Genomic DNA, 71,431 nt, shown 5'->3' on the forward strand with positions numbered 1-71,431 from the left:
GTGAAGATCTTAACTGATCATTTGCAGGTCAAGGATTCGTTTCTTGTGTTCGCCCTTTGTGCCGTACCGTACATTTAATGCGACGTGAAGACAGTTCATACTTCTTGCTCTCTAATACATCATTGGCACTAAGTAGGACATACACACGTTCACAACCAAATTCATAAATTTCTTCTCCCATCAACAAAACGTGTCTATAGTCACATAGACAATGGTCGGCGCGTGGTGTGCCTAATGGAAAAGCCACAAATTAAGTGTGCGGTAATAGCAGGAAAGGAAGATCTCCAAAACCAGAGACATAAACAACACCTAGAAGAAGCTTCTTCAAATGCCAAAATGGTGTCGCAATTGGCCAGCACCTGCTGGGATGATTGAACCTCTTCCCCATTCCGAGCACGTTTCAGCCATTGTGACGGTGAGTTTGCCTAGCTTACCCGCACCGCACATTGTTGAAGTCCGTCCTAACCACCCCAAAGGGAAACCAACCCGTGAGGGCACGAAGTATCGGTGAATTCATTTTGCGAACCTGCAAGCGAGAAACCGAATGAACACGCGCCAGAAAGCTTACGGCGTGCGTTGAAGCTGAAACGTGACCCGGTTTCGTTTCAGAAGTGTAGTAGAACTTGGAGTAGAACAGCCGAAACATGGAGGTTAAATCGTACACGTTCCGCCTTCTTCCGGAAAATGTGCTGATTGATTGTTCTTGAGCTGAAAAATATGCAGTTTGTTCTCAATCGAGCGGCCCAAAAGCACTCAAAACACATGTTACACGATGTTTTGGGTTTATTTACAGCGATAAATCGAACTTAATGCTAGCGAGCTATGATGTTCTTTTCGTTTTTTTTCTTCTGCAATTTGATACTGCCTCCGTGCATCTCTTGTGCATTTCTTTAAGCTTGCCCTATTGCTTGCTTTAATACTGGTATTTGTAAAACCAAATGCTTCTTCTTTTGTAATGCGTTAGGAATTACACTGCACCTTGTCCTTTGCGGTTGTTCTTCAATTTCAATATCTTCAATATTTCAATTCTTCAATTAGTTCCTTAGTTAAACGGACAGTTCATGTTCTGCTCCATGTGAACACAGTATCCTCCAGTCACACTAAAAACAAAAGGAAAGAACAGTTCCTAAAATTGAATACTAATAAAATCGCCAACTTGTCTTACTTTCCCGGTGTATCCTGCCCGACGGTAAGCCATTTCATTCGCACACGGTTCGACTTCACGAAGGGTATCCGGTTGTCTGGCACACATCCGGACGGGCAACGGAACGCACGCATCGGTCTGGAGGCTAGAATGGCATTGGCAAGGTAGCACACTCAGAAAGTGGCTACATCGGGCTTGTTCTGTGAAGTGACATTAAACATTTAAAACATCTGAACATTGAAACAGTATTGGGAAGTTAAATGTATTCTTACTAATTCGATCACCCTCACAATAAGGCTGCACTTGGCCACCGTTGATGCAAAGTCCACCCGGCCGGAAAACGAGCTTTGCCCGAGCAGGCCGGCATTGGTGTGTATGATGCACCGAGCGGGCATCATCCCTTGTTAGACGAAACTTTTCGATGCATGCTTCTCTATTAAGGGTCGTGCTGGATCGAGGCCTGCAAAAAAGAAGCAATATTTGTAACACTTTGTCTTTAAATGAGATCGGACCGGATAAAATTCAAAGAAAGCTTCACCTATAATTTTATACTGCTTTTTCGTTAGATGGTTACTCATCATGCCGCATATGTGTGCCCCAAGGGAGTGTCCTACGCACGTGATCTGTTTGCTTGTACAGCCGGCAAACGTTAAGAAGGAATAAAGCTGTGAAAACAAAATATTTATCCGAATTAAATCGACTCCTCAAAGCATGCTTATGAGCTTAGATTCATACCTGTGCCGTACACTGCGACACCAGTTTGGTGTTGGAAAGCGATGAGAAGTAGCACGGATACTGTGACAACACCTCCCAGTCGACTGCAAACACGTTGAACTTACGCGAAAGGTAGGCTACGAAAAGCGAAAAAAAAGACAGGTAGAACAGTTGTAAAAGCTCGCGCACGTGTCGGAAAGCTCTGCGCGAAACGCTTCAACCGGTGGCGAAGCGTTTCGCCTACAAATGAATCGTTTTTGTGAGGTATTATTTTTAAATTCAATTTTTGTCTTGTTACTGCATTAAATGGTGTAATTTTCTTCTAGCTTCAAGGAGTTTTGCTGCATCATTACCGTCCTTCAGGAACATTATGTGCCGGCTCGTCTGCGTCCCGTTGAAACCATGGATGATGATCGCCGTCTGCTGGTTCGTTTTGAAGCCGACCTTGAAGATGGACTTCGGCTCGTTCATATCGATGATTCGCCCCTTCCGAAAGGTTCTGTTAAATGGCGTGTGGCAATCCATGCAAATGAAAGCAAAATTAGTGATAGTTATGGTGCTAAGCGTTTTGTCGATTTATCGCTCCTATTATCGTTTTTTGTTTCCACCGGTAGAAGAAGGTAGGAAGTAGTGCAAAGTGAACGAAAATTGCACCCAGCGAAAGATAGATCCCGTCCCGTTTGCACCGAAATTATTATTACCCGCTGCGTTGGAGCAGAACGTCACCAAAGCAAGGTGAAGGCTTCGGCCGTAGTATGTAAATGAGAACGAACGAAAGCGCACGCGATCGGCAGCAACTGAAGAAAAAAGAAGGCCGGAAAACAAGCGGCAAACATCTTCCCGCGGAAGTGACGGGATTCCATCCGGGGCACCCAGGAAGAAGGGTGGTGAGCAGCCGTTGCAGTGAAAATGCTTCACGCGCCATGTGCGGGAGGTTTAAAAAGTTGCAGACAATCAACGCAGCAAGCGACGCTTGTAATTGTTATTACAGATTATCTTTTCCGTTTGCTATATCCACCTATGCGTTTGAGATTCGATTGAAGATTTTAGTAGAAGGGGAAAGACAAAATCAAGTACACTGATGTGCAAATAAATATCACTTTATTTAACGTAAGACAATACATGTCAACCAAACCAGCGGCAACACAAATGAAACTTGCGATTAATGTTTTGTCCATCACACTCACAAAAGGAAGGAAGTTCGGATCGGTCTGCTGCATCGCAGTGCATTGTAATTGTTTTCGCGAAAGGGTGGAAAGATGGGAAGAATTAATTCATACCGCCGGGCGAAAGTAACACCTCCAGCCTCGACATGCACTTCCTGGGCGTGTTGGAAGCGATCTTTGATTGCGGTTGTGATAATGCAAACAGCAAGAAACAAAGCACGCATCATGCACGGATGATCGCAAGCCTTTTTCCCATAACGATGGTGATGACGGTTGGTTCCATGCATGCTCAGTCGATGAAAGACATAAACCCTGCCACCAGCACCTTCAGCTGAGGGACTCCGTTCAATTTTGCACCCATTTTTATTATTATTAATAGATCGAACCCAAAGAAAAGCTCAGGTGACGAAAAGGGCACGACGGTGATTATGACTCAATTTAAATCGTATCAGTTAGAGAGGGTGCAGCAATTCTTCGGGGGCACGGCAACAGTGCCCTGGTGTCACACATTTCCTGCCGTACAGTTCCTTCTGACTTTCACTTTTCTTGAGGTTTCGATCTCTTGTGCTTTCCTTCTCGCACACGGAAAAGCACCCCGATTAATTGCGATGATGTAATTGGGCGTCGAGATGGTGTTGATGGATAAGATATTTCATCAGAATGTAGTCGGCATCTCGGCCCTCAATCGGTAGCTCCTTGGGTAGTTTAAAGATCTTAAACGCAAGCAAAACATACACTCCATGGGAAACTATTCCACAAGGCAGCCAAGAGATGATTCCGTGCATCGTTAGCGTTTGATCGTGTTGGGTAAGGTAGTCACATCGCCTTGCGGAAAAACGAAAAACAAAACCCCCACCGACAACGGCAAATGTGCCATTTAGTGACTTCAATGCGCGTACCACGGTAAGCAACGAACCCAGCGAAGCAAACACGAACAACAGCATGCAGTTGTCGCAGAGTGCACACAGTGGGACTTTCTTCTTCCGGCGCTTTCCGTTGTTGTTCCGCCTGATCGCTCGATCTTCGTGTGTCGCATCGGGTTAACCTTGCCGGCAGGGGTTTCTGCTAACTAAATCAGGCGGTGGAGAGGCAAGGATCACGATTCTGGTGTGCCCGTTGGTGCCTGTTTCCCATAAATGGTGCCCATTTTATGAATCTTCTGTGACACTGTGTACGAGGAAGAACTCATCATAGAGAAGGGCGTGCAAAAAAATAGGCAGTCTGTACGCTATGAGATTTACAACTCTTTAACGTTTGATACTGAAAAGGTTGTGAGGGGAAAGAGAGTTTCGTGCATGTGTGGATAGGTATTTTTTATTTGAAAATTGAACTCTCCCATGGAGATACTGTCGCCTCGGAATACATGACAGTTTGGTTTTTTAGTGTCGCTTGTATTGAAACGCACGAAATTGAAAGTTTTCTTAAAAACCCAAGAAAAATGCTTCCGGAAAATTCCTTTTCTCTACCAGAATGAAGAAATTACGGTGTTTAAAACATAAATGAGCACTAATAAATAATAGCAATGCCGAATTCAACATCCAACAGGAATGCTTAACCATTATTGCGAACCTATCTTCAACCGGTATGTGGAAGCACTCGGTTAATTGATCGATACAGTTAGCTTCTTCCCCTGTTTCGCGTTGAGTGGCTAGAATTTTGCAGCTGTTGAAGAAGCTCGCACCACAACCACAATAGGAAAAGGGAAAGTAAACTCCAGACGTGGCTCCAAACATATGATTACGTCGATTATTAAAACGGTCCACTTGAATCTTCAATAAACGGCTGCAAAACAGGAGGAAGTCGTATTCGATCGGATGAACTATGCTGTAAAGATTTGCTTTGTACGCCAAGAAGTGCTTTGTGCAAATAGTGCGTAGCCATCATTGAGAGCTAACGGAGATACTACAAGATGTAAAGGAATTCGCATCATTCCGGAATGCTATTGTAAAGTAATCAATCACCATTCAATTAGCGTTGAAGCCGGCACGAAAAGAGACGTTTCCGTGAGTGTGTCGAATTAATTGTTTTACGATCACGCACGCTTACAGGCGATGTTCATGATCGTTGGGGTGAGCCAACAATGATGTGCTACTTTCCGGATTTATAGAAGAAACACGCGTAACTGGTTTTAAAGGAATATCATGGTTCAAATGAAATACTTCGCTGCATAGAAATCGAAGGAAGAAGGATGAACTACGAACTTGCTGAGCTATACGGCGAACCAAGCATGCTGACAGTGGCGAAGGCTGACAGGATATGTTGACAAGGGCATGTGGTGAGGATGCTGGACTCATTCCCCATCAAGAAAGTGTTCGATAGCGATCCCCAGTTCGACATGAGGTGTATGGAAGCACAGCGAACTCGATGGCTGGGTCAAGTGAAGAGAGATCTGTCTGAGATCGAGTGTCTAAATGGATGGGAGGCTGCAGCCAGTGACTGAGGTCGCATCCTGGAGCATGATTGTTGACCAGGCCATGTCACGGAGAAGTATTCTATCGCGCCAAGTAAGCCAACAAAAGAGAGAGAGAGCTTTATAAATATGGTCATTTTTAAGTAAAGTTTTAAGTTACATAGCTACAGTTTACAGTCTTAAAATGAAATTAAACATATGCATCGAGTACCTAGAAACTTTTCAAAATACTCAAATACTTAAAAAGTGTAATAGTGTATTTTTCTCAAATTACAATATGTAAAACATGATCCTCATGAATGATTGATCATAAAACAATGAGTGTGTGTCAACGCTCTCATCCTGCACGATGCTGCTCCAAATCCAAGACTTACAGACAACTTTACCGTCCCTTGGCCGCCATCAATGGCCGCGTTTAACGACCACGCGGGAGATGTTGATTACCGCGTACCTTATTATCTTTAATCGATCTACAACGATCACGAATGGTGCACAGGAACGACAGCATGATGCTAATTTAATGTACAACCGTCCGGCACAGCAATTGCGGCAAGGGCAGACGATACAAGCAGTCAAGACGCTGCTATGATAATGAAATTTCACTCTCACTGATTGTGCGTGAGCTAGTTTGTTGTTGGCGGGAGATGGCTTTTCACTGCAAAGGAAGCTTTGTCATGTCCTTGAGCGAATGGGGCGTGTGCGGAGGAAATCCGGCCTGCACGGCCGGGAGTAGAAAGTGAAAACGGAACCAGTTTGTGTGAAGGGTACTCATTAGACGGGAGAGGAGCAATAAAATTCTTCCCCTTCGATCAAACTGTTCCCAATGCATGCATCCAATGCGTTGCAGTTCAGTCCCGTGCGCATTAGTAGCACAGTGACCCACAAATGATCATCACCCCGCCAAGGTTTGTACTGCCGTGGCGTGGGCAGTGCAAGTGCAGTTGTTAGTTGTGCAATTGAAGCGGAAAACCGTTACGCAGCTTTCGATCGTATTTTGGTGACCCTTTTTTAGCTTTGCCCAGGTTTCGAGAGATGCCAAATGCCATGACACCATGCAATAATAGTTCCTGTAGCAAAACAGGATTTCCTGCTTCCCGGGAATCGAAAAACTAGTTGGAATGGAATCTGCAAAGGTGAAGCTACTGACACCGCTAGCTACTTGGTCGCGCGAGACGTTTGGAATGGCATTCAAACACCCTTTTGAGTGACATGGTTACACCGGTATTTGCCGTTAAAGAGAGCCGAACTTCTACGACGTCTCGAGTTCCCTATTTATGTTGTTTTAGAGAAAAGAAAGTTCATTTTGCGAATGACATCCTTAGTAAGTTTTCGCATTCGTTCGTTAATCTTTTAAGGGCCTAATTAAAGCATTATAACACAAAGCATTAAACAAAAAGTGTATGATCTTCAGCTGTCCTAGGATTACTTATATCTGTTGATCGTTTATTCGCTAATACGCCACCAAGCGAACTTGAATGACTAATGCGCATCTCAAGCTGAACATGAAAAAGTCTCCCTTAGCTACCAACATCATTAATCACTTGCAGTTGCAGTTTTCACACAGCAAACATTAAAACTCATCACATCGTTAACTGGTGACGTTTCTCCCGGTGTGTTGCTTATTCTGCAAACACAAGAAAGCAACACACGATAGACGCGATAGGCCAATGCTCTATGTACGACTATTGTCTAGCGCACCCCTTGCTTCTGTTTTATTTTATGCAGTCGATTGTCTTTACAGGTGCAACGTTAATTTCCTCTTCTTGGGCGTGCTGCTACCACGGTTGAGAGGCCGCTGCTGAACCTGGGATTGTTTTATTATCCTTTGCTCAAGCCTGTTTCGTTATTTAGTTCGAGATACAAATTCCCGTAAATAGTCGCTTTCGCCGTTTTGGTAGATGGTGTAAATCAACACCTCAAGCAGCAGCACGTGTGGCTAGTGTTTTCCTAGAGGCTTTAGGAGCGTAGTGTAAGGGGCGAAACTAAAGACAATAAATAGACTGGAGTGTGGTGCGGCAAGTCGTAAAAATTAGCGGAATCGATGTGCTCCAAAAGTCAGATATCATGGTTTTATTTCAGCAGGGGGTTCTTAATTATTTCATAGACAACCAAAGCTTGTTATCTAGAGAAATTAATTGAACCATAATAAGGGCATTATTATGAAAGAGTTATATAAAAAACTGTTCTTTTTCTATCTATTCCACAAGCAGAAATGGGCGCAACCCTTCTTAAGTTGACAATCAGTTCTAGCTTTTCTTATAGTTAAAATCAATTCCAAACCATACTTACGGTGTGTAGAGGAAAAACTTTATGTCCTCGTGTGGGCACTCGTAGTTCTTTGTCCACATGCAGCGAAAGAAGTTGAGATCCAGCACGCCACCCTGAAAAATGGCGCCTATCCCTGCCGGCAGCCGACAGAAACGCAAAACAGAACAGAAGAACAATGTGTCAAACGAAGGACATGTGAAGGTGCAGCAATTTGCTTCATTACACGCAACTACTAAATCGATCACTAATCACTAGCTCATTAAACCGCAAACCCACACCATATGCTTAATCAACCCCAACTAATTTGTGAGAAACTCTTGGCTTTTTGTGCAAAACAAAACACAACAGAATCACTTTTACTTGCAAAACAAATGCTCCCAATTAAGTGCAGTGTAAGCTACCGGACACCTCAATTTACCTGCCAGCAGCGATAGAACGGTAAGCACGCCGAATAATAGCCTCATAATGGCTTGTTCACTTGCTTTTTGCGACGGTTTACGGCAGCTTTTCACAGGTTTTGTTTTGTTATTTTGAATTTGGACACACGTGTTTCGGAGTGGCGTTTGAACAATTACATCGGAACCATTTTTAAACGCACTTGCCCGAGGAGTGGAAGAATTGCGGCTCGGATCACTCACATCACTCAATACGCAAATAGAATATTCTTTTCACTAACGGAAAGTGGTTGTAAGAAACAGAAGGAAAGAACGCATGCAAGCTGTTTGGGAACCGGGATTGCACCGGTTTGAATCCAGCTATCGGGACAAATTACGTTTAATTTCACTGCCGGAGCTGGATGGATAATTCAATTTTTCCACTTATTTCCACTTTTGATTCACATTCTATTTATAATTCAGATTTAACAAACACTTGTTGGATGGTCAGAATTTTTTCACTTTGCACGCGCATTAAGCGAAAGGAAGAAACCCCGACCGAACGGAATACCGATCGAACCGCGAACGAACCGCGCTGGTCGAGAGCAGCAGCTGAAATGAGCTTTTCGCGTTTTCTTCCGCCCGATGGCATGCTCGCCCATGCTTAACCATCCGAGCATTGCCGCTTTGTTTGTGGGCTTGCGCCAGCCATGGGAAGCTGTTTTTCTCACCCATTTGCTTTTCCACGGCGCGTCACGAGCGATTCCACGCGCGCTGGGCAGACGTCCTGAGCTGAGGGTGTTTTTAAGCGAATGTTCAAACAAAAGGGTCCAAGGCAGACAGTCCAAGGGATGGGGTTTTCCCATTTGCTTCACTTTGTTTACAATCACGCAGCAACAAACACTTCCTTTAACTCAATTAAACACCTTCTTGTGATTCCGCACAGTGTGAAGGAAGCGTTTACACCGCCCTTTCTGAAGCTTTGCCGGGATGCTGGGCAAAGCTCAACCAGCACTGCCGTTGCCGGGCAACACACTAAACTGCGGAAAAGAGTCGTACCTCAGGAGGCATAGGGAACGATCGAATAAACCGGGACACACTGGTAAGTATCTTTCGATGCAAAACTTAAACTGGTACTGGTTGGAATTGACCGCAAATAGTGCACGAAAAACAACAACAAAAAACCGGTCCGAAAGGAGTGCGCAAGTGGTTTGTTTGATTTTCTGGTTTGACGCACCGATGCAGCTTTGGGAGGCGCAAAACCAAGAACCGGGATAGTTTGCTTTTCCTTGGCGCTGGAAAACCGGCTCCCCTACTGGATACTGTCCGGATGGGAAGTGAATGGACCACCGGGCTAACCACCTTCCGCCGTCACTTGCTTTTCTGGAGCAATCGTAAAGGAAAAGCTTTGGAATGGCCGGGCGAGTCGGGAGCGATCGATGACGATTAATGTTGTTGTTTGATTTGATGTAACGATGCGGTTCAGTAGGACAGTGGGGATGAGGAAATCTGAAACGTCGATAGAATGCTGCGGTATTTGTGTCACCAGTGACGCAATAAGAAGACATGTGTGCGATTGAAATGTATGGTGAAGGTGATTGTGTCATGGAAAATGCGAGATGGGGAATAGCTATTTAGAAGTAGGAAAAGTGGTAATATCTACTACAGAACAGAGTTTTTCGAGATATTTAAATTTAAATATAGTAAATCAGATTTCAAATTGAAAAATATATCGAAAACGGTTAGAAAATCTGGGAAACCTTGTATACTGTAGTGTTGGGTTAATCTGATTCAGATTCATGAATCTCAAAGAAATGAATTAAATGAATTTGAATCTCGATTGGATAGATTCATGATTCTCGAAAGTTTCAGGAATCGCAAAGGATTCACGGATCTCAAAAGATTCCTATATCTCGAAAGATTAATGAATCTCAAGGATCAAGAATTAATAAGGATGCAAAAATCCCTCGAGATATACGAAGAATTCGAAGAATTTAATAGATTTATCAATTTTTACATTCAAGAATCTTTAAAGATTCATGAATCTCGAAAGATCGGAGATTCATGAATATTTAGAGGTATGAATCTTTGAAGATTCGACTCGAGATTCGAAACACTCATCACTGAACATTTATATGCATGTATCTCAACGAAAGATTCACGAAACCCAACACTAGTATATTGCTAAACATTGCGGCAGGCATAGAGCATAGAGGTTTCAGTATCAAATGAAATAAAATAATATATTTTAAAAAGCAACACACGATAATACTTTATTAAACTTTACAAAATTAAATTAATTTGTTAATTTTTAAATATTTCACTTGTAATTTACCTAATAGAATCTTAACTAAAAAAACTTAATATGTTCGTACTTGCCCATAGTGCTTATGACATACGCTATAAAAACTCCTCTTTCTATAAACGCCTGAAGGTATGCAATCGCACGTTTAAATTGTGCACGTGGTTCTGAACGAATTTAAAATTAAATTAAACATCATCCAAGACCTTTCTTTCGTTTCTACTCCACATTCTGAATAAAAAAAACAAACATAAATGAAGATCAACATGCTAGAGAGTTTGATAGAAACGGCAAAACAATAATCTCTATAATAAAGTAACCAAAAATCGCATAAATATTGTTGGAAGAATGTTTTTTTGCTTTACTAAAAAACCATTTTGTACAAAAGGGTAACTTGGAGAAGTCTTAAGCTAATCAAAACAAATAATGGAGCGAATGTTATTCAAATTTCGAGCCGGACACTCCTTTGGAATATGGTGGGGCACCGTTGGTCTGCAGGTAGTAGTCACCTTTGGCACTGGAAAGCGTAAGAAAGAAAAGAAAAAAACTAAATTCGGAGCTGAAGTCGTTAAACGCCAGTCAAACTGTCAACTTACTCAGAGCTGCAATCGATTCCCATGTGCACGATCGGAGCCGCCCGATCGACCTTGCCGTCCTTGAAATCGTCCCACGATTTACATTTGACCGAGTGGAACGAAGCCACATTGCTTTCCGCTACACTTTCCGCCCAGAACCACCACGAGCGCCGGTGGCTGCACAGGTCTGTTGTATTAGTGATAGAAAAAATGAATGTTAGCAACAATGTAGAGCGATTTAGATGAGAACTACTGCAGCTAAAATGGCAGATCGATAAGCAAATGTAACTACAGCTAAATTTCTATTCTACTACGCTAAAGAAAATGGATGAGAACCTTCGGACGAGTTTTGGCGGAATGCTTTCGCTGTAGGGTAATAAGGGCAGGATGGAAGTTGGATGGATGGGTTTGAGCGCAGGCGGGAAAAACCATGCAGTTAATGTGGCATTCGTAGTAAGGAGGCAGGCACAGCAAGGGAAAAAGCAGGACATAACAGTAACAGGAAAAATAATAAAAAGAACGAAACAGAAACATAAGACAAACAGAAAACATGTACAAACATAAAACAAAAACAAAAAGGTTAATTATGAACGATGTTCACAAAAAACGCATGCGTAAAACACACAAAACACATGCCAATCATGCGCACACGTACCATTGTCGGTGAGCAGTTTGTAGTTTCGCTTCGGACAGCCCGGCTGCAGGGTTTTGCCATTGTTCGGCCAAAAGTCGGCCGTGCCCGTGACCGGTGCACCGTACAGCCACGCATCGGTGTGAATGACGTCCACAAAGTCAGCATCCTTGGAGCTTAGAGCGGTAGCGAAGATGCCCGGATAGAACGGTGGGAAGGCAGGATCGAGGGCCGAAATTCTGTAACAAAAATACACAATGAATATAAAATTATTAAATTGTCCACTACGCTAGTGCTCCTTAAGGTTATACCTGTTCAGCTTGACTCGCTTTTCCGATTGAGCTATCACAGTGCGTCCAACGTATCCCGCCAGCTGACCACCGAGCGAATGTCCAACGAGGTGCAGTTTGTCCACATTCAGCCCCGCATTGATCATCCGCAGTACGACGGATCCAAGATAACTTCAAGCTGCGAGCGAGAGATCGCGTTAGATAATGTACTTGGCCCTGCAAAGATTGTGCCCACGCTTACCTTCTTGCAGTTGGGGACGGCCTCCAGCAGATAGTTCCCGTCCGCCAGCTGTGCCCAGTCGAGGATGATGATGTTATGGTCACCCCGCTTCAGGTACGCATCGGCAATGACGTGCACACTCTCCACCTCCATTGACTCGATGTAGCCGTGGAAGTACATGACCGTCTTTTTTGCTCTTGTCGAACCGGCTGTGCTGCAGGATGTCCTCGGCCTTTTCCAAACTGTACGTCTCATGGTCCTCAAACTTTGGTCTAGAGCGGGGTTTTGTTTTGGAGCAAAGCGAAGAGTTAAGAGGATGTTGTTTTTTTGATAAATTAAAGATTCACTACATACCCGTAGAACAGCACAAACTTGGCCGTGTCTAGGTGGGCCCGCACCGGCTTCATGCCCACCCATACTCCTGCAAAGAGAGGAAGAGAGTAGAACAGAATGTGAGTAAAGAGATCGTGTACACTGGGGCAGCAAACGTAGTTTGAGAATTAGAGTGAAGGACGCCTTTAATTGACGCTGATCGAGAGTTGGGCCAATTGGCACAAATGATTTATTTGCCATTGTGCATCATCTCCCAAACGAAAGATCACGTCGAAGTGTATGGAACGTGTACAAAGGTAGGTACTTAACTACTGGCAGAGTTAAACGACAACTAACCATTCAGGCCGTTGATTGACATTTGTTGCGATCATTCATGTGATCTAGCAGACACGGGAAAACATTCCACATCGTCATCGCAACCTGCCAGACACGAACCGATACGACACGCTTGTTTGTGTGATCTTTCTTCCAAGAAACCCACAACCCACGTTAGTACATGGGAGTAAAAAAAACAAGCTCCAAGCGCCGAGATTTAATTAGCTGCTGCTGCTCCTTAGCATCTCGCTAATGGCTACCGGTCAGTCAGGTGACTAATCATCATCAAACCGAAGGTAATCATTAAGTTTAGCGGGCGTGTGGGTATGCAAAAGATCGATCAGAAAGGGGTAATATAGCCTCTCCCTCCGGTCTTAAGGGTTGACCTCCGCATATCTCCAGTACAAAAGCGCGGTTTGCGGTTACGCCTTAATTGTAGCACCGCGGGCGCTCTTCGACTGCCTAATGGGGTCTCTAATCTCTACCCGATCGGACGACGGTCATGACCAAGGCTGGATTTACGTACCGGCCCAGAGACAGCGCGCGAGAGATGTAAAACACGGAAGACACACAGCAACACACACGCTGCACTTCTGTTGGGGCGTGAATGTTGTTTATCACCGTTGGCAGGCAGCGTGCATTACCGCTTATCGTCTACGACGGGAGAGATACGGATAGCCTTTCGGGGTTTGGATTGTTGGAGTGGTTAGTTTACTGTTTTTGCTCAAAAAAGGTGGCGCCTTTTTGCTCGCTCTTCTTATCTCCCAATGCAATGATAGTGATATTTGGGGGCACTATAGGGTATTTTCTTATTGTTATTACATAGGCCGTCACTCCCAAAGATAACGGAGAGTGCGCGAGAAACCCAATATTTCATCATTTCAGAAAAAGATACGTTACGGAGCTTAGCCTTAAAACTAATTGGAGCTCGTTTGAAAAATCCAGCTGCTCAAAATGTGATATTAACCCGAAGAACAGCTCTCTACGTTATTGTAATTTTGTAACCCAAAATAAGTCTTCTATTGGCTAGGTCTTCTGACCGGAACCCAACAATTTGGAATTTCGAATGGACCTCAGGTATCATTCCCTTGAGATCTTGAGATCGAGATCCACAGGTGGTACACGCGTAACGCCAACGTAACGCTGATCTTCAGCTTGTCTTAAGTTCCCACCGTCACACCACGGAACTAACGATGCCATCGCTCCAAATCAAGTTCAAGTTTGGCGAACCTGCGCAAAACCCCGAACTTGATTCGAATTTCGCCGTAGGAGAACCGGTTTCAGGTCCCGTCCGTCTCGATCGACACGTGTGTGGCTGCGGCGACTTGACTAGGGGCGGGCGGCGACATCCCATCGGAACCCGGAACATCTTGAACCGGGCACCATGAAGAGAAAGTGACAAAACCAGTCATGCCAGACGAATGTTGCGAAAGTTGCCCAACCGGGAGAGGCACACAACAGGCAACAGTTCGGTGCATAGGATGCACCAACACCACCGTCTACTTCTTGTGGGAACTTGAGTAAGGTCGGATTTTCAGGTCTGATTGTGTTCCCTTTGAGCGGCAGCAATTAGCAGCAAAGCCATCCATTCTTTTTCTTCACTGTTCCGTAGTATGGCGTGCGGGCGCCCGATCACACACTGTCGTGAAACTTACTTGGATTTTTTAGACTCTTCATGGTTGAGATGCGCGTTGCGACGACTCGAGCTGACACTCTCCGCGATGACTTGGCTGTTTCACGGGATTGGTACACTTCCTATGCTTTGGCAATGTATTGGATGTCTTTCAAGAGTTTAACACAATTAAATCACACCTGGGTCATCACACACACACCCCTGGACTAGAACGAACAACGTGGTTTGTAACGTGTCGCTGGGAATGGAGCAGGAAATGAGTCTTATCTCGCGCAACACTTCCCGCTGCGTTCCTGATGGCGTGAGTGGCGAACTCACAGTAGCAAACACAATTTATTGTCCAACCGACTCGGTACAGGAATTACGATACAATTTAGAACTCACGGCACACGAACGCACGCACACACACACACGCCTCTAAAGTGGCTTTATTTTTAGAACCAAATACTATACCACGCTGCTACCCCGCAATAGTAGCGTAGCTTCGGGATAGGTTCGTATTGCACGAGGGGGGGGGGTCTACTTCGCGCTCAATTTGCCAAAGGTCCAATATGGGATGACCCAAACCGAGCGCACACCGCGGACACACACACACGCAATTGCTTAAAAACAGCGCCTGATTTGGCCTTCAAATACAGTTCAATGTACCGCACATTCCACGCGACTAACACCGCACTACTGTGCGCGACCGCGCACGCTTACACTGGAGAGAGGAGATGGTGGCGGTGGCCGTGGCGCGTCGATTGCGTAACTTTTGCCGAACAACCACAATTGGGCTTATGGGGGAGGGGTACACCGTTGGGAAACGTGAGCCACCGAACAGAACGCTGTCTGTCTAAGGGCGTGTGGAACTGGCGAAAGGCGCGCGTGGTGTACACCCGGACGCGAACACACAACCGTCCGATGTGATCGCTCGCAGTGAACTGAACGCAGTACGGCTCAAGCGCGCACACGGCACGGCGTTGTTGATTCGCGTGTGTATCGGGGCAGGAAAAACTGGAAACCCTTGAGAGTTGGATGTCGCTATTTCTCACCACCCCTTGGCCGGTGCTGGAAGCGAGCAAAAACAAAACACGCGCGCGGTGTTCGATATATGCGAGAGTGTTTGTCCAGTTGTGTCGAGAAGGGTATCAAACTGACGGAGATTCTACGATCGCGGGTTGTTGTTGTTGTGCTGTGTGTGCGGGGTTGTTGCAGAGGTGGGAGGTACTGTTATGCTGCTAGAACAACTACATTTGCCATTTCACAGCAGTATTTGTCTTTTGATGAATCAATGGTGGAACCTCTCCGATGTGACCGAGTGGGAGAGGTGCACGACGTGAGCGCCACGAAGTACTTCAAGGGCTACAGTTTTACGCATCAAATTCAACCCCGTTGGGAACGTCCAAACATGGGGGTGATTGGTCATGTTTAGTTTATGAGAATGCAGTACAGAAGGGATTAAAAAGCAAATAAATAGATGGAGAGGATTATGTTCGAATGACATTGAGCGCTTCTAATGATCAACATCCCTCATCACGGGATGGGAGTTGTTTTGAGACTAGGAGAAGCGATCGTGTGAGGCGAGAAAGGTTTGATAAAATAGATGTTTGTTGTGCGTTGATAAACCATTATCAAAATAGAAAACGATTTTTCGAAAAACTGCAGTTTGAATTGTAGTGTTAGAGTTCAACAATTCGGCAGGGTTAAAACTGGAGTCGATAAAAGTAATAAAATACGTCATAGTCATAGGCTCATAGGCTTTTAAACTCTTTAAACATGCCATTTACCAATTAACTTCAATGACAATTAACTACTTGAGATGGACTGATGTAGAGCAAGCAAAGTTATCTCTAAATTATATTGTTTATCAAAATCATTTCCGTAATTCTTCATTCTTTACACCTGGAATTGTAGTAACTGTGTAATTATTGGCTCCATGAGGCCTAAGAAGAGTTCACATTTTGATAACAGAAAATGTTAATACAGTCCATCGAAAGAGAGATCTTTACAGTGTTAAGAGAAACCGAGGAAGTCGACACCCATTGAAAGTTAATCAGTTCGATGTACTACACCAGGGTTCGGCAAACTCCAGCCCACGAGCTAAATCTATCTGGCCACTGAGATAATTTTATCGCATTGGACAATTGGATCCAAAACATTGGAACAGAAAAAGAATATATTTATTAAAGTGAGTAAGTTATGTGACTCAAAAGAACATTTATTGCAAATGACCAATGGATGAAACGAGGATGTTAAACCATTCATCGCGGTTAATAACTTATTCTTTGTTCAATATTTCTATCAAAGTTGTACGACTTTCTTCCTCATGAATCGTATTGATTTTTACGATTTAATGGATTCATTGGCATTCATTTAAGCTCTAAGTTCACATCTTAGGTTCTGGTTGATTTGGTATCTAGAACGAAACTCTAGTAATATACAATTGTTTAGGCAAATATTTTACTCCAATACAACCAATTGTCAATTCCTGAGTTGTACCACGTAGATGTATCGTTGTTGTTCGAATATGGTTTCATCTATTCTTCTGAAGCGGCAAAAATATACTTAGAAATAGACTAAACAATTAGGACATCACGAGAAATTGGTGCATTTTTTATCGTTGAAAATGCTATCCCCGTAAAAAGTAGCACATGTCTCAATGGTTTAAGATTAACATTAACTACAATAAATACATCTATTCCATCAGGCTCTGTACTTAAAAGTTTGCCGACGACACGATCACCTTCTTCAATATCAGTCCAATACCAATGGTCGATAGTAGCCATACAAAAATAATAAAAACCAGCATACATCAGCACCGACCATCGACATATCACCCAAGACTCACGGGGTGCCGGATTTGATTTGTACACCTTGCATGTTTAGTCACTTTCATCCTCTCTCCCTCTCTTCCTCAGTTCCTCTACCTCCAAGAAATACACCCTGTGTGTGTTCAGGAACTCGTTACGCAGGAAAGCCGTTGGAAGTTGTTCCTAAAGGCAGCACACAAGCTACCTACGCCGTCGTCTTGTCGTCAGAAAATTATTGCACTCCCGACGACGTCATTACTAGCCATGCTTGCCCACGACAACAACGAACATCTACTCATCAAGCACATTCAATTTATGGCCGTAGAAAGCTCACTGCACCAAACCCGCTGGACAGCCGATGGACGGATGGCAATCACTATGGGGCCTTTACACGTTCAATCTAAGGCGCATGATTGCCGGTGCGTTTAACAACATCCCTCACCGATACCCACACGGGAAGGAGGAGTGTACCAACTGCACTTTTCACCATCAATACACGGACGTCACGCTGACCTTGTCACCTTGCGTGCAATCGGGTAGGCCCCATACCAGCCCAGCCCGCCCGGCATTGGTGTCATTTTGCATTGGTTGGGGGTATCGTTTTCTAAGCTTCCTGCTCCGGGAGCGGGAGTATAGCAAGTGCCGTCCGTATCTATTACAGGAAAGAATCTAACTACACCTCGTGTACTCGTGGTTGTGGCTCCCTCAACCTTCGGTCGGTACAGGCGATTGGTTGGAATGAATTATTCAAATGCGTTGCTCGCTGGTGGCATTTTGCCGTTTCGTGGCTAGTTTGCTAGAACGATCAAATCGACAGTTTTATTGACGAGCTCGTTTATGTCATCCCGTGTATGCGCGTACTGAGCAGGTAAGTCCGTGGAATCGATGATACGTTGAAGTGCTTGAAAATGCAATGACTTGCATTACAAATTAAACCTTGAAAACACAGGTAGGTATGAGCTAGCGGTGCTTCTAGCAACCAGAACGAAGATTTCCTTTTGAAATGTTACGATTTCTGCAACTCTCGCCAAAGAACAACCATTCCGGCCATCATTAGCGGTCGTTGCAAGTCCCCGGCACCATTCACGAGCCGTTGAGTGACATTCCTTCCCTCTATGTAAGGCACACCGGTCCCTTCCTTCTCGTGTCCATACGACATGACCGAAAAGGGGTGGGGTGGCAAAAGCACAAATCACTTTCAAAGTTTGTCCACCACCACCACGGGGCCTGATAGTGAGTAAGATCCGTTCTTTGGCGGTAGACCCAGAAGCTTCCTCCGCCAGGTACGTGCGGCACGAAAACGGCCATGGTCAAACCGGGTTGACCAACCGCACCAACTGCATCGTGGTAATAAAAACCGGCCACCGGATCCGTTCGCCAAAAGCCACGCAGGCGGGTGGAGCGGCCCCGTCTCCAAGTTGCTCGTTACGAGTTGTGTACCCCGATGGATGCATTACTTCTTTTGACCAAGCATTTTGGTTCGACGGTTTACGACGGCTCCCTGTCTGATTGGGTGCTTGCCAAAGCTAACAACAGGCCGAACTTTCGCGGCTAGTTCTGTAGCTGAAATCTACCACCTTCCAGCCCAATCCTCTGTACGCTGTGCATCGTGTGAACGAGTGCAGCAGAGTGCAAGAACGAGTTGCATATTTTGTTGTAGCTAGCAACCACGAACGGGAGGAGAGACAGAGAGGCTGGTGTGTATGGTAGAGCAAATGAAGAAAAAACAACAGTACGGTGTGCATGGCATGTTGCAACGAACGGTTTTCGAACATGCCGCGTAACACACACGCCCCCGAGGAAGTGATTGAACGAATTGATGGTTTTGTTGTGAAAAAATGGTTGTCCATGAGAAGATTTCTTATTTGAAGGGTAAATTGTTTAAGTAATAGCATTTCATGGTTGCTTGAAGGCAGTTGATTTTTTGAAAAATATTTCAAGTTTTAATGATAGCAGCAGTTTCTATTAACTTACAAGCATTGAAGCCTGGCAGGATATACAATTCTACAATTATTCTAGTCTGCATGCTGTCTGAAGACTATTGGAATTGAAATTGAAGCATAAAATCAATTGGTCATTACATTGATCGAGTCGTATAGTCAATACGTCAGGTGCATTGCGATTCAAACAACACGATCGCGTCGGCTTGAGATCGAGCCTCAAATGTTAATCTGAACTTTTCACTCTCAAAATAGGCGTGTTACTCTTTGACTGTATACTGTTGATATGAAGCAAGCTACGTATTCGAATATTTCTGTCTCCAATTTATTTAGTCATAATTCACAAAAAAAAGCTTGATAATTAATACTGGACAAACCCTGTTCACACCGTTTTTGATTAACCCTCTATCTCATCGTGTGAGAGTCTAGGTCGAAGAAAAATACATATTTGACAGTGCCAAACAACACACTGATTTCATGTCAATGTCACGTCATGCATACACCTCTTTGTGGCTCTTTGCATGGGCATTTGCTGTTGTGTGCAGTTGTGTGGAGGTTTATTTCCCGAATCACAAGGAGTAAACACAAGCATTAATTGACAATGGTCAACCCCTCCTCCGACAGGGTTAATCCGAGATCGATGTAAACAATCCATCCACCACAACACAACTGGTTTATTAGTAATTCAGCTTGCCGAATTGAGCTGTCGTATTTGTCTTCGAATCAACTCTGTTTCGGGGGGATGTGTGTACACGAAACGAAGTTCCAAAACCAATCGTATGGGGTACCATCAGTGCCTTAATGCACACTCATCATTTATTCCACTTGGGGGTTTGATTTGCGTCAGCGATGCCGCCCCAACATCACATCGAATCGTTTCGCCTTAAATCACGTAAACGACACTGTTCCTGATCGTCGCCGCCATAAATCACACTTTTCTTCTTTACGCACGATTATAATTTCACACCAATGGTTTTGTATCGCGTCTTTTCAATTGTCACACTGAATTCCACCGCCCTGCCGCAAGCACTACCAGAGACCGATAATTGCAGGCGCAAACTTCCGCTCGAGAAGCGGCAAACACTTTGCTGAATGACTGTTTGTACCGAGGACGCGTGGACAGCACGGTGTGTGGCAGCAGTATGATTATGCAAATGTGATTCACACAAACCACTTGTATCGCAGTACACTTTGCAAGCGCTTCGGATGCCAAGAGCAAGCGCAAACAGCACACAAACACACACACAAAACACTTCCGATGCACTGCGCGTTTTTAAACCGAGCAGAGTGAAGTGCAACGATCAACTAAAATGAAACGATCGGTTGCAAGTTGCAACAAACCAGAGCAACTGCACCCGATGCACGAGTGCAGCATTTGATCGATCGGGTTATTTTTTTTTATCTTTACATTTGATCGATTAAATGGCGATTCATCGATTCTTTGATGTCTATCTAGCCGTTGCACTTGTTCATTTGGTATTGGGATCAACTTGGGTTTAACAGCAGCTGTTAGTGACACAATCGTTGGATAAAATATTATAACGGAGTGGAGAGTTGCAAGCGCCTGTCAGAGGAGCGGTAAAAGCGGCCAAAGGCGTTAGCAGCTGTGCGTGGTAAACACGTGACAAAACGATTCCCCTACACGTGGTGTAGCAAAATGTTGATATTATGGAGAGGTTGTATCAAAAATCATAACTTTTAAAACTACGATAAAAGGTTTCTAGTGTACTAAATGTAAAATTGCAGTCGACACCTGGTCTTATCTGTACCATTTCGATAAAAATTTAATAAAATTAAATATGTTAATATATAGTTGTATAGCTCAAACATACAGACAGTTGTCATCGTTTCCACACGACATGTTGGAAAAATTGATCGTTTTAAAACTGTTTTACAATTACACGAAAGCCCATTTGCAGCCGAAATCGGACGATTCTAAAGTGTTCATTAAGATAAAATGCTAAAGACTTAATGGTTCGGAACATGCGACACGCTGTTTTGAGCGATTATCATTAAAGGGAGGGTGGAGATGGTATACAGACGGGGTTGAGGTTTAAAGAGAATGATAATAGGAATAATTTAAAGCATGTTGAAAGCCGACACAGCACTACGAATGAAAAGAGTATCAGACGAACGTTTGAAATTGACCTTGATAGCTTCCAAATTCAAGACCTTTGGAATTTGAGATGTAATGGGAAAACTGATACTGACGATGATGAAGAAGAGCTTGTTTGCTCTAAAAGCATCTCTAAAACTGCTTTAAAATAACTTCAACTTCATTATAAAGGAACATTCCCTTAAGTTCACTATAAGACTGCTGCTGGTTTTAGTATAGAAAATAACTCCAAAAATTTACTATGTTCGCTGATAAGTTTACTTTGCCCAACCAAAGTCTACTCACCGACCGCTATCACCAGTCCCGAAACAACCACCAGCACCTTGTTCATCTTGTGTCCGCGTCCGCTCACAACACACGTTCGCACTGCGACTGGTCGCACAAAATTGGCGGATCACTCCAGTCCGGCATTCGCCAACACGACCGTGATGATGATGATGATGATTTGCCGGTGATTTCGCCGCTTATCAGTACACCACACCAAACATACTAGCGTCCAACAAATACACACCAAACAGAGCACAACACAATTCACCCGGGCCAGATGTTATGCACGAATGAATTATGCGGACCGGACTGAAAGCACACGATCGAACTTTGATCCCGCGAAGCGATCTCGTCTCGCGTATACGAATGAAGATCTTCGCGGGGGGTTTGGTGAACGCGCGAAGAGGTTTAAAATTAGAGAAACTATCACCGACACACAAACACTAACATGTGTAACATAGGGTTAAGAGCTCAGCACTCTCACCACGAAAATGAGAACATTGCTGCACACCGTCAGCTGACCGGTCCCGCGGATGGATATATCTCGTTCCGCGCGAGCATAACCAACACAGGTGAATATAGGATATTTGATATAGGAATTTTATCTTTCCAAGGGTGGTGTAAAATGCACGTTAGGCAGCGATGACGCATACGTCAGTGCCGGCAGTGCCGAAAACGTCTTCGCACATCCGTTGAGCTCCACGGATTTGAAGCGTTAATCGTGGCTTGTAAGCTTGTGCCACCACAGGGTGTATGTTTTAAGGAAGGCTACCACCCCGGCACAAGGATTAGCGATTAAACGAAGGTTTGGGGGTTTTGGTGGTGATGGTCGGCTTTTGTTTTTGTTGGATACACTTTTGTTTTGTTTGGTTTACTAAATTTTAAGTTCCATCAACGAACACGTTGCGGGTCGTGGATCACAAATGTCTGTCTAATTGTTGGACCTACGATGCCCCTTCTGTCTGAGATCTACGCTCCATCTGAGCATCTTTCTTCTCAAACGAGGCTAAGTGAGTTTCTTCAGAGTTGTGCAGTGTGTTCATGTGAGAAACTGGAACTACACATATATTGCACAGTCCCAGCTTCGACCTTTGTAAGCGGTATTTTGAGGAGAAATTGGTGAAAATCCTCAGGCTGTAGCAGGACTTGCTGACAACCCTAATACACTAACATCAAACGCACGATGTACTAGGTTAGATGAAGATGTAGATATAAAATATCCACAACATTCTAATGTTGTATCTTGGTGGAATTCTTAGTGTTGAATGGTTCCAGTCAAATATGGTGCAAAACTTTAAAGAAGATCTCTCCTTCAATTCCACGAGGGTGAATTCGATCCTCACTTAGGAGAGCATTAACACAACACAGAAACAATAGCGAAAGTGCAGGATTTTTTTTAAAGATCATCCATCGACTGTGGATTTGAGGAAACTTTGAAAGAATAAGGATTTTCTGATCACTATTGTAGAAGATTATAGGATCTGACACCATCATTTTCACCAAGTTGCTGCGAACCATTTCGGCTCTGATGCTAGTTTCGTGTTCATAAAACGGCCAAGAAGAAGTTACGTTTTTTGGGATGCTCGAAAAGATATTGTAAAAATGATCTCCTAACGGGTAAACGAATCAGCTTTCGCTCGATGAAAACATTTGAAGAAAAACGTAAGTGGATGGTAAAAATGAAATGTGGAAAGGAAAATAGTGTGTACATCAAAATCACGATTCTAATCATCAGATTAGGTTACTAAAACTACGTCTACTCACCGATCGCTACCACCAGTCCCACCAAAAGAACCACCAGCAGCACCTTCTTCTTGCTGCATGTTTTCTTCGCACGTTCGTACTCCAGTGGATCCTGCGTCCCGTATTGGGTTGGTGATTTTTCTGGTATCAGCATACCAAACGATGTCTTCCCCGGATCCATAAGTAAGCAAGTCGAATAAGTAACCACTAAACAGAACAGCGTTCACACATCCGGTGCAATACACAAGTGATCGGATTAAAGCACTCTGATTGAAGATTAATCGCGTAAAATGATGTCGTTTCGCGTGTACGGAAGGTTTTTGTAGTTTGGCGATCGCGCGAAGAGGTTTAAAACTGATCAAACTATCACAATACGTATAAAAGGAGGACGTCAGCTTTCAACACGAAAGCCAGAACATCCCGCTTCGCCAGTTTTTAAACAGCGAATGGATATGGTTAACCACGACCACAACATAACAATCGCAAGGAAAGATCTTGTTCGCTACTGATAGCAATTTTATCTTTCGCCGGATACATCAGTGCCACGCCAGTTCCGAAAACACCTTTTCCTTCCGTGAAGCTACGCGGATTTGAAGTGTTAATCGCAACGGTGTAATCTGGTAAATTAGAAATTATATTTTTACGAAGCTTCTTAGGATTTCCTATTGAACGAAATGATTCAAGCATTGGAAGTACTGTTAAATTTCGGCTTTGTCCATCAAAATTTTGTATCATTGGAGCGTATTTTTTTTTGTTTGGTTTATGTTTTATTTCTATTTCTCATTCCTTCAACGACGGCATTGTGGGTCGTGGGTTTCATATGTATTTTTCTCCCGTTTCGATTTTGCTCTTAAACGTTAATTTGCCAAACGATCGCGCAATTCATGTAGCTTGTGTTTTGTTTTCCTTCCGTAATATATATAGTGTTTATATTTATTTATATGTATATAGAATAAACTTAGGCGTTAGAAGAAGAAATAATTAGACGTTAAAAAAGACATCGGTTGAAAGAAACGATCCTACGCTGACTTTGCCTTTTCAGCCGCGTAGATTATACACATAATCGCAGATCGTTAGTTGATTTCGCACACAGTTTTCCCGTACATTCGCTCTTCCACACACACGAGAAAGCGCTTGGCACTTTCTCACTCTCTTCTGAGCTTAGCGAAAATTGTATAAAGCAAAAAAAGCAAGGGAATAAACATTGATTTTAAGATCTTTTGCTTCATAACAGCCCGCAGGGTTCGAGCCTGAAATTCCAGCGGCGGTTTTTGAAAGGAAAATTAAGATTTGCGCGCTTTCCGACACGACAAAACTAAGGATGATTGCGCGGGCGGGGAAGCGACGTGTGAAAAAGCTGCTCAGCAATCAGCGAATGGTTCTCCTGCGTGAGAAAGTGCGCGCTAGACGCCCGAGTCGGGTGGACATCGTTTACAGAAAGGACACCGAAATACAGGAATTTAAGTTTCTCAGAACAATTACATATTTATAAAAAAAAATTACAGAGAATGTGTTGATGTATGTGAATGTGGTGTGAGAGAGTGAATTTTTGTTTCTGTTTGTGTCTGTGTGCCTATTGTGTGTACAGTAGTATAATCCCTTGTCTTGTGTTGTATAAAGAGCTTCCACTGCCCTCAGTAATGTGTAATCGCGGCCCCAACATGTTTCCCCTTCCCTGCCCGTTGCGCCGCGTGGCGTGGGCCGGAGTGGGGCCGTATTTTCAATAAACTTGTGTTTTGCTTGCCCACCTGCGCCCACCTAGGTCTAGAGAGTAAGTGATACCGGCGGCAAACGGAAAAGCGCAGCAAGAAAATGCTACTAACAACAACACTAGCCTCTCCTTCCCTCTCAGTTAATTATTTGTTCTGTTATTCGTTATTTTAACCGCTTCCACACACACACACACACATACACTCACCCAAGCATGAGCTCGCGCGCACACGCACACGACTCGGCAGGACATTATGTCCTACCCCTTTCTGTTAAGTAGTTAATTGTGTTTCTTGCAAACGGACAAAAGAAGGTGATTTGCGCGAGCCGCATCCAACCGTCAAACGCACCCACCGAAACGGTATGTGTGCATGTGTGGATGCATCTCAACCACTTTAAGAGAGGAAGGGTCGGGAGGGAGGTTTACTTTCTTTTGTGAGTGTTTCCTGCACTGCGGCGTATTAATAGTTACCAAAAACTGCGACATAAATCGTTCCTCCATTAACCTACAAATTTCTCGCACAACAATTAAGATGTTGATCCTGTTGTCCTGTTGTTCTGCACGGTTGCGCTGCACTCACCCCCATCATCATCGTTCTCGACGCTTTATTTAGGCTGCTATAGTGAAGATAGAAAACACCATTCATTAGACCACGCCAGCGAATTAATCGACAACGCGTCCCACGCCCACGCCATTGTACCCACCGGCACTGCTCACCATCGCTTCCGAGGCAAAGTATTTCACGTCCACGTCCGTGTCGGTGTTGAGCTTCTCCAGGATCGGCTTCACGTGCTCGTCGATGGCAGCCTGGTCGAGGAATGGCGACAGTTTCTGCAGCGTTTTCGCCACGTTGAAGCGCACGTTCGCCACCGGATCGGTCGATAATACTTTGATGGTCGGCAGGAACAGCCGCTCGATGATGTCAGCACCGCAAACGTCGGCCAGTGCGTTGATGCAGAACAGGCAGGTCATTCCTGAGAAGGATGGACGTCAAATGGTTCAAATATTACAAGCTCTTTGCTCCATCCCAAATGTACGCAAACCTCATCGACAGCGAATACTTACGGTGCAAATAGTTGCTGTTTTTGTACATCACCAAAATCTGGTTGATAATGTTCGTTTCCGCCCACTGGGTGCCGAACGTTTGCACGATCTTCTTCATGTTGAGCGTGGCCGCCTCGCGGATCGCGTACACGTGATCGTTCAGCCAGTTGAAGCACAGATCGCGCAGCTTCTGGTTGAAGAACTCCTGCCCGAGCTGCCCGGCCAGCAGCGGCATGTACTCGATGATGGCGAGCCGGACGCGCCACTTGCTGTCCTCCGCCAGCTCGACGATCGCCGGCAGCAGTGACTGGGACAGCTGCTGGATGCCGATCACGTCGTTGATGCAGTCCAGCGTCGAGATGATGTTCAGCCGCACCTCGGGCCACTCGTCCTTCAGCTGGATCAGGAACAGCGGCAGCAGATGCTCGATCGTGTTGTTGCGGCCGACGATCGGGCTCAGCCCCATGATGACCGACGCGAGCGCCGACTTGACGTGCTGGTTCGAGTCGGCCACCAGCTCCTTCACGCACGGCAGGATCGACGTCATGATGATCTGCTCCTGGCAGGCTTTGTCCAGGTTGGCGCAGAACTCGGTCACCTTGGCCGAGGCGGAGGCGCGCACCTCCGCCTCGCTATCTTTCAGCAGGAACTGGAAGGCCGATACGAGATCGTTCTTGGTGATCTCCTGCCCGACCGCTTTCTGCAGATCGGTCAGCTTTTCCGACACCATGTACCGGACGCGCCAGGAGTTGTCGTTGACGCACTGGCGCAGCGTTGGCATGACATTCTGAGGGATGGGATTGGGAAGTAGAACAAAAGCAAACATTGGAGGTAAGTGTGGAGGAGCTTGATGTACAAATTGCGAACGAGAAACAATAAAAAGCGATCTTTTATTGTGCAAGGGGCTATCCACTACACCGTGGGAATAAAAGGTGAGATGATTGTGTGCGCAAAATTATGAATGCACAGATCACACGCAGTTGCGTAGCTTATTAAACACGCGAAATGTCGAAGATGAGTCAGCAACAAAACGAGCTGAATAAATAATTCACTTAAGACTTCGACGAACTGCATCATATCAATTCACTCAGATCAATTACTCTGTATTTATATCACTGATATATTAATATTTCTAATTTGCATATGGAAGTAAACACATTATTCAAACAAAAAGAGAAAGACTAAGGTGGCGTCCAACTGTTGTTTCAAGCGTAAATTAATGTGGGAAATATTAAATTACAATATTCCAATGCCCATCCAATGCGAAGCGTCCGGACAAACCTGTTTTTGGCGAAGACTAATTGTCTCTTTGCATCGGTATAAAATCAAAACATTCATTTTATGCGCGATCAATGAACATTGACGGCGATAATTTCAAGGCCACCAAGGGGGGATCAATGTTGTAGCTACCCAAAAAAAACCCCACACCAGGTAGACCGGCCGACCCCCGGGCAGGAAGTACATTATTAAAACATTTATATTAGAGGCAAAAACGTTCACCATCTCCCGTCACTGGGAATCCCTCCTCAAAGAACGAGTTTTAATCTTCTCCCATCTTCTCAAACGCACTGTGTGTTCCCGGCGCGGGCCTTTTGTTTTGCCAATGCTCACAAAAAGAGAGAGCAACGCTGAGCGTTCGCATATTTCACTACCGTACGGCTGACCGAACGGTTCAAGCGCTATTGCCTGGATCGTGCGTCCGTTCGACTTGCTGTTGGTTTTACCGATAACCTTCCGTGATCGGTACATCACGCAACCTGAACTAAACCGAAGGAGCTGGAGCGATAAGAAGGAGTGCAGCTTAGCCGCGTTCGGCGAAGAAGCATAAACGAAGCGAAAAATTCATAGTTGCTCCATAGTTGGATGGTGGTTAGTTCTTGTTTAACCATCGTGGTAAACGGTTGTCCCAAATGATGAGACAGTGTAGTGTAACGTCTCGTGTGTGTACGGTGCTGCTTTGTCTGGCGGTGATCGGTGTCGCCGAGGGTGGCTTCTTGGACTGGTTCCGCAGCAACAAAAACAAGGGCCACGATGTGTGCCGCGTGGAGTTCGAGGTGCTCGACCCGCAAGGTTTGCGCCTGTGGACGGCACAAAAGCCACAGATGAAAGGGTTCGGCGTGGAGCTGTTCATCAATCCGGTGCACGGTCGAAAGCAGCAACCGTGCAACGTGTGCCGCAATACGACGGAAATCACGCACGGCAAGTTCTTTCTGCAGGATGAAAGCGTGATCGTCAAGAGCGGCGACATACTGGAGTACGTGATCATTACCGACAATGGCAAAACGGTGCAGCGCCACAAGCCCCGGAAACTGATTGTGGACGGTAAGTGAGGTGTTGCGGTGGTGGTGTTCGTTCATGCAAGGACGTTTGTTGCGACAGAAAAAAAAGCGTTAATTGCGCGTTCATTTTCTACACCCCTTCCCAGATTTCCTCATTAAACCGAAAGGAAGATGTGCCTGTCCGCCCGGTACGGTAACGCCTGCAACGCCGACCCAAACCGCCCAGCAGGTGTTCGAAGAGCCGACGGCCGAAATTGCTCTGCTGGAGCGCATTCTCGAGCGAGTGTCGAAAAAGTGTGCCGAAGGCACGATGTCCAGCTATTTGTTCCTGCAGACGGATCGCGTCGATGGTCCGGCGGATGATTTGAAGAAGATCGTGCTGAATTACTTCCAACAGAGGGACGCACTGAAGCCGCTGGCAGGGTCGATCCTGTCCGCGGAGGACGGCTCGGACGGTATCGTGTTCCGGGTGGCTAACATTATTGATAAGCTGAAAATTTTGGAGCTTGCCCGGCAAGAGAACGACATACTGGACTACGACAAGCTAACCGCCATCGGTGACATGGATATTCGGGCTTCATTCGATGACGAGTGAGATTGCGCAAAAATAACGCTTTTGTGTAACAACTAATGAAGCGGCGGGCAGTATGATTGTAAATGTAAAAACTGAATAAAAGCAACGCAAAATCTTCACACTAAAATGCACTGTTAAAGCTGTGTTAATGCCTGGTACTTACCAGTTCCACCTCGTCCTGTGGCAGCAGCTGGGCAATGCTGACGCACGCCTCGACCGCGAGCAGCCGCACGGAGTCCTGCTCGTCCTGGGCCATCTGTACGAAGGTGGGGATCAGGTCCGACTTGAGATACTCCAGCTCGACCACCTTGGCGAACTCGCCGAGCTTGCCCGCGGCCGCACGGCGCACCATCGGCGTCTCGTCCTGGCAGAGCGTGCGGAAGTTGATGCGCAGCTCCGACTTGACCGCGGCCGACACGCGCGGATAGCACACGGAGAACAGGCCGCAGGCGGACGTGCGCGATGTGAACCAGTCGCCCGACACCAGGCGCTGCAGCGTCGGCACCAGGTGCACCTCCAGATCCTGGGCGCTGTGCTGGCCGGCCACGGTACGGAGCGACTCGACCGCCTTCTCGCGCACCACCGTCTCCTCGACCGTGGCGAGCGATTCGAGCGGCGGTATCAGATACATCGCGTACTCGGGCCCGCCGACCAGCGGGATAAAGTTGCCGAGCTGCTCGGCCAGTGCCAGCAGCACCTCATCCTCGTCGTAGATGGACTCGGTCAGGAACGGGATCAGCTCGTTGCGCGTCCGCTCTTCGCCGAGTGCTAGGGCAATCGTCGACAGCTTCTTGATCGAGTTTAGGCGGAGCTAAAAATAAAAGCACCAGAAGCGGGAACGAAAACGGAAAATGTAGTGGAGTTGTAAACGAATCAACAAATCAATAAATGGGTTGCTCCCTGCTCGTGTGTCTGAGTCCTCTCCCCTCCTCCAACCGCATCGGAAGGTTATTTTTTGCGTAATCCGCGCGTAACGCACATTGCGTCGGAAGGCGAAGAAAGCACGTCATGCGTTGTGGCCCCCCCTGTCAATAACATTCCCATGGACCGCGGTAGGATCCTTGATCCGAAATCAATCGCACTGCCGCCGCTTTCGCTTCCCGGTGCGTACTCTTTGGGCGGATGCCAACACACTCTCGCACACGGAACATATACGGGGCAAATCCACTACCACCACTACCGCCAACCTCATCCGAAATCGATGGGGTTGCAGCAGAATGTGAAGGCAGGCAGCAGGCAGGAGAGGGACAAGGTCAGAACGGAAGCACTTCCGCTGCTCCCCCTGAGCTTTGCCCGCGGGCCAGTCATGACGAACTTACCTGAATATCTTCATTTTTCAGCTCATCGATCAAAACAGCAATCGGATAGAGTGAATCATCCGCAGCTTTATCACCGCTCGCACTGGCAGCCATGTTTTATTCCTCCTCGGGGTGTTCTGTCTTCTCCTTCACCGTCGCCTATCTGTGTGTGCGGTGGAGCGGGATGGGAAGGCGCACTGCGTTGGTGCTCCGAACGTGTCCGCGAGCGAAGTGTTGAAAATCCGGTTCCGGATGCTGTTGCTTCGCGCAAAACTTTACGTTAACTGTGCGTCTCTCTTCGTGCTACACCGTGTCACGCTTCACACTACCCTATCGATTGTGGGGTTCAGCCGTTCGCACGCACCAACTTTTGTGACGAGAAAAGCGATTCTCCTCCGTTTTTCTCAAGCCGATTTCGTATGTAAAATGTCACTTTGAAGCAACGAGCTCACGCACACCACTGCAATCAGAGGCAGTGTGGCCAGATTATTTTGGCGGTTTTCGGTAGGCGCATCAAAATTTTATCGGTAGTTTTCGGTAGGTTAAAACTCGAAACTGAACTCGAGTTGAAAGAAGTGAAAGCGAAAGAAGTGTTAAGCGTGATGTGTGAAGGGGGGGGGAGGGGTACTAATGCGCAAAATTAAAGTTCCATTTCAAAAGAATATGCATCCTTTACTTAGGACATGGATTCGATTTGGTTCAGCGGTTACACAAATGAAGGTCTTTCTGAAGTGTTGATCTGAAAATGGTACTAGGAATTCTAAACCAAAGAATAACTAAGATGCTCATTCTTTTTTTTCAGTGGTGGCAAGTTCTTTTTCTTGGGGCTCCACGCGACCGCTTAGGGCCACTGCAGTGCTCCATTGGATACGATTTTATCGTGCGTGCTATAATTTGATTTTCGCTGGATTATTTAGATTGATTTGATTGTTTGGCTGAGTTTCATCGTTCAATGATTACAAAAAATTGAGATTTTTTCCTTCAAACCCAAATATATATACATCGGTATTTCTGGTCACTTTGCCCACAGGGCAAGGCGAGCTTTTGGCGGCCACCGTCGCAAAACCGTCGCAAAACGTCAAAACTGGCGTCGCGTGTACTGCAAACCGACGTCGCCAGCGAGCGAAACTCGCAACGATTTCGAGGCGCTGGCGACGGTCGTTTTGACGTTTTGCGACGGTTATTGACCTTTCGAGTGAGCTTTTGCCCTGCGGTCCAGTGTGGCCAGATTATATTGGCAGATTTCGGCAGGAGCACTGTTCAGAACGCAACAATTTAAATTAAATCAATTATTTTAATGATTATCCTACTAGCAAAGAGAATGAAAAAGTGTGCGACTTTCAGACGAGGGGCATGTAGAAGCAGGGGGAGACGGTTGGAAATACACGGAATTACGCAGAGCCGCGAGCGTGTTTTGGTTTCCACACAGTTTTTGCACTCACACAATTATACATGTGTGAATGTGTGCGTTCACTTTCAGCCTGCGCGCTCAGTTTGTTTTTCTCGCAGCGGCATGGTGGTATCGGTGTCTCGCTCGCACTAGTGCAGCTTGTTCGGGAAGAAACGGAAAGGAAGGGGTATGAGGAAAATACAATGAAACAGCGCGAGCGAGCGTTCTTTTCAGTGAGAGCGCCTCGTGTATTTTAAAGGCATGCAAGAGAGCGCCGATCTGGTGGTACAGTCGTCAACTCGAACGACTTAATAACATGCCCGTCGTGGGTTCAAGCCCCGAATAGACCGACCCCCCATGACTATCCTGCTATGGTACCAATAAGTCACTGAAAGCCAAGCCCACTTCACTAGTGGGTACAGGCAGGCCTTGACCGGCAGCGACTGTTGTGCCAAATGAAGAAGAAGAATGAGCAAGAGAGCGCATTCTCCCTGTGGTAGCGCTCCATCCGCCATTCATTAATTATCAGCCCAAAACAACGGACTTCGGATCCGATCTTGGGCCGGACCCCCACCGTGTGTTTCTACCTTCCCTCGCCTGAAAATTTAATTCTCTTTTTCTGTCAGGTGAGCTTAAACCGCGGACAGCGAGATTCAAATTCAAATTTAAATGACTTTCTTTGACGAGAAATTTTCGGAATTCACGCAACTGACATAGCCTACTTATTATGCACATTAAATTTTAACGGATAAAAAGTGCCAGGCAAACAAACGTGCATCAGCGCGTTAAGTAACAAATGTGGTTAACAATCCTTGAAATAGCATCCCAAGCGCCACAGATTAAGCTTAAACGACTGAAAAATCAAATATCTGTGATTTTCGGTAGGATAAATGGAAAATCGGTAGTTTTAGGGCGGTCATCTGTGAATCGATAGGCATATAAAAAATCGGTAGGAATACAGATAAATCGGTATTTCTGGTCACTCTGATCAGAGGAGCGTTCGTTTATGGTGTGCGGTTGAAAACTGTCAGCGCGGAAACAGTGTGTCTGTTGCTAGCGCTTTGTGCGAGAGAGCAAATAATTGCCCTGCTCTGTTTGCTCTGATTGGACACATCGGTACCGGTTATTGACACAAGCCGCCTGTCAGTTCAGTGTGGCCAGATTATTTAGGCGGTTTTCGGTAGGATTCCAAAATTTTATTTGTTGTTTTAAGCAAGGTGTTATAAATGACAAGGTGAAGTTGTTCAGAGCAAAATGACATTTCTCGACTTGACATATCTCTTCCGGGGGCTCCGGTATAAAAATCAGGGAGGGCTGGTGCGGGGTATTGAAATTTGTATGCAGAGAGTGACAGATGTCCCCCACAATGTCGCCCAGCAAAAGCGGTAAAAATCAACCTTCTAAATACATTATCCTTGGTTTTAAGTAGTAAATTTTGATTTTGTCAGTAGTTTTCGGTAGGTTTTAAAAATCAAAATTCATTTAAAAAAAGTGCCAAGCGAGAGGGGGAAGAGGAGGGGGTGCTAATACGCTAAACGAACATTCCACCTCGCGAGAAAATGTATACTTTATCTATTTCAAGGAGATGGATTAGATTTGGTTCAGCGGTCACACGATTGCAGGTTTTTCTGAAGTGTCGATCTGAAAATTATACTAGGAATTCTAAGCCAAAGAAGGACTGAGATGCCCATTTTCTTCTCAGCGGTGGCGATTTCCTTTCCTCGGCGCTTGGGGCTGTGGCAGTGCTCCATCGGATACGATTTTATCGCACGTGTTGTCAATCGATTTTCGCTGTATTGTTTAGATTGACAATTTCTATTGATAACAGTATTATACAAGTTTAGGTTCAGTTTCTCGATTAGTATTATAAAAAAAAATCTGTGATTTTCGACAGGAAAAGTAAAAAATCGATTATTTTAGGGTGTTCATCTGTGAACCGGTAGGCATATAAAAAAATCAGTAGGAATACAGATAACCTTTAAGTTGGCAACCGGATACCCGGGTATTTTTTTTATCTTTAAACTGATATAACTTTTGATTCATTGCTTTTATTGACCTGAAATTTTTCGTAGCCTCCCAACTTTTAATTTCTGATTTTTTGGTGTATAAATTGTAATTTTAAACAGCCTGTAAGTATTTTATTTTGATTTTTTTTAACTTTACCACGTAAGTTGGCAACCAGCATACCCGGGTATTCCATACATTTTGTATGGAGAATGACGTTTCTCTTCTTCCCCTTTTCGTATTGTGCTTATTTTCGAGTCAAATTCAAGCGATTCCAAATTTCAATTTGACCGTTATTTTTATAATAAAATGAAAAAAACTTAATGAATAAATGAAATACAAGAGAATATATGGTCGGCATTACTTGCTTACAGCATTAAAATATAGAAAGCATTGTTTACCTATGAAAATCGTTAATTTTTTGCATCAAAACGTATGGAATACCCGGGTATGCCGGGTGCCAACTTAGGTGTGTAAATCTGGTTACCAACTCTACGGATAAATAAGTATTTCTGGTCACTCTGTGTATGTTGAGGGATGCTGTATTCAAACAACGCCGTTAAAATTGTGATAATGCTGTGCTTTGATTGTAAATTTGTGATAACGTGCTGAAATAAACAAATCTGTGCAGTCAACGGGCGGTGCGTATCAGTACAAGTTGTGTTTTGCTCGAGAGAGGAACTTTCTCGTTCGTAAGCGTTGCTCGGACAAACTTAAACCTCGTCTCATTCACAGATAGTGATCTCAGCTCGCTCGCAGTACAGTTTACGATGCGTTCGCTGGTGCATTTTATATTGAGTTTAGCATTAGTGCGCCTCACCTGGGCCCAGGAAGATGTTCATCTGCCCGACTATTTGGTGTTTACGAAACAGTTTGCGGTGCACGTGCAGGTTCGCGAACCTTCCGGCATCATGGTCTGGACCCGGGACAGTCCGCTGATCGAGACGTTCGGGCTGGAGCTGTACGTTGGCCGGGGTAATCACAGCACCCGGGGACCGATCTGGGACAGACAGCTGCTCGTCAACACGTCCGTCCTGGTGGATGGGAAGTTTTTCATCCACGACGACGGCATGGTGGTGGAAGTGGATGACACGATTCGCTATCGCTTCATGGTTACGCACAAGAAAACGCTGTTTCACAGCAATTTCCGTCGGATTCTCGTAACAGGTGTGGGAATGGACTTTGTGCTAGTATAACCATGTTAAAATTAATTTTATATAATTTTCAGATCATCTATTATATCGCCCGAAGAACAACTATTGCTTCTCGCAGTGCCTGGTAGGCGATCAGCAAGTCGCCCACGAAGAAGTTGCCCACCTGAAGCAGCTCCTGGAGCAAAAGATACTGCAGTGCGTCGGTACGCAAGCGTCCGAGCATCTGTTCTTCCCGCTGGAAAATGCCTCGAAGCTAGTTGCTGACGCCGAGCTGTTCGTAAAGTCGCGCCTGTTTCAAGTGGAGGCACTGCGACCGCTGGTCAACAGTGTCGTCACGACCTACCTTGCCCACAACGGTGTCGGCTTCCGTATGTATACACTGCTCGATAAGTTTAAAGTGCTCGAGCTGGGCCAAGGCTACCTGGATGTGATCGATTTCGACAGCTTCCTGGAGGAGTCGAACTAGCAGCGAAAGAGAAATGGGTGAATTCGTTTAAAACCATTTATTGTAATCGTTACTAAACACTAAACACTTTGTGTCCCGAAAGCAAGCGTCTTGTATGGCAAATCATAAGGGAAAAAAAACAGAATGACAGAAAAATGAGGGAAGCAATACGAATCAAACAAAAAGAAAGAAGACTGGAAGAACAAACAGTGATGAGCTTGCCGCCAGCTAGCAGCCCACTACTTCCGCAAATCGTCATCGGTGGAAAATACTTTGTCGTGAGATTTCATGTGATGGTCCAGCGTTTTGCGCTTTTTAAACTCACGCAAGCACAGATGGCACTGGTACTGTTCCGCGATAATGCAGCAGTGCTTCCGCAGCGACTCGCTGGACGCGTACGACAGCCCACAATCCCGGCAGTGATGCAATCGTGTCGGTTTGAACAGCCCCGACGAAGCAGTCCGGCTCTGTGCAGCCGGCTGTACCGATGGGAAGGACAGTTGAGATGATTTTATCATATTCACCGTTTGTCTAATGGAGGCGGAAGGATTGTGGTGGTCGAACTTTGGGACAATGGCAGTGACGGGTGCTGGGCTGGGCCCGGAAGTGATCCTAGCGGACGGTTGCATTGACGCCGTTACCGTATCGAGCGCTGAGGTAGATAGTCGTGCCGATGCCATCCATCGGTCCCCGTTCGGGCAGGACGCCTTCATCTTGGAGTACGAGCTAGCTTCCAGCTTTCGGCGGCCCTTTTGAATGTAATTGTTCAAAATGCGCTGATACTCTACCGGAGGGGACAGATTGCCGTGTGCCGCTGGTTCCTGCTGGTGGTGGGGTGAAGCAGTTTTGTCTGGCTCGGGTGTCGGTAAGGAAGCTTCAGCCGTACAATCATTCTGCCCACCACCTTCCAGTGCGCCCGTTCCGTCCGGTGGTTCCCGCCGGATGGGCCGTTTGCAGGAAAACTCGCTAGGATTGACGGCAATCGTAATGGCGCTCGTGTCCGACAGCACCACATCCGTCCCGGGCGACACTTCGGTAAGGTATTCCATCTCGGAGAAGAGTGACGATACCTCCTTGTCGAAGCAGCGGCTCGAGCCAGCGTTAAAGCCACCGGGAGGGGGGCTTTCCTGCCTGCGCAGTTCCGCATCGAAATCCTTGCAAAGGTGCAGCGAGCTCGCACCGGCAATCCGGACCACATCCTCGCAGATCTCACCGAAATCGTCGATGATGAACGTTTCTTCCGCGAAGTAGTGATCGTAATCGAAGCACATGCTGTGAAGGGAGCGGGAGGGGAAGAAACCACATGTTAGAACCCGTTTTGTTGGCGGCAGTTTATGGATTTGCATTGCTTTGCCCTACCCATCCATCGTGATGCGCACTGATGCAGGGTGAAGATTTAGCACCGTAAATGGCCACCAGCTGGCACCGAGCGGCGCGTGATTCGTAAACAAGAGTGAAGAGCGAAAAAAAAGGAAAGAAAAGCGTGCGCTACACCCACCACCACCACCACCACCGAGGAGGAGCGGCTTTTGCGTAGAACTATCACCACATTTTGCTGGCGATGGGTAGAATGGTGATTTCACACTAAATCCACACTGTCCGCGGTCATGGTTGATCGGGTTTCTTATCGATTTCGGGCGCCGAATTTGGGTGTAATTTTGTGTGAAACGATTTCGTTCTGGCAGCTCTTTTCGGTATTTGTTGTGTTCTGAACTGTCAAAGTGTGCGCACACACACAAGCGCGCTAGGGAAGAGCGAGAGAGTGTAGAGTTGTGCTAGAAAGAGACAAATATTGCACTGCCCGCGAGGGGTAGATTTCGAAAATTAAGGGATGAGCTTCGAATGGAGTTCGAAAATTTGAATTTGCAACCGTTGGATCACGTTTAGACGGAATGGCACCATTGTGAAAGATAAATTCGTTAATTAGAAACGAAGCTTTGTATCATAATGTAATAAAAGAAGCTTGAAATACATAAGTTCATACAATTCTAAACATTGATCATGGTTTTATAGAACTGTTAATAAGTGTCCCTGGAACAGTTAGGCGCCTAAAGTTATGCAATCATAACTTAAAAACAAAGGTTGGTCCCGAGATACGCGCATTTATCTAAATTTGAAATTTGTTTTGAGCTAATTGTACAGGCGGTCTCCGAGATAAACGGTAACTCTTATACGCGGATTCGGAGATACGCGGTTTTCTATATTTGACAATTCTTTGAGCAAATTGTACTGATTTGACACATACATTGTAAAATGCCAAATAATTTCACTTTTGATAAAACGTTTAAACCATTTCAAATGGTTTAAAACTGCTAAATTCAATCAGAATTATATCAAATAATTAAATGAGTGACTAAAACCGCCCCCTACTTGCAAAAATACATGAAAATTTGTGATATTTAAGCTGGAAATCACGAGATTCCACTTACGCGGAAATTCAAGATACGCGGTTTTTGCGGCCGTTTTCGGTCCCCATTAACCGTGTATCTTGGGGACCGTCTGTACTCATTTGAAACATCAATTGCGAAATGTAAGATATTTTCACGTATATGATCTTCTTCTTTCACACAACAACCGTTGTCGGCCACAGCCTGCCTGTGCCACACACTAGTGAGATTGACTTTTAGTGAGTTATTAGTTACCCATTGGAGTGTAGTCAGTCCTACGTATGAGGGCACGGTCCATTCGGGACTTGAACCCATGATGGGCATGTTGTGAAGTCGTACGAATTGATTTCTGTATCTCAAGACCGTCCATTTTTATAAGCTTTTAGTAGCATTCACTTTTTTTTTATCATTCAGGAGGCACGGTCTAAAGGGCCGTATTTTAAAATATAAAAAATAAGACAAGAGAAAAAAATCTTACGAATCATATGAAATAATTAATGAAGTAGCTAAATTCCATGCAAAACTACATGCTAATAGCAATATTATTGAATAAAATCGATAGAAACGACTTGAACTTAAATTTGAGTTACACGGTTTCTTTGCGGTCCGTAGTTCAGGGACTAAGTAATGGATGGCTTTACTTTCAGGGATTTAAAGTATGGATCTTCTTCTTCTTCTTTGGCACAACAACCGCTGTCGGTCAAGGCTTGCCTGTACCCACTAGTGAAGTGAGCTTGGCTTTCAATGACTTATTGTTATTGAATTATTATATACCATAGCAGGATAGTCAGTCCTACGTAGGGGGGCACGGTCTATTCGGGACTTGAACCCATGACGGGCATGTTGTTACGTCGTACGAGTGAACGACTGTACCACAAGACCGGCCCTTATACCATACTACCCCTACCCCTAAAGTATGGATAGCTCAACATTTATTCCAAAAATGTAAAACAAGGATACCAGATTGAATGGAAAGTCACGTACCGATGCAATGTTATACACCATACTCGCCGAATACATCAAAGCAAATTCAAGCACAATGGACCGTTAAAACATTGGTAAGAAAACAATGGCTGAGTGCAAGTTTTGGAAACGGCACCCAAACTGATAGGATCGCTTTGTAGAGCTTTGTTATCAACGCGTAGTGGCGTAGAAAGCGCGCGGTGTAACACGTGGGCCAACTATACCACGTTTAGAACGGCTGGTGTATTCATTGTGCGAGTTGCGCTAACCTTACAATCGTGGTAGAGATGAATCAATTGTGAGTAGAAAGTTTTTAGGTAAAGGATGCTAAAGGTGGGTAGTAGCTGTAAGGTTGCGATTGTTACGCATCAATCTGCTACCGCAGAAAAGGCCGGAATTGTAGAATTTGTCATTACATTAGGCTATGATGGTGAGTGTTTCTATACAGTACGACAATAGCTTTGTTAAATGAACAATGAAGCTATTGTTATAAAGAGCAAATTCATTTATAAAATTGTTTGGTGAAGGGTCAGTATGTACATGAAGACAGTTGAAGAAAATATGGTCTTAGTACAATGTTCTTCGAGGTTTAATAAGATTACTCCCAAAGTTATGTACTTGAAATACGCCTGGATGTATACCATGCGATGTATTTAGGTGCTCTGAATGTAATATTTATTTTTATAGAGACTTTAAACCAATTGGCTTCATTCGCATTTTACTAAATGTATTACTTTTAAGGGTGATGGTAAATTATTTTTTCTGAATTGAAATTTGCTTACACTTATTTAACTCATTTAAAGCTTTACTCGTCAAAGAAAGGACACGGGTATTTCGTGCTCAGCATGTTGCCCTTTGACGGCATACAGTAAAAATATTTGGAAAACCCAACTATACCCTACAAGCCTCTGCTACAAGCCTGATCTACGGCACTGTCAAAGAACTTTCACAATTTATTTCCACCATATTAATGTTAGGCTCAACAGTAAAGTATGTCCTTGACCATCATCGCGCGAATATTCGACCACCACACCCCTAACCTTTTCCATATCTTTTCACCATCCCCTTCCAATAATGAAATAATTGAATTCGATTAAAAGCGCTCGGCGCGAGCACGGGCCCTGCGCCCCATTAAAATAATTTTAATGGCTTCGAGTTTTTCTGGCGTAATTACTATTAAATTCCGCACCCGCAACCAATCATCCTGGTGCGGGTGAATGGAATGGACCAACATCCAACACCCCCCCGGTCCGCACCGTGTGTCAAGAGCGTTGGCTTTCTGCCGCCGGATAGCGCAACAATCCTGCGCGATAATGAATTTTTAAGCTACCACGCCACGTGCTGCGTTTCGACTAAGAAAGGGAGAGTGGGAGAGAACCCGTTAGAGCGAGGGAGAGAGAGAGTAGGCGAAGGAGGGAACAACAGCGGCACAATGAAACCGGCACAGCAGAGCGCACGGGAGATGAATTGTGCTGGTGAAATAAATTATTGTTTGCTTAATTACTTTCTGCAGCCAAGACGGTACTACTGCCACTACTACTGACGCCGAATGGTGCTAGTGCGTTGCGATAATGGTGAACCCATCGGCACTTTTCCGGGAAATGTTGCCCGCTTTCGGAAGTTTGGTTTGTCTGGTGCGGAGGTTCGGTGTAGTGGCCGCCTCTCTTTTTTTTTTGTTTAAAGATGCTGCCGGTACACGGTTTGGCGCAAGAAATGGCAACAACTTAGTGCTTAATTAATTTATTCTAACTTCGATAGCGATTCCCGTTAATTGATGGCGGAACTGACGGGCTAGGCGGTCATCCTCTGGCTTCAGGCGAGCTGGCGGGAAACTGACAGATGGCGCAGTGGTGGTGAACACATACAAAAAAAAACACAATAATAGTAGGTCGTGGACCTAGGACAGTACACAGGGTGACGACAGGGTGCGAGATAAGGAATGCAAAGCAAACACGACAACAAGAACACTTCCAATCACACAAACCATGTACAGTGCGGATTGTGAGTTTGTGTGTCATAGAGCGCAGTGCATATTGCAAAACGAAGTGCTTGTACAAGGTTTATCTTGATTTTTGGAACTGATAAGTAACCCCTGCAGAATGTTTCCAAACATGCTTCGTGCACTGTTAATAGTGATCGCTTTCGGTGCGTCCCGGGCCGGATTGCTGGACTGGTTTCGTGGCGAGGACGAGCTAGAGGGCCATCGGATAGGCAAGATTCACATCGAAGTCCTCTCACCGAAAGGCATTCGGCTGTGGACGGCATACAACCCCGACACGGAGCTGTTCGGTGTGGAGCTGTACGTGAAGTATTACGGTGGCCGGACGGAGGCACTCGACTGTGCCCTGTGTCAGAATGTTACCGAACCGGTGGACGGGAAGTTTATGCTGGAAGATCCTAACCTAGTGGCCCGCTTTGGTGATGTTCTCCAGTACACGATCATCACGTTTGACGGCACCACGACGATGCGTCATGCCGCAAGACGACAGTTTGTGCGAGGTACTGCCACCATTATCAACAGTTACAGTGTGTTTGTATGGATAGTAACTTTTCTGTTGTATTTTTGTTGTGTAGAGGAGCTTATCAAACCGAACGATCGGTGTTTCTGTGGCGCGCGCAAGCTACCCGAACCGCTCCAAGATGCACCAATGTCCGAGGTGGAGCTGCTGGAACGCATCATACTACGGGCGTTGGGTAATCGTAGTCGGGAGTGTGAGGCGATCTCGAACTGGCTCGTGCTAAGGGCGGAACCTCGCAACGAGCAGGCCGATTTGCTGGAGTACGTGCGAACCTATCTGGTGAGAAGCTGAAGCTGCTGGAACTGATGAGATTTAGCGGGATGATAGAGGACTACGATGGTGTTTTATAGGTGGTTGAGGATAAAGTTGTAGAGGTATAAGGTAGTGAGTACAGCTTGGAACAATGTCAATAAATGGATAAGTAGACTTATTAGTATAAGTAAGGCGTAGGACTATCAATTGAGTAAAATTCGGGGAAAACCGCTTATATAGAAATTTGCATTAGTCTAACATCGTGTTACTCGATCAAGAAATATGTGACCAAGATTTTTGGGACCTAGATTTCTGCGACCAAGATTTCTGCAATCAAGATTTTTGATCCCAAAAGACTTCTGTGACCAAGATTTTTGCGACCAAGAAATATGCGACCAAAAATTTTGTGAGCAAGATTTTTGCGACCAAGATTTCTGCGACAAATAATTTTCAACGAAGAAGTTTGCCACAAAAAAAATTGTGAACAAGAATTTCCTGGCCAAGGATTTTGTGACCAAGACTTTGGCGATCAAGATTTTTGCGACCAAGATGTTTGTAATCAAGGATTTTGCGATCAATGATTTGGAGCCCAAGACTATTGCTACCAATTTATTTAAAAATGCATCATCAAACTTTTGTGCAGAGTGCACAGGAAGCTGTGTTTTTGCAAGCTTTGGTTACATTTTTCTTAAATTGACCTTCCAACATCCCGTCTGGTTCGTGTCATACCGATACAGGATGGGAACTTCAAATACCAATTCGGCTTTATACTTATTTATTGCACGTCATGCCACACGCTGAATGAATGACCTTCTTTTGATCGTGGAAATAGGTGTCATTTTGCTCCTTTTATGTCGTTTTCTCATTCTTTACTGGGAGGTCATGAAGTAGAGCAAAGCACACTTGAGCAGGATAATGACGATTACCAACCGAACAATTCGTTGTTGTTGAATGGCATCGACGAACGTTGTTGGCGACGATGATGATGATGATTATGGTGATAAGATATTAGCCTTTTTGCTGGTTTTCTGTATGGAAGAAAGGTGTTTTTTGTGCTTTCCCCAAGAACAAATTGCCCAAGCCTCAATGGTGGTAGGCTTTCAAAAGCCAACACGACGGGTTTTAGCCTTTTGCATGGAAAATCTTCAAAAAAGCCGGTCGCCCGTGTTTGATGGAGTTTTCTAAAACGTTTTGAACTTCTTCGCTCTTTCCACTCCATTCCATCCAGTTTTTAATGGAACGGAAGTGCTCGAAGGGAGAAGGTGAAGTGCGTGTGTTACGGATTTTCCTCGCCATTTCCTTTTAGCGCGCTGGGCTTAAGGGGGGGCGGGGGTTCAACCACCAGTGAAAAGATGCGTCAAGTAAACCGGAGAACCCCGGATACGATGCGAAGGAAGGAGGCGCGTGTGCGAGCGTGGAAAATGATTTATTAGTCCCGCATTAGAATGGCGTAAAGTGTGCCAGAAGGCTGAAAAGGGAAAAAAGCGTACCCGTAGGTGGCTGCTTTTTTTTTCGCTCTTGCCGAGCAACGCAAATGACTAGCCAGAAATGGGGAGAGCGAGAAAGAGGGAAATTATGACACCTACCGAAATGCGAAGCGCACCAGCAGAACGACCGCGCTGATGTGTGTTGCGTTGTGTGGAAATGGGAGGAGGGAGTGAAAAACATGCGTAAAAGCGTTGCGATCTGACGCGCTTCGAGCCACCCCGTTGAGGGAGGAAAATGCAGCGACCTTGTGGGCTAAAAACGCCTCCCTTTTGCTGGTGTATCGTCGTTAAAAGGGAAAGCATAAGCCAGCAAGGAGGAGGAGGAGGAGGAGGAGGAAAGAAAAAACAGCGCACAAAAATATGAACCAACGAAACGACTTTGTTGGCCCCGTGGTGGCAAACGCGCAACGCGACGAAAAAGTACGTGGAAATGGGTTTGGTTTTTTTTTTGCTTTCCTGCTCCACTGTGCTAAGGGTCGTGGTAGTGAAAATGATGAAAAATTCCTTTGGTGCTGAAGCGATGTTAGCCGATGTAAAGCTGAGTAACGAAGCGTACATCAAGCCGACGACGGCAAGGCAAAGGCAAAGGCGAACAAAAAGGGATCAGGGCGTTATGATTATGATTTCATGAATGATTAAAAGACTGCCATCCCATTTACCATGCAGGGGGGAAAAATCATGCTCACGCTACGAGTGTGTGTGTGGATGTATATATTGCTTTGTACTATCTCCTCTACAGCACCAGAAATTGGGTTCACTTTCGCCTCTTTCTTCGCCGTGCATGAAAGCACCACAATCACCCAATTTCCCAGCTTTTGCAGCTTGCGTTTTGCAGTTCGCCTTCCAAAACGCGAACCCATTTTCACCACCCCCCCCCCAAAACAGGATCCACAATTTAACGTTGCACAAGTTGGTGGTGGTGGTCGTTTTTTGTGTTGTTTGTTGGTAGAACTAAGGCCCTTTATCGTGGTGGTAGGCTTGGAAAAGTCGGGCGAGTTGTTCCCGCGGCATAACCCCCAGTGTAACGACTAATTTTCCCGGGCCACATGTAATAATGGAGTCTTTTATTAGGTTAAGCAGAAGGGCAAAGGGATCGTGCAGCGTTCAGGAATTTTTTTTTTCGTTCTTGCTCACTCTCTGCTCTCTACGTGGATAGGGCAATGCAAAAAGCACCGGTAATAACCGTTGGATGCTACAATATGTACCAAGCCAAATAAGGTGTGCCGCCATGGCAGAAACAGTGTTGGCGTTTTTCTTTCCACAGGTGCACGTTCCAATGAACGAACGAATATCGCTTTTTTATGCACATACACGACCGGGTGTATGAGCGTACGCGGAATGATGAGTGTAATGAAGATTATGATGATCGGTACGGGTAATGGTGTTCGTTAGGCGCTGGTTGGCTTCATGGGAGCGGGGCTAGACAATTATTACTCGAATATGCTTCCGGTGTGTGGTACGGTTTTTGGTAGAAATGGAAAGCTATTTTTTGTTATTTGCCGCAACCATGTGTGGAATGAATGGTTGAGTGGAAAAATCAACTAGAGCTTGTATAGCTTTTCAAGGAAATTGCATAGTTATGCACTTGTTTTGGTGAAATTCGTTTGAGTGAAACAGGTCATCTTGAACGTTGTTTTCGGTAATTTGAAGCAGGGCAATTGGAAAGACTGTCAAAAGTAATTGTGTCTTGTGTATGGTATTGCTAGAGAACCACTTATGTTTTAGGATATGACATTTTCTAAAATGTGATATCTTTATCAGAGATTATTTTTGCCTCAATTCAACTTAACAACTCTACAATGTGTAGCTTCGAACAGCTTTAAATGCACATTGACAGGAATGCTGTTGAATTTGGCTATAGATGAGCGCCTAAAGTTATGCAATTTATTGATAATTGATCAACACTTTCATGGAGTGTCATGGCTATCATATATGATAGCCAGGGATAATTGACTGTAAATCTTAGTAACTCGTCATGTTATGTTATTATCATTTGTATTAATATTAATTTATATTATCATGAAATTTTGCAAAAACACAAAGTAGTAAATAGCTTTTTAATGTGTACATTGTTTGCAAATCTTTGCAACTAATAATTCCTTTGATGAATATAATGCATCCACATTTATTTCAGTTATAATGTGAGCTTTCAAACCCTCAAATATACAGCAGATATTAGTTAACATTATGTCAATATACGTTTTTTACATGATCGCTTTTCAATGAAGCATCTTATTGAAAAAAAAAATCAATACATAACATAAAACTTTTTTATTCAAATTAATGATCAAAACAAAGCAAAATAATGAAAACACAACAAGATAACAAACTTAAATTGTATTAAAAATCATTTTTAGCAAGCATCATTTTTAACATCGTTTGTTTATATTCCATTACACTTCCCTGGGGACCATGGCTATCACATATGATAGCCATCAAAAATGTAAACAAAAAGTGCTTGGCACCCAGGGAAACATAAAGAAAAATGGTCTGGCACTCAAAGTGTCAAACGATAACTTATAACAGTCTGAGAACAAGCGTCCAACAGCAGCTCTTATTAGGAGGAATAAAAGATCGAATCGAATAACATGAATTCATAACTCATTAATAACATTCAAATATCATTTAAATCTGATTTCCAAAATACAAATCTACATATCATGCTTGCAACCCAACTCAGTCTCAGAGATATAATTCTGGAAGTCATATAGCAAGATTTATGTCTTATATAAGATTTATATATTTAAGTTTTATCTTAGACTCACTTACTTACTTGGGCAAAATGAGGGGAATCAATTTGGTTTGGGCAATGCATGTCTTTGATAAAATAAGCTTTAGAGTCATTATACATACAGTGAAATCTCCAAGATGGTGATATCTATAGGTGAATCTTCAAGGGACCGTCAGATCAGAGAGATATTCATGTCGAAAAAACTAATGAAGGTGTTGCTTTGAGGCATCCAAGAAACCAAAGTCCATATAATACAGAGGTCGATGCATAGCTCGATTTTGGTCCACCATTTTGAAAGCTTATTTTTGACAGTTAGATGAAAAAGCGTTCACAAACGATTCCAAACAACCATACACTTTTTAGGGCTAATTGTGCATTTTGTGCTCAAAACTTAGTTTAACTATACATTTCTTTCTCATGAACATGGCATGGAGTAGTTTTTTCAGTAATTCATCACTTTAAAATGACCACAATCAGAAATCTGGCCTCTTAGCTTTGACCCTCTTGAGCTGCACAAGATTTCGTCGTAATTTCGGGCACTGATCTTGTTGTAATTGATAATTTCACTATAATTCTATCTTTTCTTGATATTCGTCAACTTTTTAAATTACAATATTACAAACAAACGATGTAAAAATGGCCGAAAATGCTTTCAGACCACTGCATGCACAACAACTAAAACCTCAATGTATGCTAAGATGAAACTATTGAAGCTTTTTCATCCAGCTGTCAAAACTTTCCCACGCTTTTTGATCAAATGTTCTGGATGACTCGACCTCTGTATTATATAGACTTTGCAAGAAACTACGGGAAAAATATGGCATACTTTGACCAATGTGTTTGTTCTTTAACCCAAGATCTATTAAGGAGAACAGGTCGATGCAAAGCCCGTTGCTAGGTTGCCATTTTCAGCTCGCATTTGACAGTTTCATGAAAAAGTGTTTACAAAAACACGGCTAATAGTTAACGTGGAAAAGTGGACGAATTTACTATTAGGAAGATTATATTGGTTAAATTTCTTGCGGTCAATCACTTCTGGAGAATAAAGTAGAAATAGTTGCAGTCTATTCTGTATACAGATAACCTCATTGCTTGCCGTGGCCACGAATCACTGCTGTTTGCAACAGTCCTGCTGGAAGAACGAAAAGTTTAACAGGCATAAAATAGCACTTTACATGTTCCAACTGGGTAACAGAAGTCCTATTTACCTTCAATTGAACACTGAGAGTAAAATGAAACATCGAATCGGCACACACAAGTACAATATGCATACCGTCTTCTGCTTATAACCCGGCGACGAATGATAAAAGAGATCCTTGGATTGTATTAGCCATGTAATATTCTAACTGGATTCTACTTCTTGTAATATTCGAATAGGAAATGAGTGCAAAATGTTGAACAAAACTCTTATTCACTCCATAGCAACGTCCATCGCTAAACATAAACAATGTTCAATTTAACTGTCAAAATTTTCCCATGGCTTTCTGTCAATTTACTCTAAACGCTTCGACCTGTTCTCTTTCAAAGACTTTGCTTTAACCAACAAATTATCTTGGAGAATTTTAGCTGCCTAATCGCATATCTAACTTAAGGCCTGAGGGGAAGATTTATCTTGAAGAGACATACAATGTATGGAATATGAAGAGACCGTCAAAATTATTAGCTTAAAGAATCAATTCGTCTGGAAGAGACTACATCTTAGATAGATATAACTGTATTCCATTTAAAAACACTTTCATGTCTCTAAGAATATCGCACTTTCTTGGCGTAAAGACCAAAATGAGTAAATGAATATACAAACAAATCACATATGCTCATTATATATTTTTTTAACTAAGTTCAAAACTTCTTCGATGAGTATTCTTACGGCTTTTCAGTATTTCTTGCCAACATCATCGTAGTCCCTCACGGATGTCATACCGGCTTCGTGCGCCTGGTACAGCACTAGCAGCTTGTGGAGCAGTGTATCCATCTCGAAAACGATCACCTTCCCGTTAGGGCTGGCACCAACCACTGCGCTATCCGCAACCCGGGCAAGCTTAGGCGATTGTTTCAGCACGGTTTGCACATATCCGCGCCAATCGATCGACGTATCGTACGAATCTTCCGGGCTCTTCAGGGTCAGCATGTTGGTGCGTGGTTTCGTTGCACATTGTTCACTCACCATCTCCACGATACCCTTCAAAATGCTTGCATCGTACCGCCGATCCGGTTTGGCTTGGATGAGTTTTTGTGGGAGACTTTCATCCCTCGCTCCGCTCCGTACGTCCAATAGCGAAGCGTGCGAGCAAAGGTTTGTTTCGGGATCGATTTCACAATCAAATCCTTCGTCGGAATAGTCACCGTTGAACAGTTCTTGGTTCCAGTTGGCGGTAGTGGGTGTGATCGGGGAAGGAGTTGTAGTTCTTCTTGTCGATGTGGTTGGTTGAGGAGTAGTTAATCGTGGCGTTTGGGTTGTGGACCGTGACCAGGGCGGTAAGGTGTAAACTGGCTGTTTTGTGGTAGTTTCTGTTTGGGTGTCATTCTCACAGGTACAGTTGCTTCTGACCATATGTCCTGGAAAAATGTAGAGAAGTGAAATTGAAAACAAATTGTCGATCATTTCGGCCTTGTTTTCCCTATATACTTACGAAACACATGAAACTGGATCGTGTTCTTTAGCACTCCTCCATCGGTAAAACCCATGTAGGTTGTTAGGTTTAACGCGTCACCCGGCTTGATGATCACCTCCGTATCGCGCACAATGTACTTCCCGTACACCAGCTCCGTCGCGTTTTGCACCACGTCCGGCGTATCCCCGCCCGGGTTGTTGATGTACAGCTCGAACGCAAAGTATTGCGATGTAGCGTTCAGCCTTTGGATGGAGAGCTCAATACCTTTCGGGCTGTAGATCTCGATGTTTGGATGCGGTGTCCAGTGGTGCGGGCGTCGATGCCCGTGCCCGTGATGATGATGATGGTCGTGGCGGCTATGGTGGCGACGGCCATATCCATGGCTGGACACTTGCTGGCAGATCACCGCAAAAAGCACCACCGTACAGAGCGCTGCGGTGAGCGATCGAGACATCTTGCTGGGAAGGTTGCACGCTTGAGACTGTGGCAGGTTGATCAGCGTGCAGCTGTTATAGCAGCATCGGTTGCGTACTTATCGCTTCATAGTTCAGTATTGGTGATAACCCTAACTGAATACACTCAGTGAGCAAATTGTTTGGAGAGAGCTGAACGTGTGTGACGTGCGAAGATGATTCATGGGCGGAATTTCAGCGAGAAGTTCCCCAGTTCGTTATGCGCACCAACAATGTGGCAGCATAATTAAGCACAATTGGCAATTGGTGCTCACTGTTGGGTCGTTGTTTTGCTAATTGAAGTGAGGAGTGTACGAGCACGAAGGAAGCAGCAAAACAATGATAACTTTCTGTTTATTTGCAGCAACATTATTCAAACCATAAATTCATACAGCGTATGGTAGATTTCCCACCAGACATTTGCTTATTTACAGCAGCAAGAGCAACAAGAATATGATAAAACATACACGAAAAGCATTGCAAAAATGGAATAAATACATTAGCAAACTACATGTTCGCAACGAGGCACGGAAAAGTTTCATGAATTCATTTTGAAAAATTAATATCCCGACATGCTTTTTTACATTTTTTGTTGTTCCCATCGCTACATCTCTAATCAAATTATAAAGTTGAAAATCAATCGCATTCAAACTTTCGTTTCGGGCACGCGAAAAGTATGTGAATAAGCCACGCGAAAAGTATGTGAGTATGTGTTTTAAGCCATTTCGATTGGTATGGTACCAGTGGTGGAGCAGTTGTTTCTAGAGGAAGGAATGGGCTTCAAACGAGCTTTGGGTGTTCGTATGTGTACATTTATGTTCGTAGATGCACATCGTCGACAACTAACATTGGTTGTGCAATCCAGAATGCAGAAAACTTGCATGACCAAACTTTTGGCCCCATTCCCTCGGGATGTCTTTCGTTGATTTTTGCTGTTTCTTTGCATAGTACAGGGAGCAATATTTGAAGGTAGGCGTACAAGTAACACCGTTAACTTTCAACAAAGTTTGCCTGGTTTAGCAGCATATTTCGTTGGATTTTGTTTAACATATTCAAACGAAAAAGAACTTGACTGATGAATTGATTATAATGTTTTTAAACAGTTTTCGAATGTGATTTTTGAGGTTAAAGGTTAAAATGGAGAAGTTATCAAAGTTAGAAAAAATAATACTAGACATCGTTTATATTAATTTTTACTAATTTATGTTTTAATCTATGCATCATTTTTTTGCTGGATTGAGTACTGATGCAAATAAATGTATCGTTTTGAAATTTTAATTATAAATGTGTTGGAGCAAGTACTATATGTGAATTCGTATCATAGGTCATAGTGCTACTGTATAGGTATAAGGCTAGCAATAAATATTTTTGTAATAAAGCAGTCTTAGTCAAACGACCAAGCGATGTACTCGAGCTTCATTAATACACAACAGTTACACAATACACAACAGAGCATTAAACAATATATAATTAACCATAATTTAGAATAACATTATAGCTAATCTTATCAATGTCTTAAGAAAAATAGGAATAAGATGGAAAAAAGGAAGAGGAAGAAGGAGAAAAATAACAACAAGAAGACCAAAAAAGAAGAAAGAAGAGAAAAAAAGGAACAAAGAGAGAAATAAAACATAAACAAGATTAAAGGAAAAGATAAGAAAAGTATGTAATATGAAGATATATAAAGATGAATCAAACCAAAAAGTAGCTTTATTAATATTGAACATTCAGAACACAAATGCAAAGAAAACAAGATAACGATGGCGTTGAAAAGAAAAGAAAAAAAAGAAGAGAAACAATCATACAATAAATCATAATACATTACAATCCTTCGGGAGTTTGAATGGACAAAAGAAAATTGTGAAAATGCTAGTAGAACAATACACCTTTGGTTCTCGTTTATCTATAGCAAAATAAAACGTTAAAACATGCCAATGGAATGCGAAAACAAGTGGAAACCGGTACATAGATAAAGTATTCAGATGTGTAATCCTGATGCTGAACGTGTTGATGTTGTTGTCTGTTAATAATCAAGATCAAATACTGATTGCAACATTCTCAGCAATTTACCGACTCTAGCACCGATCGATTTCCCGAAAATCACAGAACGAGAAAAGCTTTCACCAGTCGGAACTATTTCCAAACTGCCTATCAAAACTATCAAATTTCTCATCTAGCAAATGTTATATTTCTGCTCGCACCCGGCCAGCACCAGTGCGTAAAGATCAAGATACACAGCATTCCCATTTGCGCAGCAGGGCTCCAGCACTTCGAAAAATAAAACAAACTTGACAGGCCCATTTCAGGGGTGGAGGGAGGCCTGTAGTCAAAATGAGCATCTCGCCTAATGGAACTCCGTAAGCCACAAAAAACACAAAAAAAGCTTCCTCCACAACCGAGCAGACATGTAGGGGTATATTAAAACACGGGAAGGGCGTAAAGTTGCGGGGAATATGACAGATCAATTTCGTTTTGATTGCACCAGACACAGTGAAATAATTTTCATCCCAGTGCTGGGCCCCGTTCGGCTTGGTGGCTGAGGCAAAGTCGGCTGAGGCGGATGGCGGAGGCAGGGGGACAAAAACATTTTCATTTCACCAGCCGGCAAAACATGCTCTCTCTCTACGGCAGTAGGGCCCACGACAGAAACGCTCCTCTGTGGTCGGTTCCTTCAAGAAGTCAACGGGCGAAAGCATGTGTGTAAGGAACATGACGCTGTTACCGAGGAGGTGGAGGGTGGTAAAACACACCCAAGAACATGGCAATGTTATTTCGCAATTCTCAGCTCTTTTTTCTCTCTCTTCCCATTCCTTCTACCCGTTGCTGTTGCTATTACTGCTCCTGTTGTTGCGCAGTGGCTGCTGTATGGTATGGTACGGTGCGGCTGCCCACTCCGCTGTTCATCTTGTTGCGGGTGTGCTTTGAAGAATTATGCCATAAAAGTTTCACATTTCTTCCCAGTGAAAATGGGAGGGGGGAGGGGACACGGCTGCTTTTGGGAGTGAAGAAGATGGGGAAAATCCACCCGGTCGTCTAGATCTAGCCGGGTGGAATGATGATGCAGTTTATTTGCAAACAAATTCGACGATGTACCGGGCACAGAGGGAGGTGGCAACAAAAACTCATTCCATTGCTACATTAGAACAGTGGCAGAACAACTCGTGAGACGTGGCCGGTTTATGCAGGCTGCGGTTATTTAACATGAAGCACACAAGAAGAATTGTGTTCCATATTTCATCGGGATGATGATGCATTATTCGTGTGCAAAGTGTGGGGGAGGCCACGCGTGTCAGTATGTGTGCATGTGTGCGGTTTTGGTTGAACGGGGGGCCTGTTGCGATTTTATTTCGCTTTATTTTGCTCCCTCTCTCTCTCTCTCTCTCTCTCTCTCTCTCTCTCTCTCTCTCTCTCCTAGTGCGAGTGAGAAGTGCATAATTTGTGCATAATTGTATGCAGCCGAGCTCGATGGGGACGCATGGACGCTGGCAATGCTTTTAGACAAATGGAAAGAACAATTCAACCGGCTGCGGTTTAATAGCGTGTTTGTTTGCTGTGATGCACAGCGTGATCAATATAAATGGCACCCATAATTGTACATTAATCTTGCGTGGAATGTGCGCAACTTAACTTGGGGTTTATCGGTTCACGGGCTGGAATGGTGGGAGGGTTTTTGTTTCAATTAGAGTAAGCTTTCATCCAGTTGCTCACAATGGTGGTTTTGTACGGTAACAATCATGAGTGCGAAACAGTGTAAAATGATTAAATGTTTATTTTGAAATGCTCTTTTTAAGATTTGCAATATTTGTATTTTTTATTGATTTCATGATCGAGGTAGTCTCGTGGCACAATCGTTAACTCGCACGACAAACCCGTCGTAGGCTCAAGCCTCATATGGATAGTTCCACTGTATCAAGTACTGATCATCATCCGGCGGATGAATAGCTAGGTCTTTATGCAACCAAAAAGAAGAAGAAGCATTTCTTTAAATCTATACATGATTTCAGAGTCAATGTTCAATGTCTATAAAATGTTTTTATTGCTTGCGAGATGTTTTTCAACAGCTGTCAAATGTTATATTTTCATCACAATAATGTTTAAGTGTTTCCACATAATTTTCAACACGTCTCAAGCTAGATTAATTTTGAAAGTTTTTCGTATTGTGTTGAAAATCATGTGTAAGAATTGAAATTTTATTTTCATGCAAATACATCATTTGACAGCTGTTGAAAAATATCTTGAAGGTGATGAATGCCGATGTGCACATTGATTTAGAAATTATGCCATATACTAGTTTTTAATGTAGGATTTTCTAAGCATTAAAACAGCAGTATCCAAGGCGAACAAGCGCCAGATAAGTAAGTAAGTATCGAAGGCAAATAACAGTATTAACCCAATAATGTAAACTGTTGAAAATCATAGAAAAGAACGGAAAAAATTGTGATGCAATTGCAACATTTAACAACAGCTGAAAAACGCCTGGAAAGTAGAGAATAATGATGTTTACATTCGAAGCAAGTTGGATGCCTCTGTAATAGTAATGTTCGCTTCAATTTAGCGAATAGTTGTTGTATTTTAATGAGACGAAAATTATCTCCTTCAACTCTTTTGTTTTAATTTTTTTTAATTTTATTTTTATGCATGTTTTCTTTTAAGTTAGATTATGGGCACTTTTGCTAAGCCACTAGATAGACAAATGAAGCAAATAAATCGAAATTAAAATTAATGTTTTTGCTGTTTGTCAGGGAATTAAAAGTAGATACAAAAATGAATAAATTTCCTACATCAGTAATTCATGTATAGAATACATCTTGAAAAATGAAAAAAAAAAACTATAAGCAGTCGTTCTTGCTTACATTAAGGTAGACTTAATTATCATAGCTGTGTATTCATATGAAGGAAGAAAGACAACCCTCGTAATGGGTGTAATAATTAGGCACTTTGCTGCATAGCACATGTTTTTTTAATAATTTGCCATTGGGAGAAATAATGCACCATATAATACACCATAAAACATGTTCAGCAGCACACCACCTGTTTCAATAGAAACTACCCTTTTCACTACCTTTATACGAGTCATAATCGGTTCGTTTTAATTTAACTATCGTACCGTACCGTTTTGCATAGTGAAATGATGATCGCCATACGGTCAGCGTCACCCCGTTTGTCTACAAGACAACGACTCCAATTATGAAGCTACAGTGGAAGCCTTCCAAGGCATTCGTATCGTTTTACGATGATGGTTATTAGACCATCAGGTCACGGTCTATTTACACGAGGAGGAGGTTTTACACATAAGCATAAACGTAAATGCTCTTCGCCAGTGTAAGGGGTACGCGCTCGCCACAACAAATCATTTCGGTGTCCGGGTGCTGTAGGGAGGGTGGTGCCGGCCGGCCAATTACCAGAAGCTAAAACACACGCCAGCAAGTGGCAGAACATGCGAAAGCTTTCACATCCGCACCCGCACCATCGCGCGGAGTAATTGTTACCTGGGTGAAAAAATAAATCTATTTGCGTTTCGTCCATCAAACGGGACGGGACAAGGCGTTCAACAGGTTTTTGGTGTTGGTTTTTCTGCCTGTTTTCATACCGATGCTAGGAATCGAAAGCGTGTGCGTGCGTGTGTGTATGTGAGTGATTGTTATTTGGTTGTGCTCGTTTAGATTCATGAAGCGAGCGGCTCACATGAAATAAACATTCTAATAAATAATATCAGCCGCTCCCGATGCCGGTACATGCCGAACGAATCTCGTATGAGCGAGTGAGCTGCAAACCGGGTTTACGCTTTATAACGGGGAAAGGACTGTGGAAATGAGTAACGAAAAGGCGTACGAGATGGAGCATTTTTCCATTCGATGGCATCACATGTTGCAGTGCACGAACGGCAAACGGCCTGACGGGTGCTGTCGTATTGCATCAGAGAGCAAAAGTACGCATGGCGAGTGAAGTTAGGTGCAGGGTTTGGAGTGGGTGACCAAAGGGGTACACTGTAAAGTCCTCTCCCAAGCTTACCTTACATGGGTGGAATGCAAAAAGGGATCATTCTTTCGGGCATTATTCCGAACGCTGCTGTATGGTGATTGTGTGGTGGCATCGGCACTACGGTACGGTGAAGCAGCGATGTTGCTCTATTCTGTTGCATTTTTGTTACACAGAAGCACCATCGGGGGTGCTGGTTATTATGTATGCAGCAACACCCTTTTGCCAGTGTTATGCATAGAGAAACGGGATGCTAGGAGCGAAGCATTTTCGGGGATGAGTTTTGTGTTGAGTTTATCCGAGTCATTTGTAATCCATCTATCCGTTCGCCGTACTGACCAGCGTATAAACACGTTTGGGAAATGGTTTAATCGTTGCAAAACGGTGGCCGGCGGGCAAGAGTGTACGATACGGTTGCGGTGTACATTTGAACCGGATGGGTAAACGTGCGTCATGCTGTGGTCATCAGTTAGAGTGCCTTATTTTTCTGCAGAACTCGGGGTACGGAGCACGTGCAATAATCAAAAAGGTTGCAAAAGGTGCACCACTCCGAGAAATACACAGACACAAAGTTGTACACATGGCATTGTAAAAATAGAATGCAAATTCAGCATCTCATCGCCGAGCAATGTTTATCTCGTTGGTTTCGGGTCGGCGAGGTACCAGCTGGGGACAAAGGGAAAGACAAAAAGTGCTTATGAATGTTTATCATATCTACCTTATGGGCTCTTTGTGTGCTTCTGTGTGTGATCCTCACACACAAAGCGAGCTTAACACTTTAAGCGCCGTGTCATATAAATTCGCATGACGGTTTTGCTCACCGTTCAGCTTTGCATCTGACGCTCAGTGATTCTCTTGAGAACGAATGAGGTAGGAAAGAGAGAACGAGAACGACATGTGCTACGCCGCTTATCGCAATGAGTCAAAAGAGTGATAACAATCGCACGAGAAACTGTCGCTCTCATCGCTCTCTTGCCATGCGCTACGTGCTCACTCAAAAACTATGACGTCAGGCTGGCGGTCAAAGTGTTAAACTGTCTCGTTGAAGGACGGTTTTATACCTTTCGTCCCGGGACGGGCGTCGAGGATGGAGTCGCCCAGTCGCCCGTACCGGTTTCGTGTCATTCAAAGATTCCAATTTACTTTGATGACTCGATAGGATGACGCCCGGGCAAGATGCCCGGGTGGGTGACAAGTGAGCGTGTATCTGTGTGTGTGTGTGTTCGTGCTTCCCAGTGAAAAGTACCAACAGTGCTCCCCTGGGGCGACTAAGATAAGAAAGCCATTTTTCCGAAAGTCATGTGCGTGATTTATCAAAATTTCAATTCACGCCACTCGATCTTCCGCCTTCATGCGTCATTAAGCAAATGGATGAGGGAAAATGTCGGCGTGTGTGTCGGCTGGCGAAAGAAAAGAAAAAGTCAAACAAAAAGGGGTGTCACAGTGACACATTGTTCATTGTCACCGTATCGCTCCCCCGAGGCCACAAGGTTGAAGTATCACATTGACACATTTCGTTTATCTAAGATGTGAAATGGTCGGATGATGCAGGGCACTTCCGGTACTGGGGCTGGTGTGACCGGTGCGTCGTTTGCCTGGAGGGCTTGAAGATTTGTACGTACGCTTCGCATTCTGGTTCGGGGCTTCAGGGCGCAGGTTTTTTTTCCTTTCGCAGGAAAAGGGATTTCTCCTGCTTGATATTGTTGTTGTTTGCTGTACTTTTATGTTGCTGCCCGCTCTGTTAGGTTTATCCCCTCCGCTCGGTGGTTGTGTCATGCGATGTTATTAAAAACGAACGGCTCGTGGTAGATTTGTAACCATGACAAAAGACTCAAAGATTAATCCGTTACGGTGAAAATAAAAGCAGGTGATTGATTACGGTGCGCTGTTGGGTATGATTGATAATAAGACTTCCGAGAAGCTGCCTCGTTCAGAGCGGGGTCTTGCGAAAGCTGGCCTTCGGAATGTTTGGAAAGTCATTTCACCTGAACCATACCTTTGAACGTGTAGTGTAAACATTTTTTTCCAATTTATGAGTTTAAAAAGAAGAAAATATATATGAATTTACTTGCTTTTCTAACTGAAGTTATTAAAAGAAGATAATTATAAAAAAAGGAAAGAAGAAAGTGAGTTATCATTTGTATTTTTAACTGTTTATGAAACTGTTTCCTTTGAACGCTTGCAATAAGCTATGAATCTACAAATGTGTGAAGTTGTTATAAGCTTTTTGTTAGAATTTGGATAAACAATTTTCAAAATAAATATTTTTCTGCTTTGGATTTAGTGACTTTTCTGGTAACCTAACTGAAACAAATTGCATACTTTCCTTCGATTTTACAATTTAAAATCATGATTAGGGGCAATTCCATGGAACGATTCCTGCTCGAAAATTCCTGTTAAAATCACCTTCCCAACCAGACAAATCGGACTTAAATTACCCCTGTCTCACCGCTAAATAACCGATAATTTAAGAGTAATTTAATGGTATATTAGTAGTCATTCATTTACCAATTTGAGCAGTTTTGATGAATCCTATTCCTTAACCTATTTAATTGCATTTTTTCGCAAAATCGTTAAATAAAATGCATTAAATCGTTACTAAATGTATTAAGTTGTGTTTTAATCGTTATATTTAATCACTTTCCTTATGTTATACAAACGATTACAATGTTTTACATCTAACTTGACTGGAACAGCTGATTCACACGGAGAAGGTGTTACAAAATAGCACTAATAAAAGCTATTTCCTGGCTGATTTTTACATTACACGGATTTTAACATACCAACGACGCTACCTCAAGCTAAAATATCATTAAAACAACACTGTTTATGATAAGAAACGACAACAATTCGTAATGCTAAATTGACCTTAAATTACTGTTGTGACAGACAGGAAACTGCTCGCATGGGTAAATTAAAAAAAGGCTATCTGGTTGGGATTTGCCCGACCTAGGCGAAATCGAGCAGATATTGACCTATATTTTTAGTTTTGTTTTTGACATGAGCTGGAAGATAGATGGCACGAATCTTTGCTTGTAATATTTTGACAGCTGTAAGAAAATGTTGTGTATTTTGGTATTTACACAACAATATTGGGAATAATGCGCATGGAAGAACATCATTTTAAAGGGTTTTTGGTGATTTACATATAACAATTATGTATATTAATGCGTACACGTTCGTAAAATTTTTCGGTGTCAAACATTTTCGAGTCCATAAAACGCAAAACGCAAACGCAAAAAGGGTTCGCGAATCTTTGACGATGTAAGAGAAATGATTTACCATCAATCAATCGTTCCTTGGAAACGTATCGATTGTATTTTTGTGTTGCTTCTTTCAATCATCACATTTACCATTACCCATCAAGACCTATTGATTTCAATCACAATTACAACATTTCATCTCTTCTCATCATTCTCATCAGATAGCAGGGTGTCCTCGCACAAAAATCTCCCATCATTCTTTTCTTCCACTGTAATATCACGTCCAAGAGTGTTGGCCCAATGCCAAAGAGTTGCTGTCCACCGGCTGGGCACAGCACCATCAACAGTTTGTACCAGTCTCAGTGTAGAAAAATGACTAATTTTCTATCATGCCCTGCGGCACTCTCAGTTGGTTAACTGAGCAACACGGCCGGTCTCCGTTGCTATCACTGGGTGCGTCAACTATCGCCCCGAGAACGAGCGAAGCCTACCCGGGGGCAAAACCGTGCGGCAAGTTAAATCGAGTTACACCAACTTGTTGACGCTCCGACCCTCGGTAGCAACAAATTTTGTCGACAGATTGATTGCCCTGCCCGAGATGTGGTGGGTTGCGGCAGGAAGGCGATATTTATTGAAGAGCAGGTTTTCTTATCTCACAGCAGCCCTCCCGCTGTGGGAAACGCCTGGCAGTCGAGCGTGAAACAAATATATTTTTAGGGACAAAAATGAAAAATTGGTTAGACAGGGAAAGAAGTACTGCAAGCACTTCGACAAAAGGTGGCCGCCTGTCAACGGTACCGTTCGCTGTGACGCCGTTAGTGATACGAACCGGTTGGGATGAGAGCGCCGGAAAGGTGTGCGGCGAGCGGGCAGATGCTTCCCTGGATGGGCGGAACAGGCGATAAAGCCTGCCAATATCATGCCCGGCTCAATCAATCACCCATCGAAAACGGGAATGTAATTCGATTTGAGGATCATTAAACAAACACATTAACTTTATCATTTCGGGGACGGTTTTTGTGGGAGCCGCTTGTTCCTGTGGGAGTGTTTTCGTCGAAGTGTCGAAATGGTCGGAAACTCATCAGCGGAAAAACATGGCACAGTGATCGTGGTGCTGGTGGTGCTGGTGTAACTTTTGTTCTTTCCCAAAAATACACAGACACAGAAAAGGAAGCCCAAAAACCGGAAGACCCCAGATGGCATCAATGGCATCATCGTCGTCAGTCCTGCGGAGTCATCATGGTGGAGGCTGTGAATGTAACTGTGAGCCAGTACGGGCGGGCAGGTGGCAGCTTTGCGTCCGCCAGTGCGGAAGCTCTCGCCGTTACGGTCTGGTGTGGCTTTCGCTTACTTGTTTGGTGGCAAATTAATGAAATTATGCCGGAAGAACCGTTGTGGTGCTGTTGTTAGTTTTGCCATGATGGCTATTGTTGTGATGGCTGCTGTTGGATGTTATTTCTGTCCTTTCCGTGATCCAACCTGCGGCACTTGTTGAGAAAAGTTCGGTTCTGGAGTTCGCTGAAACTCATCCCCCTTGCTGGGGAAGCTAGCAATAAGACACAAACTCAACTTTTCACAGTTGGAAAAGACGATTTTCATCAAAAAAAAAAAAAAAAAACAAAAAACAAAAAAACATCCCTCGCCTGGACATCCGAAAAATGCGCCGTAATGTGATTACCAAAGTTCAGATGACGTGACGTTTGCGCCGAGAGCTGAGAGCGGGACGAGCTTATGCGAATTTATCTTATTTTGATTTCCATTTATTATCATCACATTTCTTGACCGGCTTGACTGGCGTGCGGGAAAACGAAAGGAAGCGGTCGGTGATTGTAACGGAAACTTGTTGCGAAGTGAAAGTTTAATAAAACAGTGGTTGCTGTTTTCCGTTTGTCGCCGCTCGTTTAATGGAGTGAGTGTTCGTGAGTGTCCCAAAACTGGTGAGAAAACTCAATGCAAACAGGAAAAAAAATCACAAAAGCAAAAACATTCCGTTTGCCGGACACGCAAACGAAAGGATTATGTAAATGAGGTGGCAACTGTTTCGTTACGGTGACTGTCACTCGTCGGTTTGATTGTGTCCGATTTTTCACATTAGCATAGACTCTCAACATGGAGGGATGCGACATTTGAGATCATTGGAAAACAAATGTTAATGGAAGTCAATAAAAAATAGAATGGTGAATGAAAGTTTCCGAACCGGTAATCGTATAATAAATGACATGCGTACGTTTTAGTGCATTTCCTGAATACACAATTCGAGGAAAACTGTGAAAAGAGGGTGAAAAAAATATTTTTAACATAAATATATGGTATATATAAAAGATTTATTTTTAATGATTCGATGACTCGTGTTGAGCAATGAACTAAAACAGGCTTTCTCGATGACTCGTGTTGTGTAATGAACTAAAACAGGCTTTGGTTTAATCCTTTTACCTGAAGGTATGCAACTGAACGCCTAGATGTAGGCAAACAAAATACAATTCACCCAAACATACAGTGAAATTGGAACAAGTAATGATAAATCCTAGATGGCGTTGCTTTGTGCCTGAAGCTATGCAATATGATAAACTGCTGCAATATTTTTCATGAAACCCAATTAAACCAAAAAGAAACAAAAACACTTTTTATAAATTTGTTGATGAATCAATGGTTAAGATTAGTTGTGTTACTTTTGATTCAATAAAAAATGTTTATTAAACCCACTCTAAGTGCAACAGTAATCCCACTTGAAAATGAATGAATTGCACATTGAAACGAATTCTTCCACTTTTACAAGACGTGCGCCAGCTTTCAGCATGCAATTACACGAAGGCAGCTAGTTAAGATGTCTGCAACATTTCCCAACGCACGTGCCTGAAGTCATACTTGCCGAGGGTGTATGATATCCCGAGCCTGGGGTCTGTGCAATCTGCTGCACCATTTGGATCCAGGTTTGTGGAAAATTAGAAGTGCTTGCCGCTCAGCTGCAACGGAATGTCCGCCACTGGACACGACGTAGCGGGCAGGCAAGCGGGACAGGCACGCAAAACGGAAAAGCTAGCTAATTTCCAGCACTTTCCAAACAGCCCACCCCTGGCAGCCCACCACCGGGAAGGTTAATAGTGACTGCTATTACGCACGAATTCCTATTTTTACCAGCTGGCTTCGTTTTCCATTGCTTGCCCATGGTTCTGCGTTCCATTCATTGTACGTGTACTCTGGCAGCGAGCGAACGAAGTGATGAGAGCGTGGTGGCAGCTTTTCTATATAATGAAAATGTTTTCACTTCGCTACACATGTTGCATCGTTTTAATTAAAACTACATGAAAATATAATGAAAATATTATCACATCGGAACACATGTTACATGTGTAGCCGGGGTTACAAGAAAATAGCCGACACTTTCATCGTGTGTGTGTGTGGCCGGGAGGAGTAACTGAAGCCTACCCACAACACCACACAGAAGGGGGAAGCGATTGGGGCGTTTGGAATGAATGAGCTTTTCTAAATCGGCACGAAACGTGCCATTGAATGGGAAACGCAACCATTGCCTCAGGACTGGCTACATCGACTGCGTCCTTGAGCGGCGTATGAACGGTGCCAACGGGCTGGTCTGGGATTCCTTGGGCTATCCGGGCAAAATGGTCATAAAATATCGAACACTGTTTGCCTAGCATCGTGCTGTGCCGTCTCGTGCGTCTGGTGCCATGCGTTGGAGTGTCTGAGGACGATGAAATATGTGTAACTTTGGAGCGAAGTTGCAGCAGAACACCTGGCATCGCGCACTTGCCCGTCTGATGGATAGGGGTACGGATAGGCATGTACGCAAGATTGCCTACCTTTCAGGATGATTGCTCAATATTAACTGTTACACATTGTTGTAACTTTTAAGCAAGCGGAGCAGGAAATCGGTCATGTTTGGCGTAGTCAAAATTGAAATATGTTGTGGTTTTCGACGCTTTGTATAATGTATCATTTGTATAATTTGGAACATTTGTGAAACAGGATAATCAACGTTCTATAATGTTTATTTTGAGATCACAATTCTAAGCATAGATATGAACTAGTATAACAGTAATCAATTACATTACATTGCATACATTTAGGCGCTCATAACATAATGCAATTCTGGGACCCTTCACGATTCTAGTCAGCTTTTTGTATGGAGTTTGACAGTTGGAGGCTGAAATCATGTAAACACTCCATACAAAACCACACACAAAACTAACCTGCAATTTTCAGTCTAGATTATAGTCTAGCCTCAAAGCTAGAATTAGATTCCAGTACCTGCTCGAAAAATAGCAAAACAAGGTGGTGTTTACATTTATCCCAAGGTGCATTAAGGCCGGGCTACATTGATCTTACTCTCTGGTGTAATTTCATTTTTTACTAGCGCATCTGGCGGCGGCTGACCGAAACATTTTGCAAACAATTTGTAGCCGCTTCAGAAAATACGTTATTTTCCCATGTTTTTTACTTAAACTGGACTGAAAAAGCTATGCAATTGATAGATAAATATGTTGTACAAGTATTTCAGCCATTTTCGCATCATAAAACGATGAAAAAACAACTTAAATTTGAGATCCGGCACGACCATTCCCTCGACGACCAAAAAAAGCTTCCTCTAGCCGCCGCCAGAAGCGCTAGTGAAAATCAAAATTACACTACGGAGTACAGTCAATGCAGCCCGGCCTTAGGTGATGGAATCTAGAACCAAAGTGTATGTAGTCCAGGTGGTCTCATGACATGTTTTAATAACCAAATTTGAATATCACTTTTTGACAGGATGGGTGAAAACTTTTGTTCAAACAAGCTTTCTGCAGGCTTGACGAATACACAAAACATTCTTAAACTCTTCATTAAGAAGCAGAAGCGATAAAAATCAGCCTTCTAAATGCATACACCTTCGGATAAGCCCATCTGTATATTATATCCACTTAGATAGCTGCTCGAAAACTGCTATACAATGCAAACAGCTGACAGGCTGAAATTTCAGCCTACGAACTTAAAACGGAAAGGGCCCCTCTATTAGTTTTGTTCATCAGTTCCTATGAAAGCACGCAATCGACTGTTTCAATATGAAGAACTGTTCTGAAGCTTTCGAAGATATTCACAAATCTATTGAAGCCCTGCTTGGAAATACTTTGCTATTGTATTATATCAAATAATGTTCGATAGCATGAGTTCCAAGCAAGCACAAATGATATTCAGTACCTTGTATCCTGCTGCCCTTCTGAATACGAAATTATAGTTGTGGAAGTACGTGTCAGTTCCAGGAATGGGGCGATGAACATCCTGAACAAGTGATGAACAATATATTTGTAGTGAAAGCAACGATCTCTTCCCCTCTATTCATAATATACGTTCTCAATGGAAGTCGTTTCTATGAAGCGTACAGCATGAATAGCATTCCTTTGATTTGTGAACTGCATGAAATCTTACATCGTCTTTTTGTGCCACCAGCTATTCGACGAAGATGAAACAGAGCCAATTGATGGAACCACAGCGAAGAAAGGCCTTCATCGTCAGCTTTTGTCTTCGCCAAATGGCAAACGAGCTTTTCGATGAAGGTTCCAAACGGACCGCCACCAACTCCGGTAAGCCTTTTATCACGCACCGTACTCGGTTCTATTAAAACGAAACCCCACACTTTGGAGCCCGCGATCCTTTGTGGCGTGAACGCGCGCGCGCTGCAGATCGTGTAGGAGCAAGTCCTACAAATTACATTAACTTTTTACACCAACCACTCAAACTTTACCCCTTTTTGTTGCCGACGGAGGGGGTCTTAGTTTCACCGCTTTTCTGTGTGGACCCTGGAAGAGGTGCAGTAGCGCCGGAAAAAAAGGAAGTTTAATTGCGAAACATGAAAGAAATAGAAGAGAGCCAGAGAAAGAAAGAGAAAAAAAACACATAATGTTTCACGTGAACCGGAAGCTACCTGGAAGGACGGTTGTTCTCGTACAGAAAGTGTGTGTGTGTGTTTCTGGGCATTTTTTGTGCGCCCTTTTCCACGTAAAGACATAGTTCCGCTAGCACACAGGAAAGTTGGCTAGTAAAAGTTGTACTACCAGTCCGGAAATGCGCCTGAATTCTTACAACAGGGTGCCGATGCCTTTTTTTCGCTCTCTTTGACCGGAAACTGCCTAAGAACAAGAATGCAACATAAAAAAACCCGCATTTGCCCAACTGTGCAGAGAAACGGAGATCCCGCAACCCGAGTTCCCGGAACGTGATGAAAGTCTCAATTGCTCGGTTTCGCCCGGGCGAGCGTCTTAACAATGTTGGGGAATTTGTGCGCGCGCGAGCTTACGGACACGGCCGCTGCGCGGCGAAAGTTAGTTTTACAAGTGGATAATTATGTAAATAGTTCTAATTAGAGACACTTTCGAGCGTGCGCTCCCGCTGTCCGCGGGCATTGGTCGGCTGCGAGGATATTAAAATGAAACGGTTAAGAAGAAAAAAAAAACTCGTCAAACTCTTGGTCAGGCGTGGATAAGTGTGGATAAATGGAACAAGTTTAAGGGAAATGGAAAGCTCCAGCCTCACGCAGTGTTTTTTTGTTCTCCTTTTATCAGGTTCTCCGAAGGTCTGTGGCGAGATGGATTGTATAACAATTAGTTTTGTACCGATCGCTTTCCCGGGTGCGCTTGTGTGTCAAGCAAATGTTAATAATTGGATTAGGGTAAAAAAGCTCCTCCGCTATTTCCGGCCTGTCGCTTTGTTTTCCCATTAAGCGTTAGACAGGCAATGGAGGCGGTATGATTTAGCATGACTACCAACAGGACCAAAAGCCCCACACATGGGGAGTAAACAAAATCAATTTGAAAAATTTAATTTACCGACAAAAGTGATTGCTTCTTTATTGCATATTGTGCGAAACTGATCTGGGTTCTGGGGCCAGAGGGCTGATCTGTTATTTTTTGTTGTTGCAGAGCCGCTGATCAGGTGCTCTATCGGGAACAAATCGAAACGATGGTAACGTTCACGTTGCACCTGGAACGGTAGCATTACCATTTCCCCCCTCTGTCTCCGTTGCTCTCCAACTGTGTGTTCCTCTCTATCGGAATCCGAAGCGAAGGTACATCCACCTAGCTCGTATCCCTTTCAAAGCCGCCAGACTCGATGCATGTGTCTGTATGCGTGAATGTGATTTGCTACCCATTAAAACTCAATTATGTGTAGCCTTTGCTGACCCACTTTTCCACCCCGGATCCCCTTACAGCCTCTCCCGCTCGGATCAGGCTCGTATAACAAAAAGAATCCCGAAAGGCTGATGCGCCTGCAATGTAGGCTTGCGGACGATGCAAGACGATCGAAACGCAACTCCTGGTGAAGAAGGTTTTGCGTACAAAATATTTCGATGGATGGAAAAATGGGTAGAGAAAATTAATTAATTTCCTGCTACGAAGCATGGATCTACGTTGGAGCAGGCAGGCGGAGATGCCCAAAGTGTCCCGTGTCCGCTGTGCCCGCTGAGATGGTGAGGGCCAGTTTCCGGGACCGACCAGGTTCAGGATAATGGATTGTGGAACTGTTCAAGCGTATGATGCTTTCGGAACGATTGCCGAGCGATCGTGGCGTTTGGGGAGTGGGAGTGGAAGACCGGGTGGCATCAGGGTAGGGAATACTAATTGGAAACTGATTATCATAAGTGATCCGAACGTGTGTCGAATGAATGCGCTTAGTGCCTGTGCTGTGCGAGCATCTCTTTTTTGCCGGCGGGCTGTTTTTCCAATCCTTTCCTCAACTGTGTATGTGTGTGTGTGTGTGCTCACGTACACATGCACACTGTCGAGTATGATATCCTGGTTTTGTGATAAAACATGATCCTAATGAAGATTTTCCTTTGATCTCGCTCCCTGATACGTTTCGTGCGAATTGGCAAGGGGAAACGCTCGTTTGTAGCAAATAGTATTGATTTTTGAGCACGTTATAAAATCACAGGAAATCTCTCTTCACATACAAACACACACCCACACACACACCCACACACAGCGAGCATCATCATCCGGTACGATGATGGTGATTGACGGTGTTATTTGATATTAAAGCTCACACCCACAGCCACCACTTGCTAAACATCTTTTCCCTTTGATGGAATGTTTTGTGTGTTTCGGTAGCGGTGGGCAGCAGAGGCGGTGAGTGAAAATTGTTTTGATTTTCACCCACCATGGCCACCCTCCAACCTTCCACTCCCAATTTCGTGGCTTCATCGAGGCTTTATCCGCTTCAAACTGTGCGACCGGGCGGTAGTTTCTGTTGTATGCTTTTGATCGCCGAGCGGAGCTTTCAGCGGCGTGGCGATGAATTAGTTATACAAGGGCCCTGCACTCCCCCCCTCCCCTTCGACGTGGTTACGCGTCAGGATCGAACCGATTATCCTTGGGGCGCTGTTACTTTGAAGATGCTAGATGCTGGCTGCCACGGGAGTGAAGCCCGTGAAGTGACACCCGTTTTGTTGCGGAATGTGTACTGGCTGGCGGCGAACGGTTTGATGGGCTTCGGCTGGGACAAAGCGGGATTATAATGAAAATCCTTGCTAATGAAGGTGTTGTAGGCAAAGTCGGGCACAATTAACCGAAACCGTGCCTTGCCGTGCTGCCTGTTAAGGTTAAGCGCCGGTTGGGGCTGCTGTAAAGTTTTGCTGTTTCGGTGGATTGGAACAGCAGCAACATTTGATAGGTTCTTGAAGTCGCAACGATTGATCGTTAGTATAAGAAGCTCAAGCTTTGTTGTTAGCTGAAAAGGAGTAAGGATTATTGTTTTTGTTCAAATTCATGCCTAAATATGCTCGTTATTCTGGTAAACATATTTTTTTAATGCAAAATTAATTTTATGTCGATTGTTATTGAAGAATTGAATTCATACCTACATTTATGATTTTTTCCTTTTATTAGAGAATTTTACGAGTGCATTTTTTGTATGGAGTTTGACAGTTGAAATAATGTCAAAACTCCTTATAAAACCACACGTCAAACTAACTACAATTTTTTAGTCGGAAAAGCGACTTGAAAATGTGTGCGTCGATATCTGAGCTGGCTGACTGTAACGTACTGTAGAAGTGTTGAACCAAATGATTGTCAACGTTAAAAAAAACATGCAAGTAAAGTTTTTGAGAAAAAAGTCTTCAATACTATTCGATTATAAACAAGCTGGCAGTTCAGTTCCGCGAACAGATGTGGTATGTGATTTAGGTATACAGGCGATGCCCGAGATAAACGGTATCTCGTATACGTGGATTCGGAGATACGCGGTTTTTGTAAATTTGACAATTCTTTGAACAAATTGTACTGATTTGATACATCAATTGTAAAATGCCAAATAATTTCCGTTTTGATCGAATGTTAATAACTATTTCAAAAGGATTGAAACTGTTATATTCAGTCAGAATCACATCAAATAATTAATAAAGCAGCTAGAACTCTACTTGCAAAATTACACGAAAATTAGTAAAATTTTAGCTAGAAATCACGAGATTCGACTTACGCGGAAATTCGAGATGCGCGGTATTTGGGGCCGTGTATCTCGGGTACCGCCTGTACAGTTAGATTCTAAGTTGACCTTTCAAGAACATTTTGAGGTCTGTGTTTCCAAAGTGTGTATTCTACTGGGATTTTCTTATGTGTTAATTTACGGAAAAGATTTTAATGACCCTCATAGTTTTGTGTTGTGCTATTGTAAGGCCGATATTGGAATTTGCGTGTATTCTATGAACACCAACGCGACGCAAGTTATGCAATCGAAGATGACAATTGCGTTATTAAATTGGACAGAGTAGTTTACACCATCTGACGTGAGATAAAGTGGTAGACAGCGTTGTGTATTCAAAACCGACAATTTTTATAGTCAAGTGGAAGGTTGTTTATTGGATTTGTAAACCCTGTAATTATTTAACTTTATTTTAAAGTAGTATGCTAGAACACAAGCTCGATGTCAAATATTTTCTATGCTTTATAAGTCTTACAAACGTTGTGGACATGCATACATGGGAAAACGTTATTTTACGCATACTTTCAAACAGTTTGTCAATGCTTTCTCATTAAATGCAAGCTGCATTGACACATTTCCTAGTTGCTGCACAGGGAAAAGCTTTTTTATTCCCTGCGCAAACCACAATATTCTTTCATTAACTTCGTTCCCTTTTTTGTCGTGTCCGAAGTGCATTGTGTCTTTTCTTTTTGTTTTGCTTGCGCAAATTTGTTCTTAATCCCAACTACTACGAGCCAGGAGCTAAGTGGAAAAGGAGTAAAGGAGGAATGCTGGGAGCCGGATAAATTGAAAATGTAGCCAGTGGTTTGGCAGGAAAATTAGAAAAGAAAGGTACCACCCATCAGCCCACCCGGCTGTCAACCGCTCCCTGCGGGACTATTCGAAGGCTATAATACCTTAGTCCCTTTATTTCCTGTGGATTTCTTTGCCCACCAGAGGAGCGAAGGGACGAATTAGCAGGGGGTATATGCATGTCCCTGTCCCACGTGCGTCTTCTTCTCTCTGTGTGTGTGTACGGGAAGTGTGGAATGAGATTAGCGTCGGACGATACCAGCCAAGCCCGGTTTGAATTCAGTGGATTTAATTTTCCTTACTTTTTCCATTCCATCTCGTTCGTCCACCGTAGCTGTGTAGATCCCCCCGGCGGGGGATGGCGAGGTTGGGTGGGTTTGGTTTGCAATGGAGCCGGCCAAAGTGTGCCGCTGTGGAAAATAAATGAAAAGCGGAAAAGATTTATTAACATTTGTAAGATTATGCATAAGCTCTCGTGCCGGTCGCGTCGCCTATTCGTCTTTGCGCGCGTCTTGCTCGGTCAGGAAATCGACGAGGGAAATCCATCCACCCCAGATTCGTGCGAGTTCGGTGCTGGTGTTGGTGGGTTTTTTTTTGCTGCTTCTCTCTGCGGTTTTACTGTTCCGTTACTTGTACCGTTTTATGTGCTGCCACCGACAAAAGGGAAAGCATCCGACGGGAAGTTGACAATTGGCTGCCGGCAGCTAGATGGCTGGATTAAGACGGACGACAACCACGACGACGACGACGTCGGTGTAAGGATGTTGTTTTTAGCCATTTTTTTGCCCTCTCGTCTCCTTCACACAATTTCTCATTTGCGAAACCCACGCTTCCACGCCATCGCTGAGCTTAATTTTACACCATCACCAATCGGAACCGATGTTGTCTTCGCACGGAACAGACAATTACCTGCGGGATATTGGTCGTGCACGCTCCTCCCTCCGGGGGCGTTGCGGGTGTAAGAAGACGCGCGAGGGACTGCGATGGTGCGTGAAATTTTAATAGAAAAAGTAAATCCACTTATTATTCCGGAAGCGAATGATGAAGGCGACTGTTAGCCCGCGTGAAGACGATGAGGGCGAGTGTGTGTGTGTGCGTGTCGGTACACTGTTGCGCTCCGTAGCGGGGACCGCGATGCGAATGGAACAGCGCGACAGATAATTTATCGACGCGTCGCATCGTTTGCGATAAGCTTAATGGATTGTAGTACAATTCCGATGACCAATTATTCTGATCAATTGAGCGTGGCTTATGGAAAGCGTGGTGGAGACAGTGGGTTTGGCGAAGGTTTGGCTGGACGTTTCATGTAAAGGGAATGTAAGGCGCGTTTAGCGAAGCATCAAAATGGTTGTCCGAACAACGGAACTGCTGAGTATAGGATGATAAATGATGGTATCTTAGATGGCGTGGGGTTTTATGAATGATTGTTTGGGATAACTTTTGAATTTTTAAAATGTTTTTTTTTTTTACAATTTTCTTGCATTTTATAACAGCAAAGAATGAAAAAATGCTTATTTAAATAACCTGGAAAAGTAAAATACACAGGTACGATAAGAGGAACAAACATAGGCATTTTTCCACCGTCACAGCTTACTTAAAGATATGCGACAGTTGCATGTCTTCTAAGAGTAAGTTCTCGTCGAGGGCGAACATTCATACCCTAAACCGTCTTGCAGGATTATGCGAAACTTTCACAACCATACCGCACTCATACCCGAGCTCGCACTAACCGAGAGCGAAAGGTGAAATGAATCGCGTTTTTATCGCATTATTATTGCACAGCTCACTCATACGAGCTGCACTCTGCCGTACTCTTTCGATCGTGACGAGCAGTAATGAGCATAAAGCTGAGGATTGCTAACCGATGAAAATCAATTGCTGCGCTCCGGGCCGGGCCTGGCCGGATCACATGAAAACGAAACGAATCGAATACAAAAAAAAAACGAAGAAAGGAAGGGAAATAAAAGGGAAACCCACCGGGTGGATACATTTTATTAGTTGCCCCATACAGTGAGCAATAGAAAAAATATGACCTTTCCCGCTTCCCATAACAATGATGCGGTTCAGCTTTGATCGCAATTCTTCCATCAGCAGCACTTACTAGCGCACACAAACGCACGTGATCGAACACGAACAATAAGGTTAAATGAAGAAGCGAGGCCACTGAAAGGGTCTTCGATTCTATACCTCTTTTATGAGCCAATTTCGATGCGAGCCTCTTTTCCCCCTCCCGTTTGTTTGGCTGATGAACGAAACCGAATTCATCAAAAGGCTCAATGAGGCAAAAGGCTCGATGAATGCAACAATTTTTCCGATACCCCAATTTCCGGTCAAGGTTTGGTGCCTACCGGCAGAAGCATAGGGTGGGTGAAATCATCGCTTCGTTTCATGTACGGGGTAGAGAAAAATAGATTCCCTGGCCGGTGGGGGGTTGATGTTTGAACCGTTTTTCCACCCGGAATGCTTGTGTCTGCGCATGTTTGTGTGTGTGTGTGTGTGTGCCTTGTTTGTCTATGACTAGCCAGGAGCTGTTGCCTCGGTGCCGTGACTATGCATAATCCATATGCTTATTATTATCATCATAATCATCAAAATTCACTTCGTTTAAGAGTTTTTTCCTCCCTCCGTCGGCCGGCAATTGTCTGTCCGCTCCGGTCTCAATCCCCTTCGCTGCACCATAGCTGGTTGAATGGATCCTACCATTGGTGGCCACCATGGGAGCAGAGGAAGCTGAGCGACTCATGACCATCGAGCCAGTTGCTTGCCATTGTGATCTGCATAATTGTAGCAGCATTTTCCGGATGCCGGCTAAACGGTTTTCGGTTGAAAGTTTTTCCGCATTCTACCGGACCTGGGGCCAGCGTTTTGATGGTGGAAAATGGCGGTGGAAATGCACAAACACAAACACGATTTCAAACGCAAAGCATGTGCCAGGTAGTCTGTGTGTTACCCCGGCTATATCGTGAGATTTGCTGTTCAAAATTCGATCGGCTTCCGGCCGGCCGGCGACAAGGGGTTTGCCCTCTATGTGCCGGAATTCCTGCATGGTTGAATGTTTTTTTTTGTGCCCAGTTCGTGACTGCCGGGTGGCGGGCAACAGTGTGCGTAAGCCAGCCTGGACAAGGGAAAACATTTTGCAGTGTGTGACATGTGTGTCACGAAGCACGTACGACTCAGGAACTGGTATTTTGGGCCTGGGAACTGGGGCCGTGTTGGTTAATGGTGGAAATTTGCATAATTTTTCCTCCCCCTTGCCCATTGCGCTGATATGATAATGTTATTTAGTTTTGATTGAAAAATGAATGATGGTTGATGCGGGGAGAACCGGTTCGCGCTGATTTGGCCATGTGCCGAGAAAGGGATTATCTTTTAATGTTAGCACAGTTTGGCCATGTTCGGATGAGTTTAAACACATAAAAAATGCCACTATAGCTTGCAGTTGGTGTTTTTTAGG

The 71,431-nt window shown here is 44.0% G+C and overlaps 6 protein-coding genes and 1 pseudogene across 6 annotated transcripts; 3 read left to right on the forward strand and 4 right to left on the reverse strand.

The window, feature by feature from the left end:
* Positions 1–774: 774 nt before the first annotated feature.
* LOC120905219 lies at positions 775–8,178 on the reverse strand (annotated as a pseudogene).
* Positions 8,179–10,713: 2,535 nt separating this feature from the next.
* LOC120905230 (serine/threonine-protein phosphatase PP2A 65 kDa regulatory subunit-like) lies at positions 10,714–30,576 on the reverse strand. Its single transcript, XM_040316123.1, is given in 11 exon segments — positions 10,714–10,895; positions 10,975–11,140; positions 11,609–11,823; positions 11,896–12,052; positions 12,106–12,286; positions 12,288–12,366; positions 12,449–12,515; positions 25,649–25,918; positions 26,010–26,775; positions 29,005–29,652; positions 30,161–30,576. Coding segments are annotated over 11 exon segments (2,721 nt in total). The 5' UTR covers positions 30,254–30,576; the 3' UTR covers positions 10,714–10,816.
* Positions 27,602–28,968, forward strand: LOC120905224. Its single transcript, XM_040316118.1, has 2 exons — positions 27,602–28,310; positions 28,414–28,968. The coding sequence occupies exons 1-2, from the start codon at positions 27,899–27,901 to the stop codon at positions 28,860–28,862; spliced, it is 861 nt and encodes a 286-aa protein (XP_040172052.1). The 5' UTR covers positions 27,602–27,898; the 3' UTR covers positions 28,863–28,968.
* A 3,542-nt stretch (positions 30,577–34,118) lies between the features above and the next one.
* On the forward strand, positions 34,119–35,234 carry LOC120905227. Its single transcript, XM_040316119.1, has 2 exons — positions 34,119–34,700; positions 34,762–35,234. The coding sequence occupies exons 1-2, from the start codon at positions 34,304–34,306 to the stop codon at positions 35,151–35,153; spliced, it is 789 nt and encodes a 262-aa protein (XP_040172053.1). The 5' UTR covers positions 34,119–34,303; the 3' UTR covers positions 35,154–35,234.
* Positions 35,176–36,850, reverse strand: LOC120905220 (PR domain zinc finger protein 2-like). The gene is made up of 2 exons (XM_040316109.1): positions 36,492–36,850; positions 35,176–36,404 (listed from the first exon to the last, which is right to left on the reverse strand). The coding sequence occupies exons 1-2, from the start codon at positions 36,497–36,499 to the stop codon at positions 35,372–35,374; spliced, it is 1,041 nt and encodes a 346-aa protein (XP_040172043.1). The 5' UTR covers positions 36,500–36,850; the 3' UTR covers positions 35,176–35,371.
* A 3,448-nt stretch (positions 36,851–40,298) lies between these two features.
* LOC120899572 lies at positions 40,299–41,292 on the forward strand. The gene is made up of 2 exons (XM_040305571.1): positions 40,299–40,981; positions 41,057–41,292. The coding sequence occupies exons 1-2, from the start codon at positions 40,582–40,584 to the stop codon at positions 41,290–41,292; spliced, it is 636 nt and encodes a 211-aa protein (XP_040161505.1). The 5' UTR covers positions 40,299–40,581.
* Positions 41,293–47,275: 5,983 nt separating this feature from the next.
* LOC120903326 lies at positions 47,276–48,578 on the reverse strand. The gene is made up of 2 exons (XM_040312697.1): positions 48,102–48,578; positions 47,276–48,027 (listed from the first exon to the last, which is right to left on the reverse strand). Exons 1-2 carry the CDS (start codon positions 48,535–48,537, stop codon positions 47,345–47,347), a joined length of 1,119 nt encoding a protein of 372 aa, XP_040168631.1. The 5' UTR covers positions 48,538–48,578; the 3' UTR covers positions 47,276–47,344.
* Positions 48,579–71,431: the final 22,853 nt, after the last annotated feature.

The sequence above is a fragment of the Anopheles arabiensis genome, chromosome 3 (genome assembly GCF_016920715.1).
Source record: "Anopheles arabiensis isolate DONGOLA chromosome 3, AaraD3, whole genome shotgun sequence".
NCBI classification, from domain to species: domain Eukaryota; kingdom Metazoa; phylum Arthropoda; class Insecta; order Diptera; family Culicidae; genus Anopheles; species Anopheles arabiensis.

Bases quoted from the DNA above. Each gene is read 5' to 3' on its own strand.
- LOC120905224 (XM_040316118.1), top strand. From the start codon at position 27,899: ATGATGAGACAGTGTAGTGTAACGTCTCGTGTGTGTACGGTGCTGCTT. The intron at 28,311-28,413 runs GTAAGTGAGGTG...ACCCCTTCCCAG, and splicing joins CCGGAAACTGATTGTGGACG to ATTTCCTCATTAAACCGAAA.
- LOC120905227 (XM_040316119.1), top strand. From the start codon at position 34,304: ATGCGTTCGCTGGTGCATTTTATATTGAGTTTAGCATTAGTGCGCCTC. The intron at 34,701-34,761 runs GTGTGGGAATGG...TATAATTTTCAG, and splicing joins CCGTCGGATTCTCGTAACAG to ATCATCTATTATATCGCCCG.
- LOC120899572 (XM_040305571.1), top strand. From the start codon at position 40,582: ATGTTTCCAAACATGCTTCGTGCACTGTTAATAGTGATCGCTTTCGGT. The intron at 40,982-41,056 runs GTACTGCCACCA...TTTGTTGTGTAG, and splicing joins AAGACGACAGTTTGTGCGAG to AGGAGCTTATCAAACCGAAC.
- LOC120903326 (XM_040312697.1), bottom strand. From the start codon at position 48,537: ATGTCTCGATCGCTCACCGCAGCGCTCTGTACGGTGGTGCTTTTTGCG. The intron at 48,028-48,101 runs GTAAGTATATAG...ACATTTTTCCAG, and splicing joins GATCCAGTTTCATGTGTTTC to GACATATGGTCAGAAGCAAC.